The sequence below is a fragment of the Nicotiana sylvestris genome, chromosome 6, assembly GCF_000393655.2.
Source record: "Nicotiana sylvestris chromosome 6, ASM39365v2, whole genome shotgun sequence".
Classification (NCBI taxonomy): domain Eukaryota; kingdom Viridiplantae; phylum Streptophyta; class Magnoliopsida; order Solanales; family Solanaceae; genus Nicotiana; species Nicotiana sylvestris.
Window position 1 is genome coordinate 65,529,938 of NC_091062.1, and position 72,089 is coordinate 65,602,026.

The 72,089-nt window shown below is 37.8% G+C and overlaps 3 protein-coding genes and 1 long non-coding RNA gene across 5 annotated transcripts in view; 2 read left to right on the forward strand and 2 right to left on the reverse strand.

Moving 5' to 3' along the window:
• Nucleotides 1-12,342, reverse strand: part of LOC138872162 (uncharacterized) — a 15,759-nt gene extending 3,417 nt beyond the window's left edge. Inside the window, exons 1-3 of one of the 2 annotated variants that reach the window (XR_011400616.1) lie at nt 12,053-12,342; nt 10,301-10,369; nt 4,026-4,113 (exon numbers count right to left, since the gene is read on the reverse strand). This is a non-coding gene — a long non-coding RNA (uncharacterized lncRNA). Of the gene's footprint in view, nt 1-3,953; nt 4,114-10,300; nt 10,370-12,052 lie in introns of those variants that run through there. The other variant, XR_011400615.1, reaches the window with a different exon arrangement.
• Nucleotides 12,343-26,803: 14,461 nt separating this feature from the next.
• LOC104237286 (uncharacterized) lies at nt 26,804-27,692 on the forward strand. The gene is made up of 2 exons (XM_009791399.1): nt 26,804-27,280; nt 27,426-27,692. Exons 1-2 carry the CDS (start codon nt 26,804-26,806, stop codon nt 27,690-27,692), a joined length of 744 nt encoding a protein of 247 aa, XP_009789701.1.
• Nucleotides 27,693-35,346: 7,654 nt separating this feature from the next.
• On the forward strand, nt 35,347-45,936 carry LOC104237284 (uncharacterized). The gene is made up of 2 exons (XM_009791398.1): nt 35,347-35,444; nt 44,482-45,936. Exon 2 carries the CDS (start codon nt 44,500-44,502, stop codon nt 45,520-45,522), a length of 1,023 nt encoding a protein of 340 aa, XP_009789700.1. The 5' UTR covers nt 35,347-35,444; nt 44,482-44,499; the 3' UTR covers nt 45,523-45,936.
• Nucleotides 45,937-50,142: 4,206 nt separating this feature from the next.
• Nucleotides 50,143-50,790, reverse strand: LOC138870717 (uncharacterized). Its single transcript, XM_070148549.1, has 2 exons — nt 50,516-50,790; nt 50,143-50,413 (listed from the first exon to the last, which is right to left on the reverse strand). Exons 1-2 carry the CDS (start codon nt 50,788-50,790, stop codon nt 50,143-50,145), a joined length of 546 nt encoding a protein of 181 aa, XP_070004650.1.
• Between the last annotated feature and the right edge of the window lie 21,299 nt (nt 50,791-72,089).

Below are 72,089 nucleotides of genomic sequence, written 5' to 3' on the forward strand. Positions count from 1 at the left end.
AACACAATGTAACTGAAATTTCGCAGTCCAACCTAGCCCATGAACCTTAGAACCACAATTTCACTTCTGAAATCATCCACAAGATCAAAATCTCACATCTATACTCTGACTAAGCCCGAACAAGCTATAATAACCCATACTCGCAACCTCGGTGCGATTATGTGATATACCACATAGCTCAACTGCTTGCAGCGATAACTTCTAATCACAACAGCTACACACAACAACCGAATATCGATAGGAAACCTCTTATCAACTAGAGTCTCATTCCAACACTTCCATATACTGCCAATGATAAATCAAACACGCAGTAAGCCATAACCGTTTTCTCAGATCAACCACTCATGAAGCCAATTCTCTTTTGGCAAAAACCATAGCAAATTTCTGAGTTGAACCTCGATATTATCCTTCCAACATGCTGAAATCAAGTCTGTTTGCAGTCATTAAAGATCCCGACGATCTCATCTAATCCAACACAACTACTCTGCTGACATTGACACATCAATACAGACTAAATCCACGACTTGTGCAATCCGTGCACCAATAAGCCACAATCCGAACTTACTCAATTCATGAAAATGACTCAAATGAAATAGTTGTACCACAAGTTCACCTGTACCACTACAACACAAGTCTGAGAACCCGTCACACATCATAGAAACAGAACACACGAGTCTAACCCGCAAGGTCATACCTCCACATAACTTTGCTCCAATGCGCGACCTCATCCAAACACTGGTCCACATGAGACACATTAACTTACTATGCTCAAAATCGACAACCGTGCTCAATATGATATCTAAAACCAAAGCAATCATCATAACCACCGCGAGGCAATTACATAACACCACACAACTCGAAAAAGGACATAATCGATATGCCATCCACCGAGCAATACCTAGTGCTCTTCCCGCTCGAATTCCATTAAGAGGCCCTAACAACACCGCGCCACATGTGCCTATAATCAACAAATCCTAATGGCTCTCAACACGGTAAGGTAACTCATAGATCCCCCTGATTACTAATAGCTCGAAAACAACCGAATCAACACATCCCTCACCAATGGCAACTCGAAGTCAACAAAGTCGTCTCGATGCAAAACACACATCCATATAGGTCTATCAATGAACCACACATCAACTCTAGTCACACACAATAGATAAATAATCCTCTGAAGGTTCACAATGACTGAATCATAGCACACACTATCATCTGACTAACTTACCAACATCTTTGATGTCCACAACCACGAGCTAACCTATATATGAGAACTTCTAGTCTCCAAGTCCATAAAGCACACGAATTACCATATCTGATCCCAATTCCGCCGCTCGCATATATAGCACACCTCTAGTACTCAATCATCTCATGAGAGGTACACCTATAATTCTTCTGTGCCACCAAGCAGACTCGAATATCATCAGACAATCGGACAAGATAGTGCAGCAATACCAATAAAGCATCCATAACTCAAACACATTGCCCTATCTGAAATGTATACCTTCATCAAGCCACACCAATCGGTGATCTCATTCATCTAGTCACCTAAAGCTGCCCATGCTATCTAAGAATTTATGACCTTTCTTTCAAAACTGAACCGTGACCTTACACATGCAAACCTCAACCCCACACAACATACCGCATATACTATACTGCCTAAATGAAGATTATGAGAACTTCGCAATCCACTCCGAGCTACAAGCAACTACTTACTCAACCAGCCAAGAACTTTTCTATTCGATCCCATCTAGGAGAAGATCATTATATATCACATGCTCTTCATGCCAATAGGAAAAACATACCTCTCTAACTGTGGTGGAAACCATCTAGAACTCTCCAAGTTCCATTTGCACAACACTAAACCATCAGGACTGAATCCTTCTAACTCAACCGAGTTACGTATGTCACTAGAACCCAAAAGAATTGCCGCGAAACACCTGTTGAAACTCATTACCTCGTAAGCATCCAAGACCTAATCATATCCTTACCATACTGACTCGGCCTACTACCAAGCTATCTCATCTATCCAAGTTTCCTTCTGATCTACCGTCATCTTGACACTTCTTCTTGCTACAACACCATAATTCCTCAACCCAGACTCACCACACAAGATCCAAGCACAAAACCACACCGTCTAAGACTCATAAGCCGCTGAATAATCTCTTAAATATTCCCAAAAGCACCACATTCAAAATACTTTACTCTGAAGAGACTTCCTGCGAATCTAAATTCGTTACTTGTACCTTCCTGATACTGATACATAGAATCCCATAATTAATATAGAAAATACCACAAGTCTTGACATCTTCCAATGAAAACTCAGTTTCTAGCTATTTATACAACTTGAAAATACCCAATTGTTACATGAAAATCTTGAACACATTAGAACCATTCTCGAGAGTCATCCACTCTACTCAAATCGTAATTAGCCCGATCAAAAGAACCGAACAACCTGTGCCTCATTAGCACTTCAGACACTGCAGAATGCAACCTCATCCCGATACAACCAAGCAACTTCCAGCTTTATGTACCGAGCATCCTTTACCAATAACAACTCAAGACATTCCGTGATTCTCACAAACCTATGAAGCATACTACAACCTTTGTCGAAATTTTCCTTTACTAGAGCCATCCTCGGTCTCAATCTCCGTAGGCCATAACTGATTCACCAATACACCTCAAACTAGAACCAACATAGCATATAACCGCGTAATCAACTAAACCAATAGCAGACTCCCCCACTTGGTTCGAAGCCATAGACCAAAACACACACAATAACTCATAACGCATATACTCTATTGCTGCCATAATACCAAAGTGAGATTTAAACTCAACCCTTCATACACTTGTGAAACACAGACCACCTGATACTTTAAGTCTTATGCAAATTTTGTATTCACTCTCGTAGCAGTTGAACCCCACTCTCTTAAGCATCTCAAATTTAAATTCCAACACATATAATTTACTTGTAAATGAGATCATCTAACAGACAACATAAGGATCACACAACTTCAGAACACTCCGTGGTAGATAACCCCACCTGCTTTGCCTCAAACTAACATTTCGGTATACCTTCCACCGTCATAAACATTACGCAGTCACTTAATCTTCCTGAGTCTAAAATCATACCGTACATGAAATTTACTTCACTCCCAACTAAAACACATGAAAAGATTCTTCACACGTCCATAACTCGGGGCTATACCTCAAATCGAGATGAAAATCAAATGTCTAATAGTTCTTCTATCCTCCAGCAGACCCTTCTCGTCGTTTCCAAATCATATGAATACACCTTGCAGTCATAACATACTCATCACGTAGCTATCCAGTCATTACTCCCCCTAATAGGGACACAACAGAACATATAGATCCAGAAGCACGCGCTCATGAAATCAACAACTCAGGGCTCGAGCTATAAGCAAAAATCCAGCCTCAAGTCTTCCAGACTTGCCCAACATCAACACACAGAGATCACATCTCGCCCCTTGATCGGGGAATCACAAGCCATCGATGCACATCTGATACCGAGCGCTCATGTGCGCATATAAACGCGTGGAAGGAATTCAAAGAGTTACTTTTCAAGCTGAATCAAGGGCGCACGATAAGAATTCAAGAATGTGAAGTTTTTTCTAAAGGTTTTGCAGCCTCCCGAGCATAAATACAGGCGTCTTCGTACCAATCCGTGAGACTCTACTAAACCTGCTCATGACTCATGAGACCTATGTAAACTAGGCTCTAATACCAACTTGTCACGACCCAAAATCGACCCAGTCGTGATGATGCCTATCGTGAAACTAGGCCAGCCGACACAACTCTCGAATCAACCATTTTCCAATAAAAGTTGTTTTTATACCATTTATAAACAATAATTTCATAATGAAAATTTAAAAGAAAAGTATGGAATAATTACACAAGCCCGACATCGGGGTGTAACTAGTCATGAGCATCTACCAAGGTCTGAATACAACAAAACAGTCAAAAATGTACTAAGTACAGTAATGAAAATAAGAGGAAGGAAGCAGTACTGCAAACGTCATGCAGCCACCTTGCTAACTCTGATGACTCTGCGTCTGGGCAACCAACACCCGCTACCGGGTTCCGAAATACCTAAATCTGCACACGAGGTGCAGAGAGTAATGTGAGTACTCCAACCAGTAAGTAATAAGAGTAAATAAATACTGAGCAGTAGGAAATGATGAATCCACATTTATGATAAACTAAATAAGCACAATAGGCTTTCAAATCAGAATACGAGCCAACCGTCTCATTTAAAATCCAGCCTTTGGTAAAAATTATTTAAAATGCTTTCCAACAGTTTCAGTGGGGGGTTCAATATCATTTATAATAAAAGAGATGAAAATCATAATCGACCCCTCGTGCAAAACATAATTCGTAAACAGCCCCTCGGGCAAAACAAGAATCATAAACACCTCATAACATAAAATTCTTAGTGGAAATAACAACGCTAACTCAGTGATTAAATACTGAATATCTCATAAAAACTCCAACTTAAATGAAAGTTGTTTAAAAATATTTGTCCAACATTTTCAACAGAGGCTCAGTATAAAGAGGAGTGAAAACAGCAATTACATCAAAATAAGCCCATCGGGCAAAGCATCACTCATATATGTATACAGCCCCTCGGGCAAGCCTCCCAGTCACTCGAGACTCAACTCTCATCAGTACACGCTCACACTCAGCACTCACACTCCATAAGTACCATATAGTAACCGTTGCAGCGTGCGATCCGATCCGTATATCGCTGCGGAGTGCAGCCCGATCCATATATATAGTTGACTGCGCTCACTGGGGGTTGTCGCGCCCCCCCTTTTCTCACGAAATCGGGTTTATGACATTTGGGAGGACAACTCGTTCCCTTTTGGGAATTGGGTTTTTTGATTTAAAGAGTCGCCACCTAATGATTAAGTGCATTAGGACACTAGGAAGAATTTGTTTAGAAAAACCAGAGTTTAGGTAAGGGCTAGAAATTATCTCGAGGGGAAGGTGTTAGGCACCCCTCAAGATCCACTTGTGTGGTTACCGGCCATGCTACAATTGTGACTTAAGTACAAACAATAAATAAGCAATTAAGGGTTTCAAATATGAGGGGTTGTCACATTGTGATTGCAAATAAGTTAAAGTTTGAAGAAACAAGGAAGTTGAAATTTGAGAAAAAGGAGTTTGAAATTTTGAAAGTAATAAAATAAACAAGTAAAGGGAAGGGGGGTCCTAGGTTTATAAATAATATGGATCACATCAATGCAATAACCGGTAATCACTCCTCGGAAGAGGGGTTACACGTGGTATTAGCGCACCAGTCATCATATCCATATCTACCCTTTCCTACCCCGTTGAGGTATTTAAATGCGGAATAGTCTCGTTACTTATTGCATGCTAGTACCCGCCCCAATCCTATCAGTCCCGGAGGCATTTGGGACTACTAGTCCTAAAGGGAAGGGAGATTTGGGCTTTGTATGGTTTAAAAGGATAAAATTCTAAAGCAACAAATAAAAATACATAAGGCAGATATGGGAAACACATAACAATTTAAGAGGCTCAGATGGGCCTTCTCACTTAAAGACAGATTGTTTAGCATGTCTTGCAGATACTGGTTATGATCTGAATTAAACTTAAACGTTAAGGAGGCAGACTAGTCTATTACACATTTCAGATAAGAAACCGAAATTAGACCTGCCTGCTGGTTGGAATTAACAGAGTCTGATTCAATTAGCTAATTTTACCTTATAGCTTGCCTAAGTGAAACCTACAGGCATGACATCTAATAATGCAGAAGTGTACTGATTTTTACAAGAAGAAGGCATGTTGATTATACAAAACATAAGTTCTGCAGACATTGAGTAACGTTACTACTGATTTTAGACTTGTAAAAGATTCAGATCAGTTGGTTACTCCTATAGACATGCTTTCTAAGCGTTATTGAGTTTAACCTTTACGAAAATGCAGAAATCCTATAGGCATGGTGTTTAAAATGCTGATTTTTATTATTTAAGCCTATACATGCGTTTGCCTAGTGATAGATGCATATGCAAAAATCAGGAAACTCTATAGACATGTTCTCTATGTGATAGGCAGAAATGCAGAAACCTATAGACATGGTCTCTATGTATGAAATGCAGAAGCTATAGACATGGTATCTATGTATGAAATGCAGAGGCTATAGACATGGTATCTACGTATGAAATGCAGAACTTATAGACAGGATTTCTATATGAAATGCAGAACCTGTAGGCATGGTTTCTATATGAAAAACGCAGAAGTGCGGGACTTGTAAACATGATTTCTATATGAAAAAATGCAGAAGTGAAAACAGGGCATGATTGCAGCAGTAAATACCTATGAACATGATATCTACCCTTATGCATACATGAGTGACTCTCCCCTTTTCACTAAAACCCCATAAGTTATTACAAATTATTACAGCCCAGAATGAATAAAGAAAAGTAAAATAAAATTACATCAGAAAGCTAAAAATCCCAACCAAGGAGAGCCTGATTCAGACTTCTGTCTGAAGCATAAAGTAAACCAACTCCAAAGATCAAATTCCAAAGCCTTTCTCCTATTCGGGATGTGTCAAAGTTCCCTAAAAGTCTCAAGTAGACTCCGGGCAGTGCTTACACCCAAATATATTACAGAATTGGATTATAGTGCAGTGGAAGGGTCAGCCCTCAAATGTCCAAGTTCAGAGGGAGCTCAAGGTCCCAAAGTAAGGCTCATAGAAAGGGGGCAGAACTTAGAATCTAAGAGAGAGTGCAAGTGCATAGAGGGGATTTTGGGGGAAAGCCAAGATAGGCTGGTGGTCATACCCAGCAATTAGAAGTGCTGGCACACCCCAACCAGCATGTTAGCCACATTGTTTGGGAGTTAGGATCCATTAAAGGATCAAGTCCGGACATGAGCAACGATTTGGATGTTGCCATGCTTTGAAATTTAACTCAAACACATAGAAAGGAATAAGGGTATGGGGAATTCACACAGCAACAAATACAAAGAGACAGTATATTCAATACAGAACATAAACAGCAAAGTAGACAATATTGTTGAAACTGTAAAGCAAACACATAGGGATGAAGCTGAAAGTTAAATTAGAACATATCAGTTTCAGGGAAATAAGAAGAGAAGAGCAGTAGTAAAGCCAAATTGCAAACACACAGCCAGAAGATTTCAGAAGAGAGTAGAGTGTTGAATTGAGAATGTAGGAGTATTGAAATTGAAAGTGAGTGTTGTCAGAGTATTGAACTCAAGGTCTTAAAGAGTATTGAATTGGAAGTGTGTAAAAGTGCAGAAGGGTCGTGCCCTTTATAGTGCAGAAAGCAAGTAAGAAAAGGTAAGAAAATAGTTTCGAAATCAATCACATAAGGTCTCCCTTCAATTAAGGGATCTGATTTCAAACGGGCAAGATAATTAAGGAAAGAGTTTGATCAAAATCTTTTTCAAAGTAGCACAAGAAGGATAAATACACAGAAGTTATTTAAGGCAAAAGTCCAGAGGTACATGGTTTGTGCAAATAAGGAAAGGCGATCACTCAACAGCCAATAAAATCAAAATTGCAGGCTTTGTTCGAATGAACCAAGTCAGGAAAAATGAGGAAAGGGTTTTACTTAAGGAAAATTAGTAACAATCAATCAAACCTTATTAAGAGGAATTCCGAATCGATCACAAGTTGATAAAATCTTTTGAAGGCAAAATTCCTCATATATAAAGCATACAGATATATCAAACAAGAAAGAACTATCATGCGAAAAAGCCTAGTATAGAAGAGTTCTGGGTCATAACAAAGAGGCTCAAATCCAGTACATAGACTCAGAATGAGTTTGAGAGTGTCTAGGGTCCCAAATAGAACCCTAGTTCAAAACATAAGATCAAACTCGCCAAAACACCCCCAAATCCCAGGGTTTTCAACTTGAGTCAGATACATAGAAGAGAAGACAAATAACTGAAATAGACTTAGATGTCTCTTTCAGGGATTCATGTGAAAACAAATAGATAAAATAGCAGGTTCAAGGCAAATAGAATGAAGAACTGATTTGAAGCATAAAGAACACATTTTAAGAAAGCTTGGAACTTAAACAAGTTTTAGAAGAGAAACGACATAGTATAGCACTTAAGAGAATAGTAGAGGAAACATGTTTAACAAAGAACTCAAACAAAATCCAGAAGAAGGCAACTAAAGACCTAAAAGCTTAGTAGAAAATACAGTAAAGGAACATAGGGGTAAATGAACACATAAGATAAACATGTGAAAGCATGATATAGAAAATAGAAGAAAGAACGGAGCACAATAGAAGGACATGCAAAATAAGGCAAACATAAGAACACAAGAGAAGGACATGCGAGGTAGAAAAGAGAACATAAAAATATAGCATAGACAGATTCACACAAAGAGAAGAAGAAGAGGAGTCAGAAAACATTTTAAAACCTTTTCAGAGACCCTAAATCGAAGAGAAGTAATTTTTGAAAGAAAATTAGGGAAAACGATTAAGAACTCAAGTAGAGCACAAACATAGCATAGATATAAGAAAACAACCAGAGAAAAACCTCGAATAGCTTAGGGTTTCAGAGAAACCCTAGAAATGAGAAAGGCTTGGAAGAAGGTCCAATCTTGAGTCGGAGAGGTTAGAAATAGGCTTCTGATGCTTGAATATGCCGGAGCCAGGCCGGAGAGGCCATGGAACCTTGGATCTGTAGAGATCTGAAGGAACACCATCGAGGTCGGACCTCGAAACTTCGAACACCAGGGTTTAATGGTGGAGGAGGGTGAGTACATGCCATCCATGGCCTGAGAAGCCATGGGTTCCGGTGAGATTGCGGTTGAAAGGGGTTGAGAGAGGCTAGGGTTTCAGGAACCTTCGAGAGAGTTTGAGAGAGGGAGAGTATTCAAAGGCGGCTGAGAGATGGAAATGAGGGGATTAGGGTAGGGTTAGTGAATTAAAAAAGGTAAGGGGTAATCGCGGTCGTTGATCTAAATGATCAACGGCCTGGATTGAAAGAAAGGGCCAGACGGGTTAATTGGTTGGGTCGGGGGTTGGGTTAGATTAGAATTGGGCTGGTCCAATTGGGTTTCAAAATTGGGTCAATTAGGGGGGTCAATTTGGCTATGATTGAAATAAAAATGGGCCAGATTTTAAATAGCCAATTTTTCACTTTTTATTTTATAAAAAATAGTAAAATAATTTTAAAAGTAAATTAAGAGTACTGGATCAGTTAATAATATATAAATATTGATTTAAAAATGTTGGAACCAATTTTATAATTATAAAAATGCTATTAAATCTTAAAGTAGGCTAGAATTGCAATTATATGCAATTTAGCTTTAAAAATACCAAATAAATTTGTAAAAATATATAAAAATTACTTTAACTATATTTTGGTATAAATATGGGAAATAAAATAAATTATCCACCAAAATGATAATTTTGGGAATAATTATTGATTTTTATACTACTAAAATGAGCAATAAATTGATTAAAAAAATCTTTAAAAATTGGGAAAAATACTAAAACACTTGGGCATGCTTATATATGCATACATATATTATTTTGAAAGTATTTTGTATATGAAAAATATATAGGGAAAAAATTGGGTATCAACAGGGGTGTGCAAACTCTGGAGGGGCTCCTACAGCCCAAGCGCTATATCGTTGCAGCGTGCAGCCCAATCCAACATATCGCTTTGGCGTGCAACCCGATCCATTAATATATAATCCTCACAACCAAGCCCTCGGCCTCTCTCAGTCATTAACCTCACTATCACACCCTCAGTCTATCTCAGTCAATACCCTCACAATCAGACCCTCGATCTACCTCAGTCATCAACCTCACAATCAGACCCTCGGTCTATCTCAGTCATCAACCTCACAATCAGTCGGACCAACAGTAAAACAGGGAACTCAGCCCAAACAATTTTTACATTTTAAGAAGTAAAGTGATAAAACCAGATTTAAATAATAACAGGTAAAACATGACTGAGGATATGCTTTCAAAACAAATAGAGTGAGGGAAAAAAATAGTGAAAATGCCTCTAAGGGTCTCAACAGGTCGGCACAAGGCCCCAAACATGGTATACAGCCCAAGATGTAATATCAATCTCTATAATATGGAATATTATAAGATTTCAAATCAAATACGCGACTTAACAGTCGTACGGGATTGACCAAGTCACAATCCCCAACGGTGCATGACTCCACGCTCGTCATCTAGCATGTGTGTCACCTCAAAATAGCACAACGATGTGAAATCCGGGGTTTCAAACCCTCAGGACAACATTTACAATCATTACTTACCTCGATCCGGTCCAAACTCTAGCCCGCGATGCCTTTGCCCCTATTAATCGACCTCCGGATGCTCCAAATCTAGCCACAATCAGTACATAACTATTAAAATATGCTAAGGGAACAAAGCCCACTCGAAAATATCCAATTTACATCAAAAATTCCGAAATTGCTCAAACCCTGCCCCCGGGCCCACATCTCAGAATCCGATAAAAGTCACATCAATAGAATCCTCATCCTCTCACGAGTCTATACATACCAAGAACATCAAAATCGGACCTTAATTGCCCCTTCAAATCACCAATTTACACTCTCCAAATTCAAGCCATAATTCCTCAATTTTTGGCTTAATTTCCATGATTAATTAGGTAGAATTCAGACAAGAATCGAGTATTGAGTTCAAAAATCTTACCTCCAGGTGTTATCTCTTGAATCCCTCTTTAAATCCTCTCAAAAAGCTCCAAAATCGCTCAAAAATGGTGAAAGTTAGCCCCAAAATTGCGGACAATGGCTATTTAAACATTCTGCTCAGACATCAAAACCCTTCTTCGTGAACGCGGTCAAAGCCTCGCGTTCGCGAAGAACAATCCATCTTTGACCAAAAATCCTTCTTCGCGATCGCGTCTTGCCACTCGCGAATGCGATGCTTCCACGGACTAACCCTTCGTGATCGTGTAACCTCTATCGCGAACACGATTAATAAACACCCTGAAGCTCAACTGCCCAATTCCTCTTACGCAAACGCAGTCCACTTCACGCAAATGCGATTGCCACACCTCGTTTTTACCTACACCCCTGAAGGGGCATAAGGGAGTTTGTTTCCAACTTAAAGTGACAATCGAAACGAGATTATTTATTTAAGAATCAGAGTCGCCACTTGAGATAATTTATGGTGTCCCGAGTCACCAGTTCAAATCCCGAATCGAGGAAAAGATTGACTCTGTTTTACAGTTCGCGAACACAGAAATCTAGGTAAGGAATTCTATTAACCCGGGAGAAGGTGTTAGGCATTCACGGGTTCCGTGGTTCTAGCACGTTCGCTCAACTGTTATAATTGGCCTATTATCTGATTTTAAATACATGTTTTAACCTATGGTACAATTTTAACTTTATACCCGCTTTTATTCAATTATCATTTTTTCGGAAAGATTCAACGTCATATAAAACATGTCTTGAACTGCGTCACATAAATACACCCGCAGCCTATGACACATTTCATCTAATGTTGTTGAGATTTGGATTTGGGTCACATAAATGCACACTCGAGTTTAGGGAAGTAATTTTTAAATAGCGCGTCTAAAGCAACTACGCACTTTCAAGTTTGCGAGGGCCATGGAAAATTCAATTAATGGCACACCTCGATTCTAATTTCAAAGGATTGTACTCAACTAAAGTAAACTACGGGATGTTCATAATTATTTTCCTAAATTTAAGATTATTGCGAGGCCATGAATTAATTAAATATGAAAAGGCAGAAATGGAGGCCCCGAATTCTCTGATATAGGCACTACTTCCTAGAAATAGCACATTTGATACCTGAGAATATTATGTTGAAAAGAGATCTACATTAGGAAAGATCCTTCAATTAAGAACATAAAGATTCAAACTTTATGACCAAATCCATAAAAAAATAACTAAAATTAAACAACTCTTTTATCTAAACATCCGATCTCTTCAAGAATTGACTCAAAAAAGTACATAACAGAAAGAAACAAAATGGCCAGCAAAATAAAGTAAACAAAAAGAAAAAGAAACTTTAGTTACCTCAAAGATTAGTCGATTTCAAGTTTCGATGAAGTAAATGAGGAAAGTAATTTTTATGAAGATATGCTAATCCTTGGGCAACTCCCGTAGCGATACGTAATACAGTAGAAGATTTTTACATTTTTTTTCTTACTGCTGGAACTGGGACCATGAAGTTGAGGGACTCGTCAACGAAGTGTTTCAGATTTTGGTTCAGCGAATCCAACACTTTCTCGCTCTCGGTTTTGCTTTTTGAATCATTTTTTAATTGAAAATTTGTGTTCCCTTTTGTGTGAAGCGGCTGATCTTCTCTAGGTTAGGGGTTGTCTAGGTCTAGGAATTGAAATTTTGAGGGTAGGGTTTCTGTAATTGGGTATTTTATATGGAAGTGGGAAGGGATGATGTTCATTGGATTAGAAGGAAATAGATGGCTAAGATTAAATCTTGCACTTAAATGGGCTAATGGGTTGGGAGGAATGGGCTAAGGGTAATTGGGTTGGACCATATCTTTTTGTGTCTCAATTTTGGGCTAAGAAGACTCCAAAAATTATTATTTAAAACCATAGCTAATTTCCCTTAATATATGATAACTATACTACATGATGCAAAAATAAATTCTAATTAATTAAACTAAACTATATTAAAACATGAAACTATTACATATTTTTTTGTATTTTTTAAGATTATATAAAAATAAAAATAAGGTACTATTTTTGTATTTTTTTTTACTTTATGAAAGGTACATAAAAATAAAATATTTTTGTAATTTTTATTTTCTTGTAATAAAATAAAGTAAAAGAGTCAAAATTACTTAAAATATTTATATTATGTCTAAATTAAATATTTACGTGCTAAAATATGAAAAATCTTGGGGAGGGTCAAAAATCACATGTCTACAGCTGCCCCTCTTTGACTGGAAACGCGAAGAGTTTTCGGACAAATAACGACTAGACAAGTGTTTTGACCCGACCCTTATTTAAGGAGACCAAAACTAAGAGAAAAGGGGAATGTGACCGAGCCCTAGTATCTGAGCTGCCTACATATCCTTGGATATAAAGGAATCAGGTCACATGTAGTTCAGAAGTGAATGAGGTGATGGAGTACCGAGGTAGAGAGTCGGTCGAGGTACCGTTCCGCTGAGGTTCCGGTCCGTGGTCCCGTTATTACATCAAAATCAAAAATGAAAAAGACTAACTAAGTCTATCAGCTATGAGTTACAAGATTCCTATCTATGAGTCTTCTGAAGCTTGATCTTGAGTCTTGGTTGGTTCTTTATGCGGACCCTGATCTGAATCTTGATGCTTGTTAGCCGCAGGTGTTGGTTCAATCTTCTTCGGCTTTTCAAACCAAGACGGGACATGCAGAGCTTGTGACCTCAGCCCTGTCTTGAGCAGCTCACATCTTTCATTAACTTCTGCATTTGGATTCATTTCTTGTCTTTCTTTTTGTTTTTTTTTTCTTTTATTTTGGATTGTGACTAACTTCTTTTGATCATCTAGGACTGTTGACTCGCATTCTTGACGCGAGCTTCTTTTGTTGCTGACCTGAATTGCATTCTGAATTGAATTCCCTTTTTTTTCAGGTGGGCGCCTGATTGCTGAACTTGAACCGTCTTCTCTTGTTACTTGACACTGTTTTCCCTTGAACCTTGAATCATTTTCCCTTGAAACTTGAATTGTCTTCCTTCGAAACTGCTTTCCCTTGAAACTTGAGTTGTCTTCCCTCGAAACTGCTTTCCCTTGAAACTTGAATTGCTTCCTTTGAAACTTGAACTGCTTCCCTTTGTTCTCCAGGCGGGCTCCTGATTTCCAACACTTGAACCGGCCCCTCTGAAATTGTTTCTTGTGAACCTGATTACAACAAAACAAACAAACAAACAAACAAAAGAAATTTTTTTGCCCCAGTTTGATATCGGGAACATCTGTGAGTGTTAACAAAACTATAAATCACCTACGCTGCTGATTAAGGATGCAATGATGAGAGTAAAACTAATGACTCGACTAGGATGTGCGTCTCCTAAATGTGATTGAGCTTGCGGAAAACTATAAACTAAGCTTGACTAAAGTAAAACTGACACTATTCTCCAGGCGGGGCCCCCTGATTTCAGGAAAACTAAACATTGATAATAAGAAAACTAAAAAATGACTCCCTTCTTCTTCTTTTTTCAAATTCAGACTTCCCTTTTTTTTTAAATTATTATCCTAGGAGAAAATTCATCGGACTAGGTTTTCTATCTTAGGAGAAAGATTCATCAGACTAAGATTTTGATCCTAAGAGAAAGTTCATCAAACTAGGTCTCTTTTCTACTTCTTTTTTTGGTATCTTAGGAGAAAGGCTCATCGGACTAAGATTTCTATCTTAGGAGAAAGTTCATCAGACTAGGTCTTCTATCTTAGGAGAAAGATTCATCAGACTAAGATTTTGATCCTAGGAGAAAATTCATCAGACTAGGTCTCTTTTTTTGGTATCTTAGGAGAATGATTCATCAGACTAAGATTTCTTTACTAGGAGAAAGTTCATCAGACTAGGTCTTCTATCTCAGGAGAAAGATTCATCAGACTAAGATTTTGATCCTAGGAGAAAATTCATCAGACTAGGTCCTCTATCTTAGGAGAAAAATTCATCAGACTAAGATTGTGATCCTAGGAGAAAGTTCATCAGACTAGGTTCCCTTTTTTGTTATCTTAGGAGAAAGATTCATCAGACTAAGATTTATATCCTAGGAGAAAATTCATCAGACTAGGTTTTCTATCTTAGGAGAAAGATTCATCAGACTAAGATTTATATTGGGAGGAAAATCCTTCAGACTAGGACTTTTATCCTAGGAGGAAAAATGTGAAGATCAATGGCATGATTTTATGAACAAATAAAGGCAAATATTTTGAGAAACTTCCCTTTGTCGGCTCTTCTCTTCTTTTATTTTTCTCTTTTTTTCTTTTTTTTTGAACCATTTTCCTTGCACTGCTTTGTTCCTGCTTCACACAAAGAAAAATTTATCAGTTTTGAAAATGGTGGTCAGTTTGTGGCCTTGAGTCTTGGGCAGCTTGGCTTCTGGTCAATCAGTTTAAGTCGACTTCAAGAGACTTTTGCTCTGCATCAACCCTAATTATTTCACACCTAGTATCATTACTTGCAGCTCAATCAACCTTATCTCAACTAGAGATCTTTACCTAGGTGACCCTTTCCGATATCTTGAATGGCTTTCTGCTTTTTGAGCAATTTGTCTGTCAAAGAGAATCACCAGTTATCTTTCTTGCGCCAAGTAGGCTGAGAAGAGTCTTTTTTGGGGAAGCCTTAGTATGAATCCTCAAGGTATATTGACAGAAACAACTTAGTGCTGGCCAAATTTGCTTTATGCAATTGAAAAGCTGGTAGCAGATTTTGAAATCTTTTCTTGTTTGTTTTGACAAGAATCGACTCGGAGTAAAGGACACAATGATGCAAAGAAACAAGTATTAACAAGAAATGCCCCTGTCGGAAGGACAGAAGGAAGAATTCTTTAATCTTTTTCTTTTTTCTTTTTTCTTTTTCAATAACTAGCCTTAATGATCATGACATGCATTTTGGACTTAACGGTCGATCTACTAAACTAATCCAATCTTCCCTTTTACCATTCTTATGACCTTTGAAGTCGGGCTTGTTTATGCCAATTCTTCGCATCAGGTTCACGACTCACTTTCCACAAGTAGTGCCCGAGGGGTTTTCACTAACAAGTTTCTCTCATTTATTCATCTCTGCTTACCGTCGCCTTACAGTGTCCGTGAAGGTTTTCACTAGTAAGACTCTCTCATTTTTTTTCTTTTTCTTTTTCTTTTTCTCACTTTTTGTGAGTAACTTGATAATGTTATATGTCGTGTGACAACCATTGCTCATTGTATGCTTCTCTTGACATTCTTGAAGGCATATCGGGAGGTCTTTATTTGGAAGGTTTTTGGATAGGGTTGGACAAATTGCCGATATGAGGCTCAAAACAGACTAAAGATGATGGGGTTGTATACTTACAACTTTTGGAATCAACTCTTTTAAAAATGAAATAAAATCTTTGCCCCAGTTTCAGCTATTAGGGGATTTTTTTTATTTTTTATTCTTTTAAATTCTTATTTGGTTGGACCGAACCGTGGGGCTGCCTACGTATCCTTTTTTAAGGAATCAGGTCGAACGTAATTCAAACATCTGACCTAACTATTTTTTTCATTTTTCTTTTTGTTTCTTTTCCTTTTTTTTTTGTTTTCAAAACAAGTTGCCCCAGCTTCTATTTTCTGGGGGGCATGGACCTTTGACAGTTCTTTTCTTCTTTATTTTTTTCACTTGAACTTTCTAAGAATTGCCCCAGTTTGTACTCTTGGGACATGGACTTTTTTTTCCTCTTTTTCTTTTTCCTCTTTTTTTCATTTTTTTTGTTTTTTGACTCTTGACTCTAAACTTGATTCCAAAAGAGGGTGGTCAAAGAAAATAACACAGACTCAAAGGGGTGACAAAGGGTATAAAGTGTTTTGGGTAGCAGAAAAAGGGCCTCCCAACCTCGAGAACGCCAATTATAGTATCCTATCGCGATCACATCATTGATGGACATGTTGCTTTCTGGGTATTTTCAGTGTAAAGCTGTATGAGCAATACTTTCCTTGCAGTGAATGCCCCTTGTCAATTCGGGTGACTTTTCTTGGATTTTGTCTTGATGAAGAAGATGCATTTTGCCACTAACTAATCTATTTTAAGTTGTCTGGAATAGACCATCTTTTGGAAAACACTTTCTATCTCTTAGTGCTAAACAAATTTCAACCCGTCTGATCATCCTTAAGCCCGATCTTCTCAAATGATTCAAAAAGTAGAGATCCTTAACTTCTATAAGCATGACTGCTTTGGTTCCATGTAAACTGGGCTCATGCTTTTTTTCCAATTGTTTTATATCTCTATTCATCTTCAAAAGTATCTCTTTCTCACTTATCCAATTCAAGACTAAATAAGTTTTCTAAGATCTGGCCAAAAATTCCTCATACATGTCATGTCACCAAAAACTAGCATGAACAGAACTATGCACAAAATGGACACAAAATGACTGACTGCTTTTTATTGAATAAAGGATAGCAGGGTCCGATAACACAAAAGAAGAAGAAAAAATGATAAAATAAGCTACCATGCTAAAAGAGGAGTGACTTTCCAGTTACTAAGCCACATCTTAGCCACACATTCGCACATCAACATTACTACGACATTTAACCATTTTGATTGCTTTGGATTCAACACTCAAATTTTGACGATCATCCCGAGCAGCCCATGTCCTATTGCTCAAATCTGGTAAAGTCAACCCCACATTTGCCTCTATTTTTAATTTTTCACTGCCCATATGCCTACTTGCCTTTTTCTGACCTTGGATCAACAACAGTTGTGCTCAACAATGCCTTTTCCGATAGATCTTGGATTGTTTTTGTGCCTTGCCATTTCAAACTAACAAACCGACCACCTTTGACTAGCTTTTATTCCAAAACAAAAAACATGTTAGAATAAACACTCTCTTTCTTTCTTTTTTTTTCCTTTTTTCTTTTTTCTCTTTTTTTTGTTTCTTTTTTTCAAAATCATTCGATCGAACCTGATGTGGGTTGCCTACATATCATGTGGGAACATGAATCAGATCTTGCGTAGTTCGGGAAGATCATGAATAAAGTAAATAAATTAACCTTTTTTTAAATATTTTATTTTATTTTTTCAAAAGAAAGACTTATAAAGAAGAAAGAGAATATTTTTGGATTTTGATTTTTCTTCAGCATTTTTGCAAAGAAAGACTTCTAAAGAAGAAAGATTTTTTTTTGAAAGATTTTTTTTTGAATTTTTTTTCTGGAATTTCAAAAGAAAAACTTCTAAAGAAGAAAGAAAATATTTTTGGAATTTTATTTTGAATTTATGAAAGAAATGCTTCTAAAAAAAATATTTTTGAATTTTGAATTTTCTTTTCAATTTTGAAAGAAGAATGGAAATATTTTTGGATTTTTAGAAGAAATTAAAAGAAAATATTTTTGTATATCTTTTTTAAAAAAAAATAATTAGGGTCTAAAAGAAAGGCTTTCTAAAGAAGCAAGTAATGGAAAATATTTTTGGATTTTTGAAAATTGGGGTCTAAAAAAAGACTTTTCTAGAGAAGAAGTAAAGGGAAATATTTTTGGATTTTTTAAAAATTATGGGCCGGAACCGATGAGGTTTGCCTACGTATCTCACATCCGGTGAGAATCAGACCCGCGTAGTTCACCCGTTTTGACGGAACAGGAAAAAATGACTTATTTTGAAATGATTTTTTCTCTTTTTAAAAAAAAAATTCGGCAGAGTTTTAGGATAATTCAAATACTTGCCTCTCACTCTCTTTTCTTTTCTTTTCCCCCCTTTTTTTGATTTTCTTTTTTTTTTCCTTTCCCTATTCTAGAAGCCAGTCAACATGCAAGCCAAAATAGATAAATATGCAAATAGTACGTAAGATGCATCAGGATGGTTTTTTCATTTCGGGTACCCCTGTCCTAGACAAACCCAACCCCTGTGTCGAGTCTCCAAAGTCAAATGCACATGATGAAAACAAACGTTCCTACTAGGGATCCAGCATGAGGCTGAGTTATTCTAGGTTCAAAACCTGGGTATTTGTTCTAGACTTGTGTACCCGAGCGGACAACTCGAGCCGAGGAGGGGGCTACTTACCGGGAACCAAAAAGTCATCCGGCTTAGTAACTTGTCCGAGCCTTTTTCTTATTTCAAGGTATGACATTAACAGAATAGTGATTCACGGCCATCGTGCACATCTCCGGAGATGAGAAGAGAAGGATTTCGAAACAGTTTATATACAGTTCACGCAGTACCAAAGTGGTAAAAGCAACATTTAGCACATTAGGCCCAAACATGTAATAAAATCAGATAATAGATAAAGCCAAATATAACAATTCATCTAAGCTCGAATTCTGAACCCTGAACCAGAGATTCTGGGTTCCATCCCCAGCAGAGTCGCCAGAGCTGTCACACCTCCTTTTTACCTACACCCCGGAAGGGGCATAAGGGAGTTTGTTTCCAACTTAAAGTGACAATCGAATCGGGATTATTTATTTAAGAATCAGAGTCGCCACTTGAGATAATTTATGGTGTCCCAAGCCCGGTTCAAATCCCGAATCGAGGAAAAGATTGACTCTGTTTTACAGTCCGCGAACACAGAAATCCCGGTAAGGAATTCTGTTAACCCGGGAGAAGGTGTTAGGCATTCTCGGGTTCCGTGGTTCTAGCACGGTCGCTCAACTATTATAATTGGCCTATTATCTGATTTTAAATACATGTTTTAACCTATGGTACAATTTTAACTTTATACCCGCTTTTATTCAATTATCATTTTTTAGGAAAGATTCAACGTCATATAAACCACGTCTTGAACCACGTCACATAAATGCACCCGCAGTCTATGACACATTTCATCTAACGTTGTTGAGATTTGGATTTGGGTCACATAAATGCACACCCCAGTTTAGGAAAGTAATTTTTAAATAGCGTGTCTAAAGCAACTACGCACTTTCTAGTTTGCAAGGGCAATGGAAAATTCAACTAATGGCACACCTCGATTCTAATTTCAAAGGATTGTACTCAACTAAAGCAAACTACGAATATTCATAATTATTTTCCTAAATTTGAGATTATTGCGAGGCCATGAATTAATTAACTATGAAAAGGCAGAAATGGAGGCCCCGAATTCTCTGATATAGGCACTACTTCCTAGAAATAGCACATTTGATACATGGGAATATTATGTTGAAAAGAGATCTAGATTAGGAAAGATCCTTCAATTAAAAACATAAAGATTCAAACTTTATGAACAAATCCATAAAAAAATAACTAAAATTAAACAACTCTTTTATTCAAACATTTGATCTCTTCAAGAATTGACTCATAAAAGTACATAACAGAAAGAAAAAAAAAATGGCCAGCAAAATAAAGTTTAAACAAAAAGAAAAAGAAACTTCAGTTACCTCAAAGATTAGTCGATTTCAAGTTTCGATAAAGTAAATGGGAAAGTAATTTTTTATGAAGATATGCTAATCCTTGGGAAACTCCCATAGCGATACGTAATACAATAGAAGATTTTTACATTCTTTTTCTTACTGCTGGAACCAGGACCATGAAGTTAAGGGCCTCGTCGACGAAGTGTTTCAGATTTTGGTTCAGCGAATCCAACACTTTCTCGCTCTCGCTTTTGCTTTTTGAATCGTTTTTTAATTGATAAATTGTGTTCCCTTTTGTGTGAAGCGGCTGATCTTCTCTAGGTTAGGGGTTGTCTAGGTCTAGGAATTGAAATCTTGAGGGTAGGATTTTTATAATTGGGTATTTTATATGGAAGTGGGAAGGGATAATGTCCATTGGATTAGAAGGAAATAGATGGCTAAGATTAAATCTTGCACTTAAATGGGCTAATGGGTTGAGAAGAATATATTAAGGGTAATTAGGTTGGACCATGTCTTTTTGTGTCTCAATTTTGGGCTAAGAAGACTCCAAAAATTATTATTTAAAACCATAGCTAAATTCCTTTAATATAAGATAACTATACTACATGATGCAAAAATAAATTCTAATTAATTAAACTAAATTATATTAAAACATGAAACTATTACATATTTTTTTGTATTTTTCAAGATTATATAAAGATAAAAATAAGGTACTATTTTTGTATTTTTTTACTTTATGAAAGGTACATAAAAATAAAATATTTTTTGTAATTTTTATTTTCTTGTAATAAAATAAAGTAAAAGAGTCAAAATTACCTAAAATATCTATATTATGCCTAAATTAAATATTTACGTGCTAAAATATGAAAAATCTTGGGGAGGGTCAAAAATCACATGTCTACAGCGATGACCAATCACACAGCCCCTTCGCAAACGTGGAGCCTGCCTCGTGAACGCAAAGGCTAAAATTCCAACCTTCACCAGCTAACCCTTCGCGAACGCGAGGGCCTACTCGCGAACGCGAAGGCCATTTTCTATGCAACACTGATCAGCAATTTCTGCAACTTTTCAAAACATGAAATGACCCGATGGACCATCCGAAACTCACTCGAGGCCCTTGGGACCTCAACCAAACATGCCAACATATCCCATAACATCATTCAAACTTGTTCCAATCTTCGGAACGCTCAAAACAACATTAAAACACCAAATTTGCATCAAATTCAAGCTTAAGAATTCCAAAATCTTCCGAATTGCGCTTTAGATAAAAAAAACCCGACCAAACCACGCCTGAATGAACTGAAATTTTGCACACACGTCACAAATGACACAACGAAGCTACTGCAACTTCCGGAATTCCATTCCGACCCCTATATCAAAATCTCACCTATCAACCGGAAAACGCAAAAATCTCAATTTCGCCAATTCAAGCCTAAACCTTCCACGGACTTCCAAAATGCATTCTGATCATGCTGCTAAGTCCCAAATCACCTAACAGAGCTAACCAAATCATTAAAATTGTAATCCGAGATCATATACCAATAAGTCAACTCTTGGTCAAACTTTTCAAATTGTAAGTTTCAAATTGGGAACTGTTCTTCCAAATTCATTCCGATTACCCTGAAAACCAAAACCAACGATTTACATAAGTTATAATACATCACTGGGGGATTTTCATGCCCGAAAACTGGCGAGAAAAGTGAAAAAGCTCACAACGACCGGTCGGGTTATTACAAGGCAGTTTCCGAATCGAGGTGTATTAGCATTGTTTAGGGCATGTAGACATGGCTTCTATGTGATACCAATTTAAGAAACATCTTATGGGCAGTATTGATATCTAATTTACAGAGTATATGTATGATAAAACCTATAGACATGATCTCTAAGTGATTTGCGCAATGGGGCAGTGAAACTATTTGAAAACCCAGAATTACCCATGTTTGATCCTATTAGCATGCTTTCTAAGCGAATAACAATATCTTATAGGTAGGTTTTCTAATAGTTGATATTTGAACGCATTTTTATCATGCTTATTCCTATAGGCATGCTATCTAGGTGTGCAGTGTAATAAGAACAACGGAAACAATCGATTAGTTAATCAATTAAAGTCCTATAGGCATGGTAGTTATATGAATGTTAGCATATGATCCTACATATATGCTATCTAATAATCATATTGCAACCACTCATGTTGAGCATATTATTGTTGGCATTTGATTCCTATAAGCATACTATCTAATAGCCATAGAAGTAGACATGTGAACATGTAGAGCACTTAAACTCTTACAAACATGCTTCTGATGATATACGGGTATTAGACAAGTTAAGTAAGTAAAGTTTTTGAGTTCCTATATGCATGATTTCTATTAATGTATAGAAATAAAGCATATCAAATAAAGTAAAAAAATAAAGAATGTAGACCCTATAGGCATGCTCTCTACCCGTTCATACGAAAACTAAAGGATATCGGTTCCCCCATTCCACTAATTCCCCAACTGTTTTGTTTACAAATTATTACATCTCTAAAATAATGAATATAAGTATAAATATTACACATTGAACAACTGCAGGCCCAAGAGCAAGCCCAAATGAAATAATCCAGTACTGCCTGGGCCTTCAACATTCTTACTTGCACAAATAGCAGACACAGATCCAAACACATCTCAAACAGGAGAGTGTGTCCATTTGTACAGGACATGGCCACACATGAACTCATACCAAGCCCAGCAATTACAGATTAACCACTTAACCATATAAGTTAACAAACCACACATGGCAATCAATTAAACAACCCTGAAGCAATACCTCATAGGGACATGATTACATGAAATTTAGCAGGATTTACATAAAGCATATTGGCACTTGCATTTTAGAAGCTAGGGTGATAGGATTGGTCAAACAAAGGCTTGAGCATGAAACTAAGAGAACCAGTAGAACTTAGTTTCAACATGGTGAGTTTGACATGAAAAAACTAACAACATAGGTTCACGACAAGTGAAAGAGTATCGCATGCGCAACATTGGAAGAGTTGGGGAAGCATGTCACTTAGGTTAACAGGGTAAGCACACATACATGTTTAGTTTTCTAGAACAACAAGTTTAGAATAAAGCATGAACCAGAATTAGCCTAAATAGATTTTAAAACTAGGAATCTAAGTCATGAAGGACTGATAGAGTCATAGTCAGAGAATGAAAATTACACATAGTAAATAAGCAAGTAGGCATGGTCAATAAGAGTCAATAATCATGCTAAGTATAACACAAAGATTCCCAAGTCCAAAGATATCATGGTAGGAAGACATGTCAATCTTAAGGTCAAATAGAACATACACACTTCAGAACTTAAGCAAGTAGACTATGCATAATAATAGAAACTAAGTGTATTGGGATTCAACTAGAAGCCTAGGAAATACTAAAGAGTGTAGGATTGACCAAACACCACATTAAAGAGCAACATGTTTGGCTAAAACACTGAGACAGTAAATGACACATAAGACTCATGTAAGCATAAAACAGGGAAAACAGTACAACATACATGAAGGGTTTATTAGAAAGGAATTCACTCAAGCAGGTTCTGGGCAGGAGATAATATCCTTAAGAATACAAGAATCCAAGGCAAGACATAAGAAAAGGCTCATGAAGATCAATATGTGATCAGAATTGCAGAGCAGGCTGAAGGTAATAAGAAATTATTCAAATTGCACACATATAACAGGCATGCCTCGAAACTCATAACTCGAGCTGGTTTAGATAATAGAAAAGCACAGGGTACATGATAATGCTAAAACAAACATGAATACGAACAGAGGCAAACAATAGCATATTGATTTACAAAGGCCTAAATGACATAACACAAACAAAAGGGAATAGAATTATGATGTTGGGCATATTTCTATATGTTTTGATGTTACTTTACCCATGTTTTAACCGCTTTTTATTGGCATTTGGTATTAAAAATACCCAACATGGTTTAATTGTTGGGTTTATGACTAATGGAGTTGTGTGTGATGATTTAGGGTGGTTGGAGTGCAAAAATATGAAGAAAAGATGCTCCAACTAGAGGAGAAGAGGGTGGATGCGTCGCATCCAACCTTGGAAAGAAGGTTACTTGGTGCACCCTTAGCAATGAAGTCGGCCCATAGCATCCGCACCTGGGAAAGCTGAGATTGAGGAACAAAGGGTGGGTGCAAAGCATCCACCCTAGCATGCGAAGCTGAGAAGGGGAGGACGAGGTGGATGCGAAGCATCCACCCCAGCATCAATCCTTGAAGCAGATTCGGACTAGGATTAGGAGAACTTTGGCCCACGACTTTTGTACGCAATATATAAGCCAAAAACACCTCCTTTAGGTCATCTAACATATTGGGAAAGGAGAAAAAGCCACGACAAAGCTTGAGAACCACGGAATCGTCTTGAGTTCTTACTTTTTCCTTCTTTTATTGATTTTTATGTATTCTTGGGAATTACTTGAAATTGTTACCATGAGCATGCGTGGCTAAGAACCCTATTATTCTAGGGTCATGGGCGAAACATGAATATTGATGTTTGAAGCTTAATTGACGAAGTTTATTTTATCATATTGGGTCGTTTATTTAATTATGTTCTCAATTATTTTGCTGAATAGCTAACAGTGAAATGCTATCCACGAATCTAGAGTTGAATTCGAAAGTGGGAATTCTAGATTGCATATAGAATTAATAAAGCAAGTTCTTGAACCCGGGCATCAGGGAACGGATTCATAATTAGGATAGACATATACCTAATTGTCTTGCTTGGTTGAAATACAGGAAGTATAAATGCATTTTTGTTAATCTTAATTCCATAGACATATAAGCATTAAGTTAGCTTGAATAGGCGACTAAGAATTCGACAGATTCTTATGAGCAATATCAACCCTGTCAATCAACAATCCAGATAAATCAATTAGTCATTTCAAGCCAAGAACACAATACGATTGTTAGCTAGCCCGTGACCCTGGAGTATTCTCTCCTACTGATTGTTATTTGAAATTGCTATTTGTTCGGTTGATTTTTAGTTAATTAATTGCTTGATAGTTTTAAGTAGTAAATTAGTGACTTCTATATTTTGTGAAAAATCTCTTGAATCGATAAGTTAATTGAGTTTGACTCAGTCAATAGTTAATCACAAGTCTTCGTGGAAACGATACTCTACTCATTACTTTATTACTTGACGATCGCGTACACTTGCGTGAGTGTTTTTGGTTGCAACAAGTTTTTGGCGCCGTTGCCGGGGACTTAGAAATTAGCTACTTGACTGAGTTAAGCTTTTATTAGTTATTTGTTCAAGCTTTAATTTTTAGTTTACCTTGTTTGTGTTAACACAGGCTCTTCTCTTGAATGCGGAGGAGTAGATGCGCAAACTATCTCCTTCCTCTTAATCCCAAAATTGAACGAACACTTCACAGAGTGAGGAGGGAAGTCAAAGCTAGAACTAGAATAGAAGTAGAGTTGGACATCCACTACTAAAAAATCAGGTTTTAGTGACGGACAAATTTCGTAGCAAAACAGAAAAATCCGTCGCTAATCTCATTTAGCGATGGATTAGCAACAGATTATAAAAAATATTCTGATAGCTACGAGTGTTTTAATGATAGATTAGCGGTGACATTCGTAGATAATTCCAGTTTTTTATAGTGATCATAGTTCAACCACAGCCAATAGAGATGGCAGGTAATGAAGAGCGTGCGGTGATTGAAGTCGCAAGGCCCAGTCTTGCTAATATGACTCATGCTATTGTGAAGCCCGATATCACAGGGAACTTTGAGCTCAAACAATACATGGTGCAGCTGATTCGATCCACAGGGCAATATGTGGGTCTATCTCATGAAGACTCGCAAAGGCACATTCAGAATATCTTGGAAATTACGGACACTTACAATTATTCGAACGTTTCCTAGGACTATGTCAGGCTAACACTTTTTCCCTTTTCACTACTTGGGGAAGCAAAGGAATGGTTGCAAAAGAAGCCCCGAAACTCAATCCGCACTTGGGAGGATCTAGCAAGGAAATTCTTAATCAGGTTTTTCCCCACTAAGAAGACAAAGTCATTGAGGAGTCAGATTCTTGGGTTCGAACAATAGGATCGCGAGACACTTCGTCAAGAGTGGGAAAGATACAAGAAGCTACTCAGAGACTGCCCACATCATTGTCATACTGATGAGGTATTGGGTCACACTTTTGTTGATGGGCTAGATGATGCATCAAAGATAAATCTTGATTCAGCTTGTAGGGATAGTTGCATGGCTAGACCGTACAGTAAAATCCAACTCTTGCTAAATAACTTCACTGCTAATGATTATAATTGGCAAGGATATGGGGATTCACGAAGGGCAATTAAACAGAAGGCAGCCGGGTTGATTGAGCTTGATAACGTCTCAGCCATGAGAGCCAATATAGCAAAATTAGCAAATCAGATGAATAGAATGACAATTCAACAAACACAACAGATGCAACATGTATAACAAATGTCTATTTGCTGCGAACTATATGGTGATAGTCATATGAGTGACATGTGCCCCACGAATCCTAAATCTATATACTATGTGGGGCAACAGAGCAGAGGTCTAATGAATCAGAACGCACAATATGGGAACACTTACAACCCAATTGGAAGAATCATCCCAACTTCTCATAGGGTGGAAATCAGCCGCATCAAAATCATTATAGACCCCAAGGAAATTTCAATCAACCTCAGAACCCACCCAACAAACAGAAGAGAGTACGAATGACTTGTTGAAGAAGTTGTTGCTTGATAATCACTAGCTCAGGACCGATTTTAGAAATCTTGAGAGGCAAATGGGGCAGTTAGCAGCAAATCAAAATACTAGATCTGCTCGACCTCTCCCGAGTGATACTGAGCCTAATCCTAAGACTAAAGTCAATGCGGTTACCTTGAGAAATGGAAGAGAATTAAAAGAAGTTCCAGAGAAAAAGAAGTATACAGCTAGACCTAAAGGAGAATTAGTTCTTAAACTCGTTGAGGAGAATAAGAAAGAAAAGCTAGAAATTGTGACAAGGCCACCACCTTCGTTTCCACAAAGACTTCAAAAGCAAAAAAATGATGCTATGTACAAGAAATTCTTAGATATTTTGAGCCAAGTGCGTGTGAATTTGGCGTTGGTGGAAATTTTGCAGGAAGTGCCTAAGTATGCAAGGTATCTTAGGAATATTGTGGAAAACAAGCGAAGACATACAAAGTTTGAAACAGTTGCACTTACTGAAGAGTGCAATGCTAGAGTTCAGAGTAAACTTCCTCCTAAGTTGAGATCCTGGGTGTTTCACAATTCCTCTGTCTCTCGGAAAACAAGATGTTGGTAGAGTCCTGTGTGATTTAGGGGCTAGTATAAATTTGATGCCATCCTCTTTGTTCAAGCAACTCAGATTGGGGGTGCTTAAACCTACTGCAATCACTTTGCAGTTGGTTGATAGATCACTAGTTATGCCAGAAGGAATTATTGAGGATGTGTTAGTTCGAGTGGGAAAGTTTATTCTTCCTATTGATTTTATTGTTATTGATTACGAGACAGATGAGGAAGTACCTATTATTATGGGGCGACCATTCTTAGCTACTGGTGGAGCACTTATTGATCTTAGGGAAGGGAAGTTGAAGATGAGAGTTGGCGATGAGGAAATCACTTTTAATGCACCTATTCCAAGTAGAGTACGCCCTCGAAGCCGTACGTAAAGGTAACGCTGATGTTGCTGGTGGCACTGAAAGAAGGAAGAGAAAGAAAAAAACATAATTGTCATAATTCATGCATCAATGGTAGGTATAAATAAATATCTATTTTACCATAAAATAGAAAATGCAACTATAAATAATAATATTTTAAAATTATTTTGGTTTATAATAAATAGAATATAATAGTTTGCTATAGAAGGTAAAATTCCCTAATAAAAAAGAGAATTTTGTTCACATTGGGCCCGGGCAAAGCCCGGCTACTCCTCCCCTAGTCACATATATAAAAGAGAAAGGACGAGAGATCAGACCCAAAAATTTAAGAAATTTCATTGGGTATCCTTCCGCCTGACATCCAAGTAAGTTTTGTTAAATATTTTACAAATATTGATACATTGTCAGAACTTCTTCTTATTCCGATCCTCCTCCTCCTTCTCCTCTGTCTTTTTCTTCAATAAATTATGAGCACATAGCTAAGATTAACAAAACATGAGGTATGAACTATAGAAAATTGAAGGCTCAATGCTTATTTATGATTGGAACTAAGTAAATAATATCTCATTGAGCTTATATGTATATCCATAACAATTTGAATTTGTTTAGTTGATTTTTTTTTTAGGAACACCATTATTGAATTTTGTTGGCCTTTAAAAACTTGTTGAATAAGACAAGGTAGGTCTAGTAATTTTTGAAAGTTTGGGTTGAGTTTTACCAGTCGAAATTATTGAAATTGATATTAGAAGATTGAATATTATTTGGAGACATTTTCAAATGTTGATAAGATATTTTGAAGCAAAAACATGTTGGTGAAATTTTTACACAAGAAAGTAATAATAATCCGTCAAGATTTGTAAATAATTTGTACCAAACATTTGACACAATTTGTGCCATAGTTATGACGATCCATCAAGGCTTGTAACAAGCCAAGTTGTGCGCATCAATCAGAACTTGTAACACTCTATCAAGATTTGTAAATAATTTGTATCAAAGTTATGATATAACTTGTAATTATCACGATCCAAAATTCAACTAGTTGTGATGTCACCTAAATCAATCCGCTAGGTAAGCCAATTAATAACTATCCAATTTAATGAGATTTATCGAGATAAATAAATGATAAAACAACTGAACCTTTATACATTTCCCAAGGACTGGTAGTATGAATCATGAGCTTCTAAGATTTAGAATTTACAAAGCTGGTATGAAATAAAGTACATCATCTGTTTGAAATATACATGAACAGATTAAAATTCTAAAGCTACCAAGATCAAAAGGCAGGCAGCTATGACCGGAACGCAGGTATATCTTCAAATCCAGCTCCCCTCGTACACAGCAACATCAACATCCAACATATGCACGCAAGGTGCAAAAGTATAGTATGAGTACAACCGACCCCATGTATTCAATAAGAAACAAACCTAACCTTAAGTTAAAAGTAGTGACGAGCTAGAACAAAGATCGGAGTCCAACACCAATAGCCAACAACAACTCATAATAACATAATAAAAGTGCTAAAAGAAGGAGTTTTTAGCCAAAATTATCCCTTATCTTTAGGGGTAGGCTTAACTTTGTCCTCTGAATATAACCCTTAGCACTATTTGTCCTTTAAATTTACAAAACTTGAGCACTTTTAGTCTCATTAACAGAAAATTATAACTTCAGTTAAAAAATTTCACTAACAGAAATCTAAAATAACTTCAGTTAAAAAACTAACAGAATGTTCTTTATAAAAAAAGGAAGAAAAGAAACAGATTCAGCAGAATTGGAGTATCTAACAGAAGAAAAATAAATCTTTGCAACAGCAAAAATAATCTTCATCATCGACAACATTTCAATGATAAAAAAGCCTTCAAACTGCAAAGGTATCAGCACTTCAGCGGCAAAAATCAGCACTCCAACAACTAAAATCAGCATTCTATAAGTAAAAAAGCATTCAAAGTTCAAAGCTATCAGCATTTCAGCACCCAAAATCAGTATTTCGGCTACAAAACCAGCATTCCAGCAGTAAAAAAAGTATTCAAAGTGCAAAGCTATCAGCATTTCAGCAGCCAAAATCAGCTTTTCAGCAGCAAAATTAGAATTTCAGCAGCAAAAATTAGTATTTCAGCAGGAAAAATACCGCATTCCAGCATTTCAACAGCAAAAATATAAGCATTTCAGCAGCGAAAAACAGCATTTTCAGCAGCAAAAATCAGCATGTCAACAACAAAAATTCAACATTTCAGCGGCAAAAGTACTCATTCCAGCATTTCAACAGCAAAATATCACCATTTCAGCAACAAAATATCAATATTTCAGTAGCAACAATATCAAAACTTCAATCATGTTAAGAATCAAATTCTTGAGCACATTGCATATGTTCATGCGCCACATGTCCTCTTCTTACCTGCAAATAAAATATATGGTACTATTACTCGTTCATATTATAATAACTTAATAAACAGAATTCAATTATAAGTTATTGATACCGGAAGCTTTGCACGAGTTGACGAGGCAGGAGCATAAGATGAAGGCTCATCAACTTGGAAATCTGGCTGAACAATATTAAATTTGCATGTTCTTTTATTGTGGACAGCATTATGACATAAGCTACAAAACAAGGAATTCTGCTTTCTTTTCATTTTAGTTCTACTTGCTCCTACTTCATCTGGTTCTTTTCTCCTTAGTTTTTGCTTTCTTCCCTTTGTGCTTGTTCTTACTAGTTGTGGAGGCAAATGAGGCACGTTGCTGGACTTAGGCCACATATGCTGACCATTCATAGGAAGAATAGCAAAGTCATAGACCCTTCTATATGTTTCCACCTTGTAGCAATCATGAACATAGGAATTAATCTCATCTTTTTAAGCCCAAATTGCAACAATGGCATGCTTGCAAGGAATTCCTGTCAGATCCCATTTCCAGCATATTTTGTTTAGCAAGTCCACAACCCACCTATCATGTATGCTTGCCCCTATAATCTCGTAGTTCCACTCATTAGATTTTCTAGGAATGAACTCCGCAGCACCCGCTTGATTTTTATGCAATATATCCTTAATTCTAGGACATATATCACCAATATCCCACCTGGCAGCCTTATCTCTATTTGCCTGCATTCTAGCCATAAGTAAATACCTTATCTTTTCCAATAGAGTGATTATTGGCTTGTCTCTAGCTTCGAGGATCATTCCATTAAAACTTTCACACATGTTATTAAGTAGGATATCAGATTTTGCATTTTCAGAAAAGTGAGATCTAGACCATTCACTTGGTAATTTGTCTCGGAACCAATTAGTAGCTTCAGAGTCTAAATCAAAAATCTCAACCATGCAAGTATTAAATCACTTCTCTGTTGATGCCCTTGCGGCTTTCCAAAGTGCATTCTTCAACGAGATACCACTAAATCCCGCCCTCTTAAAGTTATTATGCAAGTGCCTCACACAAAATTTGTGACTAACAAATGGCAACACCTCATTAAATGCTTCAATCAAACCTTTTTATTTATATGACATAAAAGTCCAAGTATAATCATCATCAATCTCTAAGTCACGCTTTAAATAATTCAGAAACCAAGCCCATGACTCCATTCTTTCCTTCTCCACAACTGCATATGCTATTGGAAAGATATTGTTATTAGGATCAATTCCAATAGCTGTCAATAACTGAGTCTCATACATTGGACCCTTAAGCCAACAACCATCTACTCCAACTATCCTTCTACAACCACTCTTGAAACCTTCCTTACAACCTAAAGCAAATATAGATTCTCTGAAATCTATTAGGTTTGTTATGAACCTCATTTTCAACCAACTTCATATAGATAGAAGTATTTGAATTTGTCCTCCCAATTTCATTACAATAGTTCCATGTTACCTTGTATTGAGCATTTAGATCTCCATCAATTATTTTGAGCGCCTTTTGCTTAGCTCTTCGACACTGATGTTATGTCACATGAGCTCTTAACTCTATACTCACATGATTTCTAAATTCCTTGACATTCCAATCCCTGTGTCTGCTGATGTCATCAAGATATCTTCTTGCAATGTAGGAAGAAGTTATGGTGTTGTTCTTATGGTTCCATCCTTTACAACTATGATAATCATTGTATGTCTTGATCTGAAATGCCCTATCCCTATGCATTCTTGAAGCCATAATCTCCCATTCGTAACCTGAATGTCTACAAACTGCTCTCACTCGTTTGTTGTCATTTTTTCGCCATTTTATGTATTTTCCTTGACTAACTTCATGAGTTATTACAACATGTATGAACTCTCTCTTGTTTCCAAACGTTAACTCTAATGCCAATTTTGGATTTTTTCCATCTGTTTTGGGGTTGAACTTTGGAAAGTTCAAACTTTCGGTATCCGCATCACTTTGTAAGCTCATCGTGTCATCAGAGTTATAGCAGTCCGACTCCCCATCTTCAACATTTAACTTTCTTTGTAGCTCTTCACTAATCTCATATCTACGCTTCTCATTTCTAATTTTTTCTGATAAATCATTTTCATCTGATAAGTCATTTTCTGAATCTTTAAAATCTTCACTACTTGAAGAATTTTCACCATCAACTTCTTTTTGATATTCTTCAACAGTAACATGATTATCATTCCTTGAATTGCTTTGCCCCTCATATAGAATCCTCAATACCCATTTCTATATACGAATCCAAATGTTCAAAGTACACATCAACTACCCGATCAGTTGGAATATTTTTTGCAACAACGGCGGCTTCCTTATCAGTTGAAACTAGCCTCATTTTGTCACCTAGCCTCTCGGGCTTGTGCCAAAAAGTTATTGAGTCATTCCCATAACCGCATAATTCAGCCATAGATTTGAATATCGACAACTTTAGTTCAGCCCCATTGACATAGTCAATAAAGTTCATTCTGACCCCAACATAATGCCTTGTAGACTTGAGTTTTATTAAACCACCGTGTGTTATTTTAATGGTAAAATAATCTGCCTCGTACAAAGGATCTGCATTAAAAAAAATTAAAAGTTTATTTAGACATACTATATGAATTCGAGATAAGGGACACATATTATAGAACTTCAAAGAAAGTAAAGTATTGTAAAAATAGTGGAGATTTCGAAAATAAATTAAAAAGGAATATTTACAAAATACAAGTAGCAAGAACACTTACCATAACTTGGGTTTATTTCACCATTGCTCCTAATAATCATTGCTGGGATCGCAAGTAGTAAAGACTTGAAATGTAATCAAGAATGCTAGAGTTTTTTTACCTACTGTAATAGAGATAAAAATGAGTGAATTGGAGAAAGGGCTCTTGAAAAAGGAGGGAAATTGACTGAATTAGGGGTGAAAGAGTGGGTATTTCTTTCCCTTAAGCATCACGTACAAATCACGTGTTATGTCTCTGTTAGGTTTTTAACGGGAGTGAGTATTTTCCATTATTGAGACTAAAAGTGCTCAAGTTTTGTAAACTTAAAGGACAAATAGTGCTAAGGGTTATATTTAGAGGACAACGTTAAGCCTACCCCTAAAGATAAGGGATAATTTTGGCTAAAAATTCATAAAAGAAGTAACTCAGAGATAAAATGATTAGTTCGTTCACAGTTTCAGAAAATAAGCATGCTTTTCAAGTATATTAGTGAAAACCCAAATCTTTTACCGAAATCACAAATATGAGTAAGTTTGTAAAATATTTTTTCCCAAAACTTTCAATAGATAAATGTTTCATTTTCAAATGGCATGAGAAAAATACATCTCTATGCCTACATGTCAATGTGTATGTGAAGTTATGAATGATGTTATACCGTACAATATGAGGAAAATACATCTCTATGCCTGTATCTCAAATATGCACGTCAAATGCAATGTATCTCAATGATAAACTCATATACTCATACTCTCAGAGTACTCAATCTCATTGTCCTGCGCTTTCACTCATCACGCTCAATACTCAGCACACTCAGTCACTCAGCACGCTTAGTCACTCAGCACTGTACAAGGCAGATCCAGGACAGGGCAGAACCAGTCCAAACATAAATAGATCCTCACACTCAACCACTCAGTACTATACAGGGAAGATCCAGCTCAAGCGCTATAGTAAGCCAATCATGGCATGAATCAATAGTACCTGCTGCGGCGTGTAGCCCGATTCCATCATGAATCAATATACTTGTTGCGGCGTGCATCCCGATCCCATCATGAACTAATAATACCTATTGCGGCATGCAGCCCGATCCCATCATGAATCACTAATGCCTGCTGTGCTCATGCAACCCGATCCCATAAACATCCTAACAAACAGGCCCTTGGCCTCACTCAGCCATCAATCTCTCCAGTCTCTCGGGCTCAAAATGTCATAAAAATTAGCCCAAACAATGATGATATGATGTATCAATAAATGGTAACAGAGGCTGAGATACGATATGTAAATGAATGGGTATGACTAAGTATGTAATTGCAATGTAAACAAATAACTCAACAGCAGAAATAACCTCAGTGGGTCCCAACATGATAATCATATAACCTAGACATGGTTTCTAAACAAGGATCACAACTTAATTATTCTAGCACGTAGAGATTTCATTGATACAAATAAGATTAGGTAACTACACAGTACCACAAAAATAACCGAGTCACAATTCACATGGTGCACGCCCACATGCCCGTCACCTAGCATATGCGTCACCTCAATACCAAACACATATCACGTATATTCAGGAGTTCATACCCCCAGTACCAAGTTTAGAAGTATTATTTACCTCGAACAAGCCAAACCAATACCGAGCAAGCCACACAATACTCTAGAAATACCATCTCGCACGTACCGACTTCTGAATGGTTCGAAACTAGCCAAAAACAATTCAAAACATCAAATAATGCCAAAGGAAACAAACCTAATTGATAAAGGTCAAATCTTTAATCAAAAGCCCAAAGTCAACCAAAAAGTCAAACCCGGGCCAACACCACAAAATCCGACAAAACTCACAAAATTCGACAACCCATTCCAACTTAAGTCAAACTTGGTCAACTCTTCCAACTTAAAGCTTCAAACATGAAATTCATTCTTCCAAACTAATTTCGAATCACCCGAAAATCAAAAGCGACAGATGTACACAAGTCATAATACTTTATACAGAGCTACTCATGCCCTCAAACTACCGAGCTAAGTGCAAGTGCTCATAACGATCGGTCGAGTCGTTACAATAATTAAGTTATGACGATCTGTTAGGACTTGACAAGATGAGTTCTGCCCATCTACATTTATAAAATTTTTGGAATAAAATTGTGATACAATTTGTACTACAAAGTGTACACGCTTGAAACAGATTTTAAATATGAAGTTGTATTGAAAAATTAAACAACTTAAGGTTTGAATTTCTGAAGTTGCGATTAAAATATAAAAGAAGTTCATATTCGAAATATGAAGTTGCTTTGAAGAGCTTGAACTATTTAAGATTTGAATTTCTGAAGTTGCATTGAAAAAATTGAACTACTTCAAATCCAAGTGGGTACACTTCGTAAAATTTTGCACAATGCGGATATAAATTCAATGGTGGCTCTAAAAATGGGTATATATGCAAATGACCCGACCAATTTGTTCATATCATCAAAAAAAAGGTGAACACATCAGTCATGTGAGAGGCACGTGATAAATGAATTGGCTTGGACCTGTCTGTATTGAAGAATTTGGCCCAAATAATTTCCGGCTGACAAAGCCCAAGATCATTTTTCCTCGAATACATTCCTGAATACTGGAGGCTGCAGACTTTGGCTCTCTTTGTTCAGGCGAACTCATCGGAGATTTCATTGTAAGTTCCCTTTTCTAGATTTCCTCATCTCTTTTCTCATGTGCCAAAAATCCTAAAATCCTTAAACCCTAATTCCTTTTGTCTAGTGTTAGTGGTACTAAAATATCTCCCGTAACCACTAACTTTCTCGTCTACTAACTAGTTACTTCGTTTGCCCTAGTCCATTTTGCCTTTTGCTTATTGATATAAATATTACTCCATTTATAAGAAAAATGCTACTGTATAAGATTACAACATAAGAAAAGAATACTTTTAAAGAAGTGAAATGTGAAAAATTCATTAAGAGTCAAGTGGTAAGGGAGAATGATAAGCTTAGTGAAGCTGTTAAGGGGAGGGGTAGTTTTACAAATGTTATTTAGAATGTTTTAACTTTGTTAGAGCCCCAGGGCTTTGGTAAACGAAAAAGGTAGTGCAGTGCGTGATGTGTGGTAGGTGTACATGAAAAGTTTGAAACCCTAGAGCTAGCTGGTATGCAAGTGGAGAAGGTAGATGATGGGCCTATTGTCCACCAAGTGTTAGTGTTGGAAGTGGTGGATTATCATTTCTTTATTTTAAAATATTAAATTTGCTAGAGCTCTTTGTTTAATCTAAATCTTTTATAGATAGTTTGCTTAATGCTGAGTTACTTTCTCTTAAGAGACTAAAAGAAAAAGGGTAGTAGCATGTGATGACTGATGAGGAAATTACAGAAACTAAAGTTGGTAAAAGTGTATCCCATGGACTTAAATCTGGGGAAAAAGAAGCTTCGGCACTGAAGAATTTGTTAATCTATGTTTCTTCTTTTCTTTCTTCTTTTATCTTTTGGGCGCAAAATCAGTAGGATTTATATGGATGAGATTTTGCAATTACGATATTTAATGATAATGGGTAAACTATGTATGTTCATTTGTCTCTCATCAAGAGGAAAAAATGTATGTTCTTCTGATCCAAATATTGATTGGTCGCACCTTGAGTAGATTTTTGGTGTACTTAAAGGTTGTGGCCCCTTCAAAGTGTTTGTTGGCCTCCAAAAAGACTACTTTGTCGATTTGTGTCGGTCAATGCGCTATTATTACGAAAGAATTTCTCGATAAGTTAATTTTACAGACATTGCAATAAGTAGCTTTGTCAATTTTTTCATTGTGTTTGTGCTGTTACTCCCCTCTAGGCACCTTTTACTCCATTGATACATAATTTTCATTATCATACCCAAATGAATTCACTCCTTATCATGGGTCGGTTGCTAGTGAAAATAAACATTTTAATAGACAGCCAGTAAGATTTAGACTTTTAGAAATAAACAGAGTGGCATGGTTCAAATCCCATCAAATCCCATCAAATCATACGATTCCATCCGATATATTGAAGTGGAAAAAAATTGAAGTTTTTCACCCATTTATGCATCTTTCCTCTTCAGCATGCAAAATATATTGAAGTGAAAAAAATGCTTAAATGGGTGATAAACTGTTGGAAACAATCACACTGTTTCCAAATGAGCTTGATATAAGTAGTGATAATGATGCGTGATGCATTGTTAATAGAACACCTAGAACTTTTGTTCATCTATTTAGCAATGTTGCCATCTGGAAATATCTAGGTATTTGCTTGCTAGTATGTGTCTACTAGCATTTTGGTTCCTCGATTTCCCACTGTAAATGGTTCCATAGATGTGGGAAAAGAGGAAAACAGAAAATAAATAAGAGAAACTGAGTTAGCTGTAACTACTTGTGTTGCATAAGTACATATATAATGGCCATTCTACTTCTGACATAGAGGTTACACCTAGAGCACCAGGGACCTAGGGTATGATAACATAGTTATCTTAGGGTATGATGACATAATTATCCTAGGGTATGATAACATAATATTTTTAGGTTATGAAAATCATTTTAAATTTACCCAATATTTGTCTAAAATAGTCATTAGATTGATGATTCCTTATTTCTTTACTGATGGAGTATGTGAAAACTAATTTAGTTTAGTAGCTTATCCAAATCATATATCCTTATAAGATGCTTCTTTTCTTAATCAAGTTTAGTTCACATGCTTTTGGAATGTCTTTGAGCATTGTTGACACTAGTGACTAGTCAATTTATTCATAAACTATCAATAGAATCATGTAATCTACTGTTGGGCTATTTCTTTAGTCCTGTCCTATTTGACGAAAAGGAAATGCAAAGGCCAATGGTCTTTGTGAAATGTTTGATTTTATCTTTTTGTGCCCCTGAATCTCTAATTGACCAACGAGAAATATGTGATTGATTGTTGTTGATTTCAACATGTAATTGGTTATTGGACCTTTTCTTGTGTTCTATCCTATTTAATCAAAATGTGTAGTTCTGTGATCTTTGTCCAACATGGATTACAAAACATTGATTTATCTTTTGTTCCCCTTAATTCAAGTGTATTATCGGAATATCTCTCACATTGAAGCCTCTGGTTCTCCTTATAAGATGTTTCTTTTCTTAAAGTTTAGTTAACATGCTTGTGGAATGTCATTGACACTAGTCAATTTGTGAGGAAAACAATCAACAGAATCATGCAATCCATTGTTGGGCTCTTTCTTTGGTCTCGTCCTATTTGATGAAAAGGAAATAAGCCTATGGTCTTTGTCCACCATCGACTTTGAAGTGTTTGGTTTTATCTTTTTGTGCCCCTTAACCTAAGGGAAACATATAATTGATTGTTGGAGCTTGCACCCAAGGGTGTGGCCTAGTGGTCAATGAAGTGGGTGGAGAACCATGATGTTTCATGTTCAAATCCCAGTGGAGATAAACACACCAGGTGATTTCTTCCTATCTGTCCAAACCTTGGTGAGTAGAATTACCTACTACTTGTGCTGGTGTGGAATTAGTCGAGATGCACGCTAGCTGGCCCGGACACCAAGGTTATAAAAAAATATGATTATTGAATCTTTTCTTTTGTCCTAGCGTATTTGATCAAAGGGAAAAACGTGTAGGCCTGTGGTCTTTGTCCAACATGGATTGCAAAACATTGATTTATCTTTTTGTTCCCGTTAGTCTCGAATGCATTATGGGAATATCTCTCACATTAAAGCCTCTGATTTTGTTTCTAAATAATATTGGAAGATATTTTGGTTTCTCCAAATTACATGAAGGTAGTAGGCTAGCATTGTACTCACTTTTGGTTTTTCTGTACTACCTCTGCCAGCACATTAAATATCAAATTTTTAGGGGTTTTTTGGTCTTTTCAAATTTCTCCAATTCCTTCTCTATGATCTAAGTTGCACAGACTCTTCAATTTTGGTGCCGTCCCCGTCCCGATACGAGACTTGGACGGGTGCTGGAGCGGGAAACGTCCCGGATACGGTCAACCGACTTCGGACACTTTGACCGGAGTCCATCGACAAATTTGGGAGAAAAATTGAGATTTTGATTTCTCAAAATAAAAAATTAAACAGATTTCAGTTATAGAAAATGGCATACCTTCAATGTTGTAGTATTTTTGTCTCATATTTGATGCTTTGTGTGTCGGAGAAACCAAAAATTCAAAGTGTCATGTTCTGATTTTGTACTTCATGTAGACCTAGCATGTAGTCTCAATATTTACAATATTTTTATAGCTTTATTTTTTATTATTTTGAATTTTCTTAGCCGGATCCCCGCACCCGTATCCATATCCAGATTTGCACTCCCGAATCTTAAAATTTAGATTTTGCCGAATCCGATACTCGGAACCGTCCCCGTATCGGATACCCGCACCCGAGTCCGAACAACTTAGTCTGTGATTCCCAGCTTGAATTTTATCTCCACAGTTTGGCTCTTAGACTCCTTCAAATTCTAATACAGAAGAAGGCTTGACTTCTTGAAAATGGAAGATCACATTTGAGAATCAAGGAATCGATCATCATTTGCTAACTCACATATTTCATTTTCCAGTATTATAGTAAATCAGGGTTAGAGATTAAAATCAGATTGATCTTAATTAAACCTTGTGATAATATGTAATTGGATAATTTTTCTTTCTGTTCATTATTGATAAAGACAAAGTGAGAGTAAAAATTACTGCTTTGAAATTTAGAAGCTGTGCATTTCTTCATCTCGGGTCTGGACAAATTAAGCATTGTCTGCCAACATGCTCGGTCTTCGCTTCATTTTCAAGTACTCCAACTGGCTCTTTTTTAGTTGAAGCAAATCAATTCGTCCTAAAACTTTTTCCCAATTTCTCAAATTCTTCGATTACTTCCTGTTAGCGGAAACGTAAAAGAAAGAACACAAGATTTAACGTGGTTCGGATCAAAATAATCCTACGTCCACCAGAGAACAATTGCCCTTTTAATATTAACAAAGGAAGGGGAGGTTTTCCAATTACACTTAAGAGAATTTCTCTCTTTAACTCTCTACTCACTACAATGTATTGTATTATTTTGGGATGATTTCTACAAGTGAAGGAGTGCATCTATTTATAGAGGTAAAGACCTCCTCTTGATGTCATTGGTGACATCAAACTACCTCCTCTTGATGTCATGGGTGACATCAAAGGAGGAAGCTTCCTCCTAGCATCCACACCAACTCTTTCCACCAACTCTTCCAATTGGCATGCCATTGTTGACTAAACATAAACCAACATTTTCAGCATGCCATTGTTAACTAAACATAAACCAACATTTTCAATCTCCACCTTGGTTTGCGTTTCGAGCGTGTGAACAACTCTGGCCAAAACTTCTAAGCTTACTGGGCAACCCCGTTGTAAGAAACAAGAAGAATCAAACCATTGTTGAACATACCACCTCCACCTAGCAACTGTTCTCTTCGGAGTTGCATCAGTTGATGCACACCCCCGCCAAGTCCTTGCAGTGTGCAAACTTAGCGAGCGGGACTATCTTGGTCAACATGTCTGCAGCATTATCGTCTGTGATAACCTTCACGACCTTGATAGTTCCCTCATCAATAACATCTCGAATAAAATGAAATCTGACATCAATGTGTTTAGTGCGCTCATGAAATCTCTGATTTTTCATTAGATGAATAGCACTCTGACTATCACATCTAAGAGTTGATTCCAGCTGAACCAAACTCAATTCCGCTACTAAACTTTTCAACCAGATAGCTTCCTTTACCGCCTCCGCTGCTGCCATGTATTCTGCTTCTGTCGTAGACAAAGCGACAATCGACTGCAAAGTCGACTTCCAACTGACGGCACTGCCAACGAGGGTAAAGATGTATCCAGTTGTGGACCTTCTTCTGTCAAGATCTCCTGCATAGTCAGAATCCACATAACCGAGAATTGAAATACCTGTACCACTTTTTCGAAAGGTAAGACCAACACCAGAAGCTCCTTTGAGATATCTCAATATCCACTTGACAGCTTCCCAATGCCTCTTTCCTGGGTTGGACATGTATCTACTTACCACACTTACAGATTGAGCAATATCTGGACGTGTGCATACCATAGCATACATAATACTACCAACTGCACTGGCATAAGGAATCTTTGACATATGCTCCACCTCATCCTCGGACTGAGGCATTTGTGACTCTGAAAGTTTAAAATGAGGAGCTAATGGTGTACTTACAGGCTTGCACGTTTGCATATTGAATCTCTCGAGAACCCTTTCAATATACCTCTTCTGAGAAAGATGTACAACATCGTCTTCTCTTGAAATCTCCATACCAAGGATTTTCTTTGCAGCTCCTAAATCCTTCATGTCAAATTCCTTACTCAATAGTTTCTTCAAAGCATTTATCTCTGTAATGTTGTTAGCAGCAATAAGCATATCATCAACATACAACAGTAAATAAATCATTGAGTTACCAGACATCTTCTTGTGATACACACAACTATCAAATGCACTCCTTGAGAATTCATGTGTAGTCATGAATGCATCAAACCTCTTGTACCACTGTCTAGGGGATTGCTTCAAACCATACAAAGACTTCTTTAGTTGGCATACGTGATCTTCTTTTCCCTCAGCTAGGAAACCTTCAGGTTGATCCATATAGATTGTCTCTTCTAGATCACCGTGTAAGAAAGCAGTTTTGACATCAAGCTGTTGAAGCTCCAAGTCAAATTGTGCAACCAATGCTAGTAGCACGCGAATTGAGCTATGCTTCACGACCGGAGAGAAAATCTCATTGTAGTCAATTCCCTCCTTTTGGCTGAAACCTTTTGCAACCAATCTCGCCTTGAACCTAGCATCTTCCACTTCAGGAATTCCCTCTTTCTTTCGGTAGACCCACTTGCATCCAACTGTCCTCTTCCCCTTTTGTCTTTTCACTAAGACCCATGTCTGATTCTTGTGAAGAGACTCCATCTCTTCAGTCATGGCTAACCGCCATTGTGCGGCATCCTTGCAAGAAGTTGCTTCAATATACGAGGAGGGCTCCAGATCTTTAATCTCTTCTTGTGCAGCTACGAACGCATATGCAATCAAGTTTGCTTGATTTATAAGGCGTTCCGGTTCTCGTGTCTGCCTCTTCTCCCTCCCCTTCGCAATTGTGTATGGTTCATTGACAGCAAGTTCTTCAACGCCTACATCTTCTGACTCATCTTTAACCTGAGTCTCTTGATCCTTTTCCTTGGCAAGCTCCACCGGAAGCTCCATCTATCAATTTCAAACTTCATGGAACTCATATTTGCTTGTTCTTTCTCCTTGGATCGTTAAAGAATCCTGTCGCTCTGATACCAATTGTTAGCGGAAACGTAAAAGAAAGAACACAAGATTTAACGTGGTTCGGATCAAAATAATCCTACGTCCACCAGAGAACAATTGCCCTTTTAATATTAACAAAGGAAGGGGAGATTTCCCAATTACACTTAAGAGAATTTCTCTCTTAACTCTCTACTCACTACAATGTATTGTATTATTTTGGGATGATTTCTACAAGTGAAGGAGTGCATCTATTTATAGAGGTAAAAACCTCCTCTTGATGTCATTGGTGACATCAAACTACCTCCTCTTGATGTCATGGGTGACATCAAAGGACGAAGCTTCCTCCTAGCATCCACACCAACTCTTCCCACCAACTCTTCCAATTGGCATGCCATTGTTGACTAAACATAAACCAACATTTTCAGCATGCCATTGTTAACTAAACATAAACCAACATTTTCACTTCCCCAAAGACCACATTAGTGTATGGCCAAATGGGTTTTAGTCTTTTTTCCATAATCATGATCATTCATCAGGCCTTGAATCATTCGTTGTGTTGTTTTGTTTTTGGGTCAAATTTTCAACGGTTGTGATTGAATTTCAATATGGGTCTGAAAGAAAGGAGGGGAGACGGGGATGGATGGAAAGCAAATTGATGGAGAAAGAAGAAAAGTTAGGTTTAGTTCTTAAGATGGGAAGACAAAAATACCCATTTTACTAATGTGTTGGCAATGTATTGTAAAAGGGTATTTAAGAGAGACAAAAAATGGGTGCAATGCTAACCTACTACCTTCATGTAGTAGCATGAAAGTAGTAGGTTATCATTGTACTCATTTTATTACTGCGTGGCTGTAGTAAGTTAGCATTGTAACCACATTTTCGATTCACTAAAGTAGGAGCATTTAGGGGATTTTTTGTCTTTTACCTATATCCCCGATTTTTTTCCTGCTCCATCTGCATTTTATTCCCAGATTAACTGCACAGCAAACCCAACCCTTCAGTCCGCCTCAATCTTCTCGTCATCCTCCACCTTCGGCAAACTTCAACAATCCCCGCTTGTTGGCTTCCTGTATTCATTAGCTCAGTACGTATTGATGGGGTAGCAAGGACAAATTTGACGACTATCGAACACACTACCGCTTGTCACAATTTTAATTCTGCTTTTTGGGTTTAATTCATTTGAGAGTACAAGAGTGTTTTGAAGTAGTGAGGGCTGAATTTGAGGTCTCACTATTCCGAGTTGCCTTTCTCTTATGCTCTTTTCCTGCGAAGAACAAAAAATACCCAAACACAGATTATTCATAAATTCTATTCAGCTTGGGTTTGATTTAAATCTCATTCTTGAAGAATATCTTGGGGCGTTTAGTTGCTTTCAAGCTGTGCAAGGGGAAAAAGGGCTGCAATTATACAGGCAAAAGAGAACAAATGTGAGGGAGATGATGAACTGCATTTTTCTGATTAGTATTAAAAGACAAAAAACTCCAAGATTTATTTACGGATTAAATAAGTGACAGAGGGTATTTTAATGAATCAAAAAGTGAACAGTATTGTACTCAGATTTTAATTCTCCAAATACCCCCAACAATTCATGTCAGCACATTAAAGTTTAGGGCATTCTTTGTCTTTCATCCAAATCCCTAAATTTCCTCTCCTTCCGTAGTTCCGTTGTGTTTCTCTCCCATTCTGATTAAACTCCAGCGAGCCCAGTCCCAAATTTCTTCTCGGACAGCCTTCACATTTGCTCTTTCTATTCTTGACAAAGTGAGTTTTGCTGGGTTTGGTAAAAAATAAAAAAAAATGACAAAATAAAGAACCATAAAGATTTGGATTTATTTTATTTGATACTGCATTTGTTCAATACTTGAAGAGAAATATTAAGCAAATGGGGAAGAAGAGATGTTTGAAATCTATGTGAAATAATCAAACAGAGCAATTGTCGGACATCATAATCAGAAAGCAAAAAGTATTATGTACACCATAATCTGAATATAAAATAGAGGCACTAAAGACTTAGTAGAATTTGAGAAATGATGGACATTGGAGATTTTGCTCCCTGTTGCTTGCCTGAAGTGTTGTAGAGAGAGGTTGGAGATAAATGTTGCTGGGAGCAAAATGCAGGTGTAAAATTGGGGAATTTGGGTTAAAGAAAAAAACTCCCTCATCTTTAATGTGTTGGCATGTATTGTCTGGGGTATCTTGGAGAATTGAAATGTGGCTACAATGCTAACCTACATCCTTCAATGTATTGTTTGGGATATGTATGTATGTGTGTGTGTGTGTTTGTTTCCCTCGCACGGCTGTGTGTGTGCGCGTGTGTACGCTCAAACAGATAATCAAATTGTCTGGGCAAGGAGCTCGATAATAACTTTATACTTCTGTATCTGTAACTTATGTTTCTATTATGTTTCTTGCATTGGTTAGCTGAATTTTCTAGAAACTTATCAGGTGCAAGCGAAGGCCAAAATGCAAACTGAAAGTGCTTTGTCAGTTATTGGACCAAGGCCGATTGAGTTGTCTGCTGTGCCTCCTAGCTTTCCTCAAGGGCTTGGACCAAATGGAAAACCACGGACATCAAGCTTGGAGTCACCAATTATGTTGCTTGCCGGACATCAAAGTGCTGTGTATACCATGAAGTTCAATCCAGCAGGAACAACCATTGCATCTGGTTCACATGATAAAGAAATCTTTCTTTGGGATGTACACGGCGATTGCAAGAATTTTATGGTCTTGAAAGGGCACAAAAATGCAGTTCTTGATGTTCAATGGACTACTGATGGATCAACAATAGTATCAGCCAGCCCCGATAAGACTGTTAGGGCGTGGGATGTAGAAACAGGCAAACAGATTAAAAAAATGGCTGAACATTCCTCATTTGTGAATTCATGCTGCCCAGCTCGGAGGGGCCCTCCACTTATTGTCAGTGGATCTGATGATGGCACTGCTAAACTTTGGGATATGCGCCAAAGAGGAGCCATACAAACATTTCCAGACAAATTTCAAATTACTGCCGTCAGTTTCTCTGATGCCTCCGATAAAATCTACTCGGGTGGTATTGACAATGATGTGAAAGTGTGGGATCTGCGAAGGTGTGAAGTAACTATGACCCTTCAGGGCCATCAGGATACTATAACTGGTATGCAGCTGAGTCCTGATGGGTCTTATCTTCTTACTAATGCCATGGACTGCACACTTCGCATATGGGACATGCGTCCGTATGCCCCCCAAAATCGCTGTGTTAAGATCTTGGAAGGCCACCAACACAATTTTGAAAAGAACCTGCTGAAATGTAGCTGGTCACCTGATGGAAGTAAGGTAACAGCTGGGAGTTCTGATCGCATGGTTTATATCTGGGATACGACATCTAGGCGCATTCTGTATAAGCTCCCTGGACACACCGGATCTGTTAATGAATGTGTTTTTCATCCTAATGAACCAATTGTGGGATCTTGCAGTAGTGATAAACAGATCTATCTTGGTGAGATTTGAATAGTAGGTACTACCTTTTCTGACCTTCAGCTATATATTCCTACCAGCAGATTTGGGAACTAGGTGTGGATTCATCAAGTTGTAGTTAAAATATGTGACCTTCTGTTGCCTATGGGTGGAACTTTGAAACTGCAAAACAGTGATATGCTTGCTTAATTTTGATTACCTGATAGAGATGTTATTGTAAAACTATGCTGGATGTTTTGCCTTGTAGACAAGAAGAAGTTCTAGATGTGAGATTGTAAGTTTCGGGGATTCAAGACACTGCTTTATTTAGGTATCAAAAAAAAAAAAAATTACATTTGTTTAGTTGCAGAAGATTGTGGCGATCAGTGAACATCTGACATTTATTGGTTTTACTGTCGACTTTGAAAGAAGCAAAATGGAGAAGCTGAAGTTAACAGTTTGAATTCATACTTTTTGTTTATTCTTTTGTTGTTTACTTTGGTTTAAGAAGTTGTCAAGGATGCGGTTGGAGAAAGGCTATTAGAGCAGGTAGAGAAACCATTCATCAGAAAAGTTTCTTTCAATTCTTTCAAGTTAGTAAATAAATCTTCTATTTAGGTAAGGAAATTTGATCTTCACGGCAATACAAGATCATAGTCCTCTTTGATCATGAATGACAGTTTTTGACCAACATGGTAAATTGGTGTTCCTGCGCGATAGATAACATTTATATGCAATTAAAAGGAATTGTGCATTGCTCCAGAGTTATAACTGATGTTATCAAACGTTAATTTCCCTTTGCGTTACTCTTGATTAATACTACAACTAGCGACTAAGTATGCATCATTTGGAGATTGTTGTTATCAAACGTTAATTGTGCATTGCATTCTCTTTGTTAGATTTGTTGTTGTTTTGACAAATTAATGATTGAGATTTGTTCTTTATGATATTTAAAAATTATGTTTAAATTTGAGCTCATTTGGAGTAGATTTGGGTCTTGAATAGTGTGTTGGATTGTTGAAATGCGAAGAATAAATTTTTTCTGGGCAATTTGCACTTCATACTAAAAATTCTTAAATGCATGCAAAAAGATAGCTATACTTTAGACCAATTAAGTCTTAAGTACATAAGTGCAAGTTTTGCACTTCAAACTAATGAAGTCTTAAGTGCATGCAAAAATTAGTCGCACTTCAGACAAACAGTCTTAAATGCATCTTAAGCTTGCAACTTCATACTGTGATTTTTTCAACTTAAGACGTCTGAAGTTAATCCTAAGAAGGATAAATTTACAGATTTTTGTGTAATACGGGTATAACTTAAATAGTGACCCCAAAACTAAGTATATATGCAAATTTCCCTATATTTTATATTGACTTAACAAAAATAAATTCTCAAGCCAATAAATATATGTATATTCTTGATCTTGATATAATTATTATTAAACTAATTTCTCGACACGTGTGTTGCACGTGTATGTCAAGTCATGTATTATACTTGAACGAATAAAGTACAAGGTTATGTAAATGATCAATGTGAATTATTCTAAGCTTACTTATTTGTCGAGGTCAAAATGATTGAATATATATATGAAATGATGCAAGAGATTTTTATAAATAAAGAAAAAAGGCAAAATGATTGTGCGCTAATTTTCTTAGCCCTTAGGATAGTAATTTCCACATGGTGTAAATTGTTAAATAGAAATTCTACCCTTAAGAACAGTGCCTACTCAAAAATCAAAGTTGTACTTTTAAATTTCTTCTAATACAAAAACTCAATCCAATAAATAGAAATTAGAAGTTGAAATAGAAGATTGAAGGAAAATAGAACGTCAATATATTTCCAATGTTAGAAGAAACGACGAAGAAGATTTTGGCATAATATATCACGACCCAATTTCCACCATAAATCGTGTTGTCGCCCAACATCGTCGCTAGCATGCCAAAGGGGAATTATCCACTTAATTGTTTATTTAAATATTTTTAAAGTAATTGATTTTATTTAATAAAGAAATAAATAGTAGGTGACCGTAGTAATATAAAGAGTAAGATAAATATAAGAGCGAAGTAGTGAATTTAATAATAAAAAACCATGAATATCTACTAGAAGTTTTTAAAATCCCATGTCACAAGTGCACGAGCAAACTAGTAGAATATACAAAATCTTATATACTACTGTCAGGAGTAAGATAGATAGAAAAATAAATACAACAAGGAAGAGACTCTTGGTGTTGCAGAACGATGCATAGGGAGCAACTCATCACTAAGTCTCCAGGTAGCGGGGATACGTGCCTGACTGGCCAGCAGATGCACCCGCCTCAGATCCTGCACGATTAGTGCAAAAGTGTAGCATGAGTACATAAACAACATGTACCTAGTATGTATCTAGTCTAACCTCGAAGATGTAGTGACGAGGAGTCGACATCGACACTTACTAAGGGTCAATAAATAAAATATAGAAATCATAAGTACGCATGAAATACAACAATAATAATAAGATAAGAAACATTAATTTATAATTCTTAAACATAATATCAATTTAAAGTCTCCAACTATCACAGGCCAAGTATTTAACACGTAAGAACCCCCAAGTAATTTTTTAGTCTCAGACCAAAAGAAATATCAAGTAAAATCGGACTCTAACCAATATCACACACGATTTATTCCAAGGTCGTACGGCCCGATCCAGAATAGTATGTACACTGCCGAGGGTCGGCCGGCACGACCATAGATGCATCTAATATACTGCCGAGGCATTTGGCCCGATCCATAGGAATAAAGGAAACTCCACAAAATCCGATCAACGATTACTACATAGGATTAATACTCAAAGAAGGTATAATTTCCATTAACAGTTAAGTATTCTGCCAAAACTCAAAGTAACGAACCTCAGTCCTTTAAAATCCTTTAACCAATTTCAATTAAACATTTAGATAATTAAACTAACAAGTTGGATGCAAAAAATACAAGTAATACATGGTAGGGTCCTAAATCTACCCGGACATAAGCATGATTTTAGCTACGTCCGGACTCTCGTCACATCGTGCACACATAGCACCCACAATTATTATCAAATAACCATTTGAAACACCTACAAGGATAATTTCCTCTTACAAGGTTAGGTAAGATACTTACCTCGTTTCCAAGTCCTCTTCTCGGTCCACAATTCACACTAATAGTCTTAAATCGGTACCAAGCAATCCGAAACTAGCCAAAGGTTGTACAAACTAATCAATATATGCTCAAAAGTTTATAATTTAACTATTAGAGTAATTACCCAACCCAAATTGGAAGATTCCTAAAATTCTCCCCTAGTCCTATGTGCCCAGATTCCGAAAATTTTTGTAAATAAATGTTACTCATAACCTCGCGAATACAGGTATATGATTTCTACCCAATTTTATAATCATTTTCGTGGTCTAATTCCATTTTTATCAAAACCTAAGATTTTCAACAAAATCCTATAATTTTCACAATTTACATGATAAAATCTACCCATAATCCGTGTATTAAACTCACATTAAGTAGAAATTACTTACCTTATAAGTCTAGGTGAACAATCTCTCTCTAAGAGCTCCAAAATCGGCTAACCCAAAGTGAAATAAGAGAAAATGAGCCTAAGTCTCGATTTAAAACAAGGTTTTGCTCATTTGACCCTTCTTCGCGATCGCGAAAAATGCCTCGTGATCGTGAAGGCAAAGCTTGCCCAAGCCCTGAAAACCTTCACCGCGAATGCGAGAACGGTCTCGTGATCGTGCAGGCTTGCCCCGCCTGAGCATCACGAACGTGATGATACCTTCGCAAACGCGAAGGGTAATGGGTGTTGACCTTCCCAGGCCCCTTTCCTCTATGCGAACGCGGGCCCACTCATGCGAAGGCCACAGGTCCTAGACCCACGCAAATGAGAAGAGAGAAATGTCCATTCCCCAATTCCTTTTACGCGAATGAGACTCCACCTCCGCATTCGCGAAGAAGGAAACCAGAACTAGCAACAACAGAATTTTAGACTTAGCTCCAAGTGATCCAAAATTCACCCGAGCCACCCGTGAGCCCGTCTAACTGTGCCAACAAATCTATAAACATAATAAGGACCTTCTCGAACCCTCAGAATACGCAAAATAAAATCGAAACTAAGAATCTCACCCCCAAAACCAAATCAAATCAACTTATGAACTTCAAACTTTTCAACTAGCTCCGAACGCGTCGAATCTTACTTAAACAGCTCGGAATGACGCCAAATTTTACATACAAGTCATAAATCATCATACGGACCTATTCCCAGGCTCATAATTCCAAACGGACCTTGATTACACCAAATTCTACTTCAAACCAAATTCAAAGAACTTGAAAACCTTCAATGCGCCAACTTTCAATATTAAGCCCCGAAATGCTCCGGATCATCCGAAACTCGATCCGAATACACGCCTAAGTCCAAAATCATCATACAAACCTATTGGAACCATCAAATCCTGGTTCTGAGGCCGTCTACTAAAAATGTTGACTCAAGTCAAACTTGGCCATCTTAGGCTAGTACTAAGAATGAAACGTTTCGATTTCACCCCGAACCCTTCCAAACCCAAACCAACCATCCTCGCAAGTCATAAAATAGAAAAAGCACATACGGGGAGTCTTAATTAGGGGAACAGGGTTCTAGAAAGAAAAATGACCGGTCGAGTCATTACATTCTCCACCTCTTAAACAAATGTTCGTCCTTGAAAGAGTCTAGAATCATACCTGGAGTGCTAAATAAGTGTGGATATCTGACCCGCATGTCCTCCTTAGTCTCCCAATTCACTTCCTCGACTGGTTGACCCCTCCACTGAACCTTTACCGCAGAAATCTTCTTAGACCTCAACTGGCGAACCTGCCTATCAACAATGGCAATTGGCTCCTCCTCATATCCCAAGCTCTCATCTAGCTGAAATGTGTTGTAATATAACATATGCGACCTGTCAGCATGGTACATCCAGGGCATAGACACATGAAAAATAGGATGAACTCCCGATAGACTAGGAGGCAAAGCAAGCTCATAATCAACCTCCCCAACTCACCTCAACACCTCAAATGGGACAAATAACCTTGGGCTCAGCTTTCCCTTCTTCCCTAGCCTCATGATACCCTCCATCGGCGAGGCTTTCAAGAGAAGCTTCTCGCCCACCATAAATGATAAATTACGCGCCTTCTGATCCATGCAACTCTTTTGTTTGGACTGTGTTGTGCGAACTCGCTCCTGAATCAACTTTACCTTCTCCAAGGAATCCTTCACTAAATCAGTGCCATATGCCCTAGCCTCGCCGGGCTCAAACCATACGATGGCGAACGACATCGCCGACCATACAAAGCCTCAAATGAAGCCATCTCGATTCTGGAGTGATAAATGTTGTTATACACAAACTCGGCCAAGGGCAAGAACCGATCCCAGTGCCCTCCGAAGTCAATCACATATGCTCTGAGCATATCCTCCAGAATTTGAACTGTTCGCTCCGACTACCTGTCAGTCTGCGGATGAAAGGTTGTGTTGGGCTTTACCCGGGTACCCAACTCGCTCTGTACTGCTCTTTAGAAATGCAAAGTAGACTGAGGGCCTCTATCTGAAATGATAGAAACATGCACACCATGCAACCAGACAATCTCCTAAATGTAAATCTGGGCCAATCTCTTTGAAGTGTAAGTAGTCGCAACCGAAATAAAGTGTGCCGGCTTGGTTAGCCTGTCGACAATGATCCAAATGGCATCGAACTTATGCAATATCCACGAAAACCCAACTATGAAGTCCATAGTGATGCGCTCCCATTTTTACTACGATATGACCATCTGCTGAAGTAGGCCACCTGGCCTCTGGTGCTCATACTTAACCTACTAGCAATTTAGGTATCTCGCGACATACTCAACTATGTCCTTTTTCATACGTTGCCACCAATAATGCTGCCTCAGGTCGCAATACATCTTCGTAGCACCTGGATGAATAGAGTACCAAGAACTGTGTGCCTTCTCTAGAATCTTCTCCCTCAAGCCATCAAAATTAGGAAAACATAGGCGACCCTGGAGTCACATAATACCATCCTCACCGATAGTAACCTCCTTGGCACCCCCTGTAGTACCATCTCTCTATGAACCATCAAGTACGAATCATCGTACTGACGAGCCTTAATCCGCTCAAATAATAAAGACCGAGCCACAACACATGCAAAAACTCGACTAGGCTCTAAAATATCCAACCTCACAAGTTTGTTAGCCAAGAATTGAATTTCCAAATCCAATGGCCTCTCCTCTACTGAAATGAATGCCAAACTACCCATACTCTCGACCTTTCTGCTCAAGGCATCTGCAACCACATTCGCCTTGCCCGGATGATAAAGGATGGTAATGTTATAGTCCTTCAGTAACTCAAGCCACTTCTGCTGCCTCAAATTAAGATACCTATGCTTAAACAAATGTTGCAAGTTGTGATGATCGGTGTAAACCTCACAGGACACCCCAAAAAGATAATACCTCCAGATCTTGAGAGCATGAACTATCGCGGCCAACTCCAAATCATGTACAGGCAATTCTTCTCGTAAGGCTTCAACTGACGTGAATCATATGCAATAACTCGCCCCTCTTACATCATTACACAACCCAGGCCAACGCGTGAAGCATTGCAATACACAATATACATCCCTGAACTGGAGGGCAACACTAACACCAGTGTTGTAGTCAATGCGCTCTTGAGCTTCTAAAAGCTCGCCTCACAATCATCAGACCATCGGAAGGGAGCTCCCTTATGGGTCAATCTGGTGTCACAATAGATGAGAAGCCCTCAACAAACTACGATAATAACATACTAACCCAAGAAGCTCCTGATCTCCGTCGTTGTGGTAAGATGAGGCTAACTCTGGACTGCCTCGATCTTTCTGGGATCTACCTTAATACCCTCACCTAATATAGCATGCCCCAAGAATGCCATAGTGTCACGACCCCAATTTCCCGCTGAAGGATGTCGTGATGGCACCTAGTCTCTACGACTAGGTAAGCCTAAAAATTAATAACAACTTGACAGAAATAATTAACAAATACTAAAACAAGGCTAAATAACTAATATAAACTTCCATAAGCCAGATCAACAATAGTGCACTCCCCCAAAACCGGTGGAACTAAGTTATAAGCTCTACAGAGTAAGCTAAAGTGTCTAGTACATCACTGTTTGAATGAAAGGAAATACAACAGTAGTCAAAAGCAAGGAAGGTGACTCCCAGGCCTGCGAATGCTGAGCAGGCATACCTTAAAGTTTCTGTAAGGAAGCTACAAATGATCTCTAACGACCGGCACGAGCAGACGTACCTGGATCTGCACAAAAATTGTGCAGAAGCGTAGCATGACTACACCACAACAGTACCCAACAAGTATCAAGTCTAACCTCAGTAGAATAGTGACGAGGCTAGGTCAAGATACCAACTAAGATATAAATAGATAGTATGAAAATATAATAAGGCTAAATAATGGAAAGCAGAGAAAACTGATATGAACCAAGATAATAACATGAATTAATACCGGGAATAAAACATGGAAATAGCATAAAAGAAGCAACTAAAGAGAACTACAATGATCATATACGGACAACAACTACTAGAACAATAAAGTATGAAACAATAAGAAATGTTCCCACCAAAACTCTTTGCAACATTAAATAAATAGCAAGAATCACAACGATGTACTGCCTCTTGTACAATAAAATCACAATCGAGGTACCGCCTCGTATAATCAAGAATCATAACCGAGGTACTGCCTCATATTCACATTTCTCAATTTCACTCACAATCTTTCCTTATAACTCCGCGTGAGCCTTATATTTGAAATAGTTTTTTAAAAAAAAACAATTTTCCCGAAATAGCTACACGCATTTTAGCCCAACTTATGACGTCGCGTGGCTTCACGTAGTTCCCCTACAAGCAACACGCACATAAGTCCCACCTTATACAACTACATCCACATTAACCCCAAGCCTTATACTACTACATATGCGTCAATATTACATTACAATAACAACTCGCGCCACAAGTGCCCATATATCACAATTTTCCAACAATTTCAATGTTTCCACAACCATAGCCTAGGGTTCCACCACAACGAGTACAAGAATATCAACAACAACAATGAATGTTAAATGCTCAACAAGGAAGATATTCAACAATAACAATTTCACCTCAACACGATAACGACTTTCACAACTTCAACACCAATAACTCAACAATGAGAGATAATACATAACCACGTTATTTAATAAGAATAACTCACAATGGAAGAGGTAACATGTAAAAATGACTACAAATAATGGAAATCAACAAGGAAAGGGATAACATGAACAATAACTTCAAATAATGATAATCAACAATGAGTGATAACACGAACAATAACTTCAAATAATGATAATCAATAATGAAAGAGATAACATGCAACAATAATAGAGGCAACAAGTTCAACTAAAGCATGAGAGAAATCTATCAATTAGGATGTGGAACAAGTGTTAACGAAATCATTTAAGGCATGTAAGTATAAACTGACACAAGTAGGAATAGATTGACTATGAGAATTTTGGACATGATACTACAATTCAATACCACGTACAACCCATGTACCCACTTGTCACCTTGCGTACACGACTTTCACATAGCACAAATGAATCAAACAATACCAATCCTAAAGGGTAGTTCTCTCACACAAATTTAGGCAAGACACTTACCTCAACTAGGCCAATTCAACACTCGAAAATATCTTTTCCCTTAAAATTCACCTTCACACGGCTCGAATCTAACCAAAATTGAGTTATTATTATCAAACAATGCTAGGGAAATCAATTGCAATAGATAAAGCTAAGATCCTTACACTTTTTCCAAAAAGTCAACAAAAGTCAACTTAGGGCTCGCCAGGTCAAAAATTGGGTCCAATGGTAGATTCCTTCTATCCATGATCCCACGAGTTCATATATGTGATTAGTTTCAAAATTTGAGTCCAATTCAACCCTCAAAACTAAATATCTTATTTTTCCCAAACTTGACAAAGTTTCACAATTTTTCACTTTGATTCACATAATTTTGATGTTAAAATCTAAGATATGTTGATGGAATATGATTAGAAATAGATTAGAATTACTTAGCCAAGGTTTGTAGGTGAAATTCCCTCTCCAAATCGCCTCCTGCCGAGTCTAGGGTTCAAAAATGAGAGAATGTGTTCAAAACTCCCGTCTTCCAGCCCTTTAGCTAGCTGCAAATGTCGCATTTGCGACACATGCTAACCCTCGCAATTGCAGACTAGGGCTCACATTTGCAAACCCTGACAACCTAAGTCAACATCGTATTTGCGATAAAGGCTTTGCAATTGCAAAGCTGGGTACATCACAAAAGCGAACAAATGCTCGCAATTGCAAACTCAGTCCAAAATCTATTGCCTTCGCAAATGTGAAGGGGAACTCGCATTTGTGACATTTGCCCTCTTACACCAGCATACTAGCAGTTCATTTTTAAGTTCAAATCATCCAGATACATGTTCGAAACTCATCCGAGCCCTCGGGGCTCCAAACCAAACATCCACATAAGTCTTAAAAAATCATACGAACTAATTCGTGTGATCAAAACATAAAAATAACAAATCGAACACTAAAACGGATGGATTTCAAAGTAAAGTTCAAGAATTTCTAAAACTACAACTAAATGTCAGAATCCTATCAAATCAACTCCAAACGACACCAAATTTTGCAGGCAAGTTCTAAATACCATAACAGAGTTATTCCAAGTCCCAAAATCAAATTCTGAGCTAGATATCTAAAATTCAACGTACAATCAAACATTTCAACTTCAAATTGCCTAATTTTGCCAAAACTACACAAATCAACCTACAGACTTCCAAAATCAATTCCGGGCATACGTCCAAGTCCGAAATCACGATTCAGAGCTATTGGAGCTATAAAAAATAGTCCGGGGTCGTTTTAACAAAAGTCAAACTTTGGTCAACACTTTCTAATTTAAACTTCTATGTCAAGAATCAAGGGTCTATATCAACCCGAAAGCTACCCGGAATAAAACTAACCAATATCGCAAGTTATAAAATCATAAACACACATGTGTGAAGAATATAAAAAGGGGAAACGAGGAGCAATTACACAAAATGTCCGATCAGGTCGTCACACACAGAATCTAACCAGAATTGCACTTGGAGAACTTAGCATATATCTTCTGTTCCTGCAAGGTCTGAAGTACAACTCTCAAATACTGCTCGTGCTCCTCCATACTATGTGAGTAGATCAATATTTCATCAATGAAGATAGTGACAAATGAGTCAAATTTGGCCTGATCGCCCGTTCATCAAATCCATAAATGTCGTCGGGGCATCGGTCAAGCCGAAGAACATCACTAGAAACTCATAGTGCCCATGTATAGTCTGAAAAGCCATCTTTGGAAGATACGAAGCACGAAACTTCAGCTGATGATACCCAGATCTCAAGTCGATCTTAGAAAACACCCTGGCACCCTGCAACTGGTCCAATAAATCATCAATACATGGCAACATGTACTTGTTCTTAATGGTAACTTTGTTCAATTAGCAGTAATCAATGCACATCGGCATAGTCCCATTCTTCTTTTTCATAAACAATACCGGTGCACCCCAAGGTGACAAACTCGGCATGACAAACCCCTTCGCTAGCAACTCCTAAATCTGTTCCTTGGACTCCTTCAACTCTTTCGAAGCTATGCCATATGGTGGAATAGAGATAGGCTGGGTACGTGGCGCCAAATCAATACTGAAATTGATATCACGATCTGGTGGCATGCCTGGTAGATCAAAAGGAACACATCGGACAACTCCTGCACCACGAGCACTAAATCAATCGTGGGAGTCTCTGCAGCAGTATCCCAAACATAAGCCAGATAAGCCAAATAACCCTTCTTGACCATATGTCGAGCCTTCAAGAAAGAGATAACCCGGCTAGATGTACTGATAAATGAACCCATCCACTCCAATTTAGGAAACTTTAGCATCTCCAAGGTAACAATATTAGCATAACAATCAAGAACAGCATGGTATAGAGACAACCAGTCTATGCAAGATGACCTCAAAGTCAGTCATGTCGAGCAATAGAAGATCCGCTCTGGTCTCATAACTACAGAAAGTCATAATACTAGACCGGTAAATCTGATCCACAATAATAGAATTGCCCACTAATGTGGACACATAAATATGAGCACCCAAGGACTCACAAGAGACACCCAGATAATGAGCAAATAGATATAAAACATATGAATACGTAGACCCTGAATCAAATAGTACCAAGCATCCCTACTGCAGATAGAAATAATACCTCTGATCAAGACGTCTGAGGCTACTGCATATGCTCCAGCTACAAAAGCATAGAACCTAGCTGGAGTGCCACCTGACTGGCCTCCACATCTAGGGCGACCTTTAGCCATATGCCCTCCACCTTTAGTCGGCTGGACGGCTGGTGTGGCAGCTGGTGCGATAATCATAGGTTGATGGCCCTACTATACCGCCTTGCCCCTAAATTTGGGACAAAATCTCCTCACGTGACCAAGCTCCTGTACTCATAGCAACCTCTCGTTGCGGAAGATAACTGACCTTGAAGCTGACTCCGGGGACCTAAACACCCACTAGAAGAACCCTGAATAGCTGGTAGACGGTGGGATCTATATGGAATGGCGTTGAAATAGGGCCGTAGTGGAACACCCCGAGATGGTGGTGGTGGTGAATACTTGGGCCTGCTAGACTAGCCCCTCATAAACTGACCTCTGCCTCTAGACGGAGCACCACTGAACCCTTTAGAATATCGAGGCCACTTGTCCCTTGGTGCATGCTCTCGGCCCTACTGACGGATACCTTCGATCCTCCAAGCTATCTCCACAACCTGCTTGTAAGGAGTCCCCATCTCAATCACTCGGGCCATAGTAACCTGTATACCTATAGTGCAAGCCTGTAATAAACCTTTGCACTCTCTCAGCATCGATGGGGAGTATCATAAGTGCATGGCGAGACAACTCAAATAATCTCACCTCATAATCGTTCACAGACATCTGACCCTGCTAGAGCTGTTCAAAATGACCCTGTAACTTTTCCCTCTAAGTGGATGGAATATATTTCTCCAGAAAGAGACGTGTGAACTGGTCCTAAGTCAAAGGAGGAGAACCTGCTTGTCTTCTGAGAAGATAGAGCTACCACCATCTACGGGCCCTTCCCTCCAACTAAAATATGGCGAAGTCCACCCCGTGGGACTCCAATACTTTCATGTTATGTAGCATGTCCCTACAATGATCAATAAAGTCTTGGAGTTGTAACGACCTGACCTGTCATTTTGAGCTTTAGCATTCCATTCAGTGGTTTGAGACTTTGAGTACCTTCATATTGTGTATTATAACTTGCATGTATGATTGGTTTCAGTTTTTGAGCGGTTCGAGATTGATTTGGAGGATTGATTCTCGTTTTAGAAGTTTTAAGTTGGAAGAGTTGACCAAGGTTTGACTTTTGGGTAAACGGACTAGAAATAGGGTTTTATTATTCCAATAAGTTTGTATGATAATTTTGGACATGTCTACAAAGTTTGGTTAAATTTCGATGAGTTTTGGATAAGTTTGGGTTGTATGGTGATTGTCTTCGGTTTCAACGTCTATTTGAGCATAAAGGCTACCATATTGAGCAAACGACGTTTGATCCGCGTTTCGACTAAATTATTACATCCGTATCATAATTTTGGAATCATAGCAACTGAAATCATTTTTTGACATCGTAAGGAATTTATAGTCATTTTACTAAGAATTGGATTGCCAGATTTTTTCAGATTAATTACGAAATTACCATTGAATTCATATTTAAAAATCTGCAATATTTTTAAATATTGAAACCAACATATCTCCTTCATTATAAGGTCATATAAAGTGATTCAAAAGCCTAACTTGACTGAAATCTCACGAGGAATCTATTGGATGCATCAAAAGCGATTTTCGAGATTGTTTGGAACAAGAAACGAGACAGAACAGTTGGGTGTTTTTGGCTATTAGTGTTGTTGGAGTTTTTCTCATCTTGAAAGTTTGGGATTGGGAGAATTCAAGGATGTTCTTCAAGTTTCTTCCACGGGGTAAGGTCTAAATCATAACTTAAGTATTTCCCCTTTATTCATTCCCATAACTTAAGTATTTCCCCTTGGTTTAAGATTTAATCCATTTTAATTGAAAACCCATTTAATTCTTTAAATCAAGACCTAGGATTATGCCATAAATTTTAAAAATTGAAAATGAGTTAGAGGCATGTATTTTCCGATTCCTTTTAGGGTTTGTTTCTCCTATATTAGGAGGACAACTTACTCGAATTTGGCAAGTTTTGGAGGAGTATTTCAGGAGATGTGCGACCCAACTAGTGTGGGTTGGACTTTTGGGTTATGAACACCGACGAGTGATGTCTTGGCAAATTGTTTGAGCTATCGAAATCCGATTGAGTCAGTTTTCATTCGTATTGGTTCGGGCTTTGCTTGGGTAAGCTTGGATTCGGAATCCAAGGTGGGCCCGACATTGACTTTTGTTGACTTTTTGGGGAAAATATAAAGATCATAGCTTTATTTATTGTATTTTATTTTGCTTGCATTGTTTGATGTTCTTAAGTCATTTTTGGTTAGATTTGAGCCATGTGGAGGCGAAGTTTAGGGAAAAAGCTATTTCGGAGGGTTGAGTTGGCCTAGTTGAGGTAAGTATCTTGCCTAACTTTATGTGGGGAAAACTACCCCTTAGGATTTGGGTTGATTATGCTATTTGTGTTATGTGAAAACCGTATATGCAAGGTGACGAGTGGGTACACGGGCTATATGTGGTATTTGATCGATTTAGATTATCTAGACTCTTTCTATGCCTTTAATTCAATTTTCATAAAATATTATATCTCTCATTGTTAATCTACTCTTACATACTCTATTTGACATTGTTAGCACTTGTTCTACCTCTTACTTGTTATTTATCTCTTATATGCATTAGTTGAAGTTATTGTCTTACTTATTGTCTTGTTACCTCTTAATTTTTGAATCACTTTTAATTGAAGTTGTTATTTAATGGAATATCATCTTGTTGTGTTATTAGTGTTGAAGTTATAATATCCGTTGTCACATTGAGACAAAGTTGTTAATTGTTGAGATACCTTTCTTTGTTGGGCATTTTCATTCATTTTGTTATTGTTGAAATTCTTGTACACATTGTGGTTGAGCCATGGGCTATTTGCTATGAAAATATTGGTGTTGTTGACTTTTGCGGCAAGTTGTGGCATATGGGCACTTGTGGTGCGAGTTGTGATTGTGTTGTGATATTGATATGCATGAAGTGGTATAAATCTAAGGTTTGATACACATGCGGTGAGATAAGGTGGGCTTGATACACGTGATGCTAGTAGGGGAACTACTTGTAGCCATGTAGTGAGATAAGGTGGGCTAAAATGCGTGTAGCTATTTCGGAAAAAATAATTTTTAAAACTAAATGTAAGGCTCACATAATGATATAAGGAAAGATTGTGATTGAAATTGTGAAATGTGAATACGATGTGGTACCTCAGTTGTGATTTTCATTGTACATTCCATGTTGGAACAACTTGTTGATTTGAATAGTCATTGTTCTTCCTTCAATCATTCATCTGCATTTTGATTGTTTGGTTATTCGTTGTTATCTTGTGTTGGAACGACTGTGGTTTCTTGTATGAGTCATGTATTCTACGTGATCTATTGTGTTGCTTTAACATGCCAATATATGCCTCCGTTATAACTTGATGAATTGATTATCAGTGTGAATTTAATTGCGTGGAGTCACTATATCATATTCTGTAGAGTTGTTGGTAACATAATGGTTTAAATAAAAAATTATTAACATGCTTTATTCTATGTGTATCTTAAGATAGAACTCGTTATCTCACTCGGTGCCTTATTATTCTAAATAGTTATTGCACTTTCACTATAATTGGGTTCTCAAATTATGCTCATCACCCTATTAGATGTTTACTTTACTTATAATTGTTATCATGTTTTTCTTTAACAAATTTTATATTTAATTTGTTAATTAAAACTGATACTTTTACTCAATTTTATTGATTTCTAAACTAAACCCTTCTTATACTTTATTTTGTACAAATTATATATTATTTTACTTTACTAGATTTCTAAAATAAATTTATTATTTCATTTGACACCTTACTTTATTCAAGATTGTCATTATGTTTTATAGTGTTTAAATATATCTTTCGTTCATCTAAAATAATATTTATCATGGTTACAAAGTACATGGTAGCACGTGGTCTTTGTCGTGCGAAAGTGATTGTTAATGTGGGTACGAGGTGCTATATGTGTAAGGTTTGGAAATTGTGGTCCATGACTTGTGGTTTATGAGGTGTGGTGCCCCGGAGTAATTCTTGTTGTAAGTCCATGCGTTGGGAGCGATTTGATTATTTGAGTTGTCATCCAATTTTTCTTATTTGAGTTCATTTATTTCTCATTGATACTCTGATTATGTTATTTCTTTATTACTCGTTTACTACTTGCTGCCATCATATTTCTATTACTTTATTGTTGGTTGTAAATCAAAAATATTTCCGTCGTTGGTCTTACATTGATTTTCTTTCCAATTTTATATGATGTTGCGCGCTGCGTATCAGCTACGCTCCGAGGGTTTATAATGCTATGGATGGGCTACGAGAGGGCCATAGATGCTCGATCATTGTATCGAGGTATTGTCTTGACTAAGGACGTAGACGTGTTGGTAGATCTTCAGTTGTTCAAGTGTGGGATGCAACTGGTTCGTGTATCTGATTGGTGTTGTACGTGCTTATGAAGGTTGGTAATGTGGATCATCAGATGTTATCCTATGACTCCGCGCCAAGTGAGGGAGTCTACTATAAAAGATCAGATTGCATGGGCAAGTGTCATATCAGTCTTGGGTATGAGTTATATATGCAGTATTGAGGGGTTTCCCGGAATTGTACATGACTAAGATCTGAGATTTTCATGGGATGGTGCTGGAACTTGCGGAATATCTATATCATCGCTAAATATACATTCCAATATCATAGAGGTTAGATAAACATATTTAGATTCATAGAAGGTCTCTTCAGAGTGGGTATCTTGGTTGCAACATTATGGGGTGATCCAGAGGAAAGACAATGGTTTATGGGTTTTGGGGCGACGTGGTTCGTGCTACGGTCTTTCTGTAATGGCTCGAACGGTCGTTTTGAGCTTTAGTTTGTCGTTCCATAGTTTGAGGCCTTGAGTAGCTTCACTTCAGGTATTATGACTTGTACGTGTGGTCAAAATAGAATTTTGGAAAGTTCAGAATTGATTCGGATAGAAAATTCTAATTTCGGAAGCTTTAAGTTGGAAAAGATGACTAAGGTTTGACATTTAATTAAATGACTTCGAAATCAAGATTTAAAGGTTCCAATAGGTTCGTATGATGATTTCATACTTGGGCGTATGTTTGGATTGAGTATCGGATGGTCCGGGAGCATTGCTTATTGTAGAAAGTTGGAACTTTGGAAGTTCTAGAATTTCATAAGTTTGGTTTGAAGTGTATCTTGATGTTATCGATGTCCGTTTCGAGTTCCTAGCCTTAGAATAGGTTCGTATCATGATTTGTGACTTGTGCGTAAAGTTTGTCGTCATTCCGGAATGTTTTGATATGATACAGACGCGTTCGTCGAAGTTTAAAAGTTTAAAGAAAGAATTTGGTCATCGATTCGTAATTTGGATGTTGTTTGATGTGATTTGAGGCCTCTAGCAGGTCCATATTATGTTATGGAACTGGTTGGTATGATTGGATGAGGTACCAAGGGTTTTGGGTATATTCCGGATGGTTAACGAATCTATTTTTGGACTAAGGGAATGCTGGGATTTTTCTGGGTGCTGGTGCAATCGCACCTGCAAAAAAAGGGCCGAAGGTGCGACACTGCAAAAGCGGCCAGGCAAGCACATGAGCGGGTTTCATTGAACAGTGCTGGGACCGCAGATGTGGTCATCTTGCCGCAGAAGTGGGACCGCATCTGTGGAGTGGGCAGCACGGAAGCAGGGGCACAAATGCGCATAAGGGCCACAGAAGCGACCGACGACCTGGATTTGGGTTCTCGCAGGTGCGAGACTTGGAGCCGCAAAAGCGGCTGTTGCGGAAGCAACCTTCTGGATTGCAGAAGCAAAATTTTTGCTGGGCAGTGAGGTTTTTATAAAAAAGGGATTTGGCCCATTTTTCTTTGATATTCACTTGGTTGGGGCGATTTTGGAGAGCTTTAAGGGGATATTTTCATCAAGAAATACAAGGTAAGTGATTCCCACCTATTAGAAGTTAAATTTATGGTTTGTATATGGAATTAAATATGGAAAATTAGTGGAAATTTGGGATTTTGATATAAAATCTAGAAATTTGGTATTTTTGGATTTTGACCCCGAAATTGGACATGGAATTTTGGAATAAGCTATATATTTGAGTTCGTGGTGTTATGGATAATGATTATCTTCAAAAATTTTGGAATCCGGGCATGTGGGTCTGAGGGTGACTTTATCAACTTTTTGAGCGGAGTTGGAAATTATTATAAATTGATTTATTATGATTATTAGAGTATATATTTATGGATTTGCATATTGATTGACTAGTTTTGGAGCGACGAGCATTGGTTTGGGGTGTTAGAGTGGCATTGGAGCCGGTTATAAACTTCGGAGTGAAGTAAGTCTCCTGCCTAACCTTATAAGGGGGGAAACTACCCCTAGATGATTTTTGTTGTTATGTGCAACTAGTTGTGGGTGCTATGTACGTACGGGGTGACGTGGCTTAATTAATTAAAGTTATAATTGAAATTGATTTAGAAATAAATATATGTACACTAGGCCAAGCCTTAACACTTTGAGTTGTGGGCGAGTTATTTTGTCACGACCCGGATTTCCCACCTTCGGGAGTCGTGATGGTACCTACTAATACGAGCTAGGCAAGCCAATTATTTGCACAATTTACCCTTTTACCCATTTTATATTCATTAACAATTTTGAAGTAATAACATTTAAACAACGGAATTTAACATAAGCGGAAGAAAAAAATAGCAATAAGCTATCAGAACATGAATCCAATACAACTGTTTGAATCTCGACTACCCAGAACTGGTGTCACAGCTTCACAGACGGTCTAAGAACACTACAAATAAAGGTTTGAAAGAAATAAATACAACACTGTCTCTGGAAATGCAAGAAAGAAATAGGAATAGTAGATGGAAGGAGACGCCAAGGCCTGCAGATGCCTGTAGGGTTACCTTGGGTCGCCTGATGAACAAGAATCATCAATCCCATCGCATCCGAAGTCTACAACACTGAGATCTGCACAAAAGAGTGCAGAGTGTAGTATTAGTACAACCGACCTCATATGCTGGTAAGTGTCTAGCCTAACCTTGGCGAAGTAGTGACGAGGCTAGGACCAGACAACCAAATAAACCTGTGCAGTATATAATGTACATCAGAAAATAAAACAGAAATGAACAAGTAAGGATGGGAGGGGATACATGCTACGGGGATATACCAGTATTAATAGTAAATCAAGAGTAACAGTCTAAGGGCAGCTTAGAATTCATAGCAAAACAAAAGAAACTGATATCTAAGCTAAACACACTTGTATCAATAATTGTTGCGGCGCGCAACCCGATCCCAATATATAACAACACTATTGCGGCGTGCAACCCGATCCATATCATTTATCATTGTTGCGGCGCAACCCGATCCACATATATATTTGTTGCGGCGTGCAACCCGATCCATAACATTTATCATTATTGCGGCGTGCAACCCGATCCACATATAATATTGTTGCGGTGTGCAACCCGATCCACATATAATATTGTTGCGGTGTGCAACCCGATCCACATATAATATTTACAATTATAACGAGAGTCCCGACAAGGGATCAACAAGGTCTACACTATCCCGACAAGGGATCCGACAGCATAAGTAATTACGTCCCGACAATGGAGAAACAACTATAACCAAACTTGTTACAACATCTAACTACCTCAGCTATAATCAAACTTGTTACAACATCTATCTACCTTAGCTATAACCAAACTTGTTTACAACATCTAACTACCTCAGCTATAATCAAACATGTTACAACATCTAACTACCTCAGCTATAACCAAACTTGTTCCCCGGGAATAACCATAATCCTTACCCAACACAAAGAATCATCAACCTAAGCATCCGTGATATCAACTAAGAACACAATGCAATGGAACCACAACTTAACAATAGCTCGGCAAGGGGGCAACATAATGATCTCTTCTCTTTCTCATCTTTACTTCACAATTCACTTCACAAATCGAGCCAATTCTCTAGAGGTTCAATTATCACTTATACTTTCACAATTCGTTATACAACTTGAGCCAATGCTCCTCAATGTTCATAGGTCACAATTCTTTCCAGAAACTTTACACAACAATAGAAACCTTCACCAAGGCATGAATAACACAACGAAGTCATGAAAATCACAATATAAGACTCACGGTCATGCTCGACACCAACGTATAGATACTCGTCACCATGCCTATGCGTCGTACTTAACAAGAAATAAATAGCAAATAAGACACAACTCCTAATCCCTCAAGCTAAGGTTAGACCAAACACTTACCTCGATGCCACAAACACAATTCAAGATCCAACTATAGCTTTACCTCGTGATTCCACCACCAATTAGCTCATAAACGCTAAATGAATCAATTTGAATGCATGAAAATGAGTTTTCCAAAGTTTTGCCCGAAAACTCAAAAATTGCCCCTGGGCCCACATGGTCAAAACCTGAGGTTCGAACCAAAACCCGATTACCCATTCCCCCACGAACCCAAATATATAATTTGTTTTGAAATCGGACCTCAAATCGAGGTCCAAATCCCCAATTTTTGAAAAACCTAGGTTCTACCCAAAACACCCAATTTCCCCCATGAAAATCATTGATTTTAAGTTGAAATCATATTAAACAATGTTAATGATTGAAGAAAATGAGTTAAAAACGACTTACAATTAATTTGGAGAAGAAGAAGCCTTTGAAAAATCGCTCTAGTGTGTTTATGTTTTGAGAGGATATGAAAAATGGGTTTAAAATCGTCTAAGTATAAAAGTTGCAGGTCTCAGATGTGGGAATTGCGAACAGGGGTTTGCAATTGCGAACCCCGACCTCTGCTGGCTTAGAAATTGCGAAGGGAAGCTCACATTTGCGAACCCTTAGGAAATCTGGATTTTTCGCATTTGCGAAAGGGACCCTCGTATTTGCGATGTCAAAATTGCGGAGCACAACTCGCATTTGCGAGATAAGGCAGGTCTGGGCTGGTTCGCATTTGCGACCAAGCCGTCGCATTGGCGATATTGCATTTGCGAGCCAGGCTTTGAAAATGCGAAGCCTGCAGGCCTGACACACCAGCAAAAATCCTACAATTTTTCTAAGTTCAAAATGCACCCCGTGACCTATCCAAAACTCACCCGAACCCTCGGGGCTCCAGACCAAATATACACACAACCTCAAAAACATCCTACGGACTTATTCGTGTACTCAAATCACCAAAATAACATCATGAACATCGAATTAAACCTCAAGATCAATGAAATTTTCTCAAAACTTCTTTAAACATCAAATTTGCATTTAAGGTCTGAATCACGCCAAACAGATTTCTTTTCTCACCAAACTTCACAAAATTATCTGAAATCACATATAAGACCTGTACCAGGCGCCGGAACCAAAATACGGGCCCGATACCAATATGCTCTAATCAAAATTAATTTCCAAATCCCTTAAACAATTCCAGAAAACAATTTTCTTTAAAAACTTCATTTCTCGGGCTTCGGATCTCGAAATTTGATTCCGGGCATACGCCCAAGTCCTATATTTTCCTACGGATCCTCCGAGACCGTCAAATCATGGGTCCAAGTCTATTTACCCAAAACATTGACTGAAGTCAAATTAATTTATTTTATATTCAAAATTTATCATTTTCACATATTTTCACATATAAGCTTTCCGGCTACACGCCCGGACTGCACACACAAATCGAGGTGATGCTAAAAGAGTTTTTTAAAGCCTCAGAATGCAGAATTTTATTTTTAAAACAAGTGATGACCTCTTGGGTCATCACATTCTGCACCACTAAAACAATCGTTCATCCTCGAACGGACAGAAGAAGGAAGTACCTGAGTCGGGGAAAAGATAGGGATAACGGCTCCGCATATCGGACTCGGACTCCCAGGTCGATGCCTCAGCAAGCTGAACTCTCCACTGAATATGAACAGAAGGAAAACTGTTGGCCCAAGAACATGTGAAGTTTTGAAGAATGACAAATGAACTCAGTCATGGACCAGGTCCATCTTGTAAAGCACAGTCATGATCAACCTATACATGTGAGATGCATGTGAATGAGATAAGTCCTACTGATCAAGCAACAATATCTCCTGATCTGATCGAAAATGTTGCATATTAGATAAGGGGAGAAAGTCTCCTTATATGAAGAGAACAGAATCCAGATAAAAGATAGTGTTAGAGTTTGAGATTTTCATGAACTCTTCTATGATAGAAGATCAACAATTGAGTCCCAATCAAACTCTGATTACTAACCTATTAAATGACAGTGATTGTTCTCTTTTACAGGTAATGCACATACCCAGAAGTTAAACTAAATTGAGAGCAAAAGAGCAAGGCGATTTTGCAAGCAATTTATGTGTGATTTGAGTGTGCACTCCTGAAGCTACTTGAACGAGATAGAAGAATCAGTTCCATTGTGTCTATCTTTTATTCTAGTTCAATTGTAGTAGGTGGTTTAAAATTGTACCTTTCAGCTTTCATAGAAGCAATTGTATTAGGTGCCTAGAGTGTTCAAATTATAGTTAGTTTAAAGTTGTCGCAACAGTGGATGCTGTGTGCCACAACAGGATTAGAGTTAATCCTTAGGTTTACAAAGAGTTTTTGTAAATGCTGTTTTGGCTTAGTGATTTTAGTGGAAGTTTGGGAAAATCCTACTGAGTAGTAGGTTGTGGTTTTTTCACCTTTTGATCTAGGTGTTTTCCATGTAAAAATCTCCATGTTATTTATTTTATGTACTTATTATTCTGCAAACAGAAGTAGTTAGAACACCTAGAAGAACCAGGTTCTTCTATAGCGAAAATTGGGTACCACACAAATCACCCCCTCTTGTGTGGTATTGACGCTTAAAACATCAATTTGTATCAGAGCGGGTTACCCTTGAAGAGGTTAAAACCTTAGTAAAAGATCAAAATGAGTGCACCACCTGAGAACTGCGAAGGGCAATCCACTGCTAGGCCTCCACTTTTTAATGGTCAGTACTATTCTTGGTGGAAGAACATGATGAGGGATCACATCATAGGAGAAGACTATGAACTCTAGGATATAGTCATTGATGGTCCTCTAGAAACCACAAAGAAGAATGCTGAAGGAGTGGATGTGCCAAAGACAAGAGCTGACTGCACTGCTGAAGATTTGAAGAAATGGGAGAAGAATGCCAAGGCCAAGAAATGGCTTGTATGTGGATTGGGTCCAGACAAGTACAGTAGAATTCAGAGCTGTACCACTGCTAAGGAAATCTGGGACACTTTGCAAGTGGCCCATGAAGGAACACCTCAAGTGAAGAGGTCCAGAGGAACACTGTTGTATTCTTAGTATGAGAATTTCACCATAAAGGAAGGAGAAACCATCCAGGAGATGTATACAAGGTTCACCACACTGACAAATGAACTTAAGTCTCTTGGAAGGGTTATTCTTGGAGAAGACAAAGTTGAGAAGATTTTGACAAGGGTTCTGCCAGTCTCCTGGGAAAGCAAAATCACTACTATTCAGGAATCAAAGAATATTGCTACCCTCAAACGGGATGAACTAATTGGAAACCTCACTACCTATGAACTGAGAAGGCAAACTATGAAAATGGATGCACCCAAGAAGAAAAGAAGTCTGGCTCTCAGAATAGTTGAAGGTTCAGATCTGGAGGATGATGAAATGTCCATGATTACAAGAGATTTCAAAAAGTACATGATGAGAGGAAATAGTTCTTCAAGAGGTACAACCTTCAACAAACCAAGGGCTCATGAGAAACAGACCAACGAGGGCTACTACAAATGTGGTAAGACTAATCACATGATCAAGAACTGTCCTCAATGGGAAATTGAGTGGAAGAAGGAAAGGGCTGAATGAAGGAACAGGAAGAAGGAATAGGTTCAACCAAAAAGGAACAAAGGATCAACAAAGGTTATGGTTGCTACTTGGGGAGAAACATCAGTTGAGGACTCAGAAGATGAAGCTGGAGATGAACAAGCACTTATGGCCATCAGAGAATCAGATGATGAACAAGAGATAAGTATCCTTCATCTTAAAGACAAGATTAAATTCCTGTCTAAAGAAAGGTTGTCTGAGCTATTGCTAGACTTCATTGATGAGTCTGAGATAATTAACAATGAGAAGAAAGATCTGTCTAGGGAATGTGTGATCCTAAAAGCCAAGTGCAAAAATCTAGAGTCTAGGGCTAATGAGAGTGATAGTAAAAACGCTGAGTTGAAGAACCAAGTTCTTGAACTTGACACCAATGTCCTAGAACTTAGGTCTGAGAACTTAAAACTAAAACTAGGAATAGGTAAGAAGAAAACTGATCACACATATCTCACTCTAGAAGAAAACTTAGGAAAAATGAAGGATGAGTTGTACAGGAAGGATGAGCAGATAAAAGTCTTAAAAGAAGATCTAGGGAAGGTAAAACATAAACTATACAGAACTTACAAATGGAACAAGGCTTCTGATGCACTTTCCTGGCTACAAGAACATCACAGTAGCAACAAAAGAGGACTTGGCTATGTGACTCAAGCACCTAAGTGGGACCCTAAAAGCAAGTACCTCACTCTTCTTGAGAACAAAATCTGCACACACTGTGGCAAGACTGGCCATTACAAAAATGAATGTAATGTAAAAGAAAAGTCCAGTCAAAAGAACAAAACTTTTGTTCAAGAGAAAAATAGGCTGCCTGGGTGGGCTAAAAGGAATTTGATTTATCCCTTTGCCTATAGAAAGAGACCCAAACTAGTTTGGGTTTCTAAGACTAACCCTTGATTTCTTTTTGCAGGTCCAAGTGAACGAAAGTAGCCAAATATGGTACATGGATAGTGGATGCTCAAAACATATGACTGGAAGCAAGAACCAGTTCCTTTCACTTGAGGACCTAAAGGGGGGTAATATCTCATTTGGAAATGGGAAGAAAGGTGAGATTATTGGGGTTGGAAACGTAGGTAAGACAGATTCTCACTCCATTGAGAATGTCTACTTGATAAATGGCTTGAAATACAGCCTGATCAGTGTGTCACAACTGTGTGATAGAGGTAACCTTGTAGCATTTACCTCTACTAAATGCTTTGTGATTAACCTTACCACTGACAAGATTGTTTTGCAAGGAAAAAGAGTTAACAATATTTACATTGTAGATTTGTCTACTCTTTCAGAAAATGAACTCACCTGTCTAAGTATGTTGGATAATGATCCCCTCCTGTGGCACAAAAGACTTGGTCATGCTAGTCTGAATCAGCTAAACAAATTAATCTCTAAGGACTTAGTGATAGGGTTACCTAACATCAAGTTCAAGGAAGACAAAGTTTGTAAGGACTGTGCAAGGGGGAAGCAGGTAAGATCATCCTTCAAAAGCAAGAAAATGGTAAGCACAACCAAGTCGTTGGAACTGATCCATATGGATCTCTGTGGTCCAATGAGAACCATAAGCAGAGGTGGAAAGAAATATGTAATGGTACTTGTTGACGACTATTCTAGATTTACCTGGGTACTATTTCTAACATCTAAAGATGAAGCATTTGACATGTTTACTGCTTTTGTTAGAAAAACTCAGAAACAATTAGGAAATCAACTTGCATCCATTAGGTATGATCATGGAACTGAATTTGAAAATGCTAAGTTTGCTGAATTCTATGATGAGAATGGTATAGATCATAACTTCTCTTCCCCTAGGGCTCCTCAACAAAATGGAGTAGCTGAAAGAAAGAACAGGAAACTTGAAGACTTGGCTAGGACTATGCTTCTTTCTAGTAAACTGCCCCACAGCTTCTGGGCAGGGGCTGTGAACACTGCATGTTACATTATCAATAGATGCATGACTAGACCTCTTGTCGAGAAGACTCCCTATGAGTTACTTAAAGGGAGAAAACCAAATATATCCCATCTTAGGGCATTTGGATGCAAGTTCTTTGTGCACAATAATGGAAAAGACTCCCTAGGTAAGTTTGATCCTAGAAGTGATGAGGGAGTATTCTTGGGATATTCTTCACATAGCAATGCATATAAAGTGTTCAATAAAAGAACTTTGTGTGTAGAAGAAAGTGTGCATGTAGTGTTTGATGAAACTAACATTCTTTTTGAGAGACATGAACATGAAGATGAAGCCATTGGATTAGTAAAGGATTTGACTGAAGCCTTAGCACAAGTTAAAGTGGCACCAAAAGAAGGAACATGTGATGGAACAGGTTCTTCCATTCAAGGCAACCTGACAGGGGGTACTGATCGAAGAGGAATTGAAACAAACCCTCTAAAAGAACCTGTTCATGACCCTGTTCCTCAACAACAGAACATGGGAGAAACATCTAGCAGAAACCAGTTGGTTGTGAAACCTCACAAGTATCAAAGTTCTCATCCTATTGAGAACATTATCACTGATCCAACATCTGGAGTCAAAACTAGATCACAATTAAAGTATCTGTGTGCTTTGGATGCCTTTTTATCTCTTATTGAACCTAAAAATGTTGTTGAGGCTTTGCAAGATGCAGATTGGGTGAATGCAATGCAAGATGAACTCAATCAGTTCGAGAGAAGTCAAGTTTGGCATCTAGTTCCAAGACCCAAGGACATATCAGTTATTGGTACAAAATGGGTCTTCAGAAACAAACTTGACGAAGATGGAACAGTTACAAGAAATAAGGCAAGACTAGTGGTCCAAGGTTACAGCCAAGAGGAGGGCATAAATTTTGATGAGACTTTTGCTCCAGTTGCAAGACTAGAGGCTATAAGACTCCTCATAGCCTTTGTAGCACACATGGAATTCACTCTTCATCAGATGAATGTCAAAAGTGCCTTCTTGAATTGTTACCTGAAAGAAGAAGCGTTTGGGAAACAACCTCCAGAGTTTGAGAACAAAGAATGTCCTGAGCATGTGTACAAAGACAAGGCTCTCTATGGACTCAAGCAGGCTCCAAGAGCATGGTATGAACGACTGTCCAAATTTCTGCTTGAACATGGTACAAAAGAGGTAAAATTGACAGTACCTTATTCTTAAGGGAAAAAGGTAAGGATCTCCTTGTGGTACAACTATATGTTGATGTATAATCTTTGGGGCCACCACTGATAAGCTAAGTAAGGATTTTGCAAAATTAATGGGGAGTGAGTTTGAAATGAGTATGATGGGTGAGCTTAACTTCTTCTTAGGCTTACAGATCAAACAAAGCCCAAATGGAACCATGATCAATCAGCAGAAGTATGCAAAAGAGCTTATCAAAAAGTTTAAAATAGAGGAATCAAAGGAAATAGACACACCCATTGCAACTGCTACAAAATTAGACAT

Bases quoted from the DNA above. Each gene is read 5' to 3' on its own strand.
- LOC104237286 (XM_009791399.1), top strand. From the start codon at position 26,804: ATGGGGCAGTTAGCAGCAAATCAAAATACTAGATCTGCTCGACCTCTC. The intron at 27,281-27,425 runs GTGTTTCACAAT...ATCACTTTGCAG, and splicing joins CTCCTAAGTTGAGATCCTGG to TTGGTTGATAGATCACTAGT.
- LOC104237284 (XM_009791398.1), top strand. From the start codon at position 44,500: ATGCAAACTGAAAGTGCTTTGTCAGTTATTGGACCAAGGCCGATTGAG.
- LOC138870717 (XM_070148549.1), bottom strand. From the start codon at position 50,790: ATGTCGTTCGCCATCGTATGGTTTGAGCCCGGCGAGGCTAGGGCATAT. The intron at 50,414-50,515 runs GTGAGTTGGGGA...CCATGCTGACAG, and splicing joins GTCCCATTTGAGGTGTTGAG to GTCGCATATGTTATATTACA.